General features: G+C 34.9%; 10 protein-coding genes and 1 pseudogene across 12 annotated transcripts in view; 6 read left to right on the top strand and 5 right to left on the bottom strand.

Annotated features, from left to right (window-relative positions):
* The window catches only part of LOC145616197 (DNA-directed RNA polymerase I subunit 1-like), a 12368-nt gene extending 10035 nt beyond the window's left edge, over positions 1–2333 (bottom strand). The window contains exons 1-5 of the mRNA XM_081670892.1: positions 2319–2333; positions 2041–2210; positions 1453–1612; positions 1011–1277; positions 153–326 (exon numbers count right to left, since the gene is read on the bottom strand). Of these exons, the coding sequence (XP_081527018.1) occupies positions 153–326; positions 1011–1277; positions 1453–1612; positions 2041–2210; positions 2319–2333 (786 nt within the window). The remainder of the gene's footprint in view (positions 1–152; positions 327–1010; positions 1278–1452; positions 1613–2040; positions 2211–2318) is intronic.
* Positions 2334–4372: 2039 nt separating this feature from the next.
* LOC145617340 (large ribosomal subunit protein eL30) lies at positions 4373–6105 on the bottom strand. The gene is made up of 4 exons (XM_081672028.1): positions 5979–6105; positions 5755–5860; positions 4920–5021; positions 4373–4637 (listed from the first exon to the last, which is right to left on the bottom strand). Exons 1-4 carry the CDS (start codon positions 5997–5999, stop codon positions 4531–4533), a joined length of 336 nt encoding a protein of 111 aa, XP_081528154.1. The 5' UTR covers positions 6000–6105; the 3' UTR covers positions 4373–4530.
* Positions 6106–8737: 2632 nt separating this feature from the next.
* LOC145617385 (serrate RNA effector molecule-like) lies at positions 8738–18099 on the top strand. The gene is made up of 12 exons (XM_081672081.1): positions 8738–9311; positions 10266–10381; positions 11960–12017; positions 13493–13567; positions 13668–13742; positions 13823–13870; positions 13980–14048; positions 14154–14954; positions 15036–15084; positions 16065–16333; positions 16848–17009; positions 17589–18099. Exons 1-12 carry the CDS (start codon positions 8857–8859, stop codon positions 17647–17649), a joined length of 2238 nt encoding a protein of 745 aa, XP_081528207.1. The 5' UTR covers positions 8738–8856; the 3' UTR covers positions 17650–18099.
* Positions 18100–18756: 657 nt separating this feature from the next.
* On the bottom strand, positions 18757–25518 carry LOC145618334 (protein FAR1-RELATED SEQUENCE 3-like). The gene is made up of 6 exons (XM_081673111.1): positions 25391–25518; positions 22326–24671; positions 22146–22235; positions 20746–20895; positions 19532–19648; positions 18757–19200 (listed from the first exon to the last, which is right to left on the bottom strand). Exons 2-6 carry the CDS (start codon positions 24558–24560, stop codon positions 19153–19155), a joined length of 2640 nt encoding a protein of 879 aa, XP_081529237.1. The 5' UTR covers positions 24561–24671; positions 25391–25518; the 3' UTR covers positions 18757–19152.
* Positions 25519–27110: 1592 nt separating this feature from the next.
* On the top strand, positions 27111–30648 carry LOC145616452 (TATA-box-binding protein-like). 3 transcript variants are annotated; one of them, XM_081671169.1, is made up of 10 exons: positions 27112–27267; positions 27685–27783; positions 28568–28655; positions 28771–28842; positions 29137–29187; positions 29295–29339; positions 29451–29543; positions 29738–29839; positions 29930–30003; positions 30284–30648. In XM_081671169.1, coding segments are annotated over exons 2-10 (603 nt in total). In that variant the 5' UTR covers positions 27112–27267; positions 27685–27706; the 3' UTR covers positions 30285–30648. The 3 variants fall into 3 exon arrangements, with proteins under 3 accessions (XP_081527297.1, XP_081527295.1, XP_081527296.1); XM_081671170.1 differs by having other exon boundaries at positions 27119–27271; XM_081671171.1 differs by lacking the exon at positions 29930–30003 and having other exon boundaries at positions 27111–27267.
* Positions 30649–31284: 636 nt separating this feature from the next.
* LOC145617934 (uncharacterized) lies at positions 31285–37815 on the top strand. Its single transcript, XM_081672706.1, has 12 exons — positions 31285–31545; positions 31649–31799; positions 31982–32059; positions 32959–33074; positions 33576–33629; positions 34515–34602; positions 34728–34820; positions 35626–35666; positions 36157–36210; positions 36298–36461; positions 36809–36878; positions 37316–37815. Exons 1-12 carry the CDS (start codon positions 31447–31449, stop codon positions 37439–37441), a joined length of 1134 nt encoding a protein of 377 aa, XP_081528832.1. The 5' UTR covers positions 31285–31446; the 3' UTR covers positions 37442–37815.
* Positions 37816–38422: 607 nt separating this feature from the next.
* Positions 38423–40392, bottom strand: LOC145618503 (short-chain dehydrogenase/reductase 1-like). The gene is made up of 5 exons (XM_081673280.1): positions 40333–40392; positions 40011–40254; positions 39351–39428; positions 39076–39261; positions 38423–38872 (listed from the first exon to the last, which is right to left on the bottom strand). Exons 1-5 carry the CDS (start codon positions 40356–40358, stop codon positions 38492–38494), a joined length of 915 nt encoding a protein of 304 aa, XP_081529406.1. The 5' UTR covers positions 40359–40392; the 3' UTR covers positions 38423–38491.
* Positions 40393–42236: 1844 nt separating this feature from the next.
* Positions 42237–44455, bottom strand: LOC145618455 (short-chain dehydrogenase/reductase 1-like). Its single transcript, XM_081673226.1, has 5 exons — positions 44320–44455; positions 43995–44238; positions 43305–43382; positions 43034–43219; positions 42237–42830 (listed from the first exon to the last, which is right to left on the bottom strand). Exons 1-5 carry the CDS (start codon positions 44343–44345, stop codon positions 42453–42455), a joined length of 912 nt encoding a protein of 303 aa, XP_081529352.1. The 5' UTR covers positions 44346–44455; the 3' UTR covers positions 42237–42452.
* A 2152-nt stretch (positions 44456–46607) lies between these two features.
* LOC145617771 (non-specific lipid transfer protein GPI-anchored 2-like) lies at positions 46608–49294 on the top strand. The gene is made up of 3 exons (XM_081672521.1): positions 46608–47125; positions 48591–48647; positions 48937–49294. Exons 1-3 carry the CDS (start codon positions 46747–46749, stop codon positions 49080–49082), a joined length of 582 nt encoding a protein of 193 aa, XP_081528647.1. The 5' UTR covers positions 46608–46746; the 3' UTR covers positions 49083–49294.
* Positions 49295–50335: 1041 nt separating this feature from the next.
* LOC145617591 (F-box/WD-40 repeat-containing protein At5g21040 pseudogene) lies at positions 50336–52806 on the top strand (annotated as a pseudogene).
* Positions 52807–53692: 886 nt separating this feature from the next.
* Positions 53693–57291, top strand: LOC145616198 (GDSL esterase/lipase At1g71250-like). The gene is made up of 5 exons (XM_081670893.1): positions 53693–54098; positions 55152–55466; positions 56032–56673; positions 56902–57124; positions 57222–57291. Exons 1-5 carry the CDS (start codon positions 53693–53695, stop codon positions 57289–57291), a joined length of 1656 nt encoding a protein of 551 aa, XP_081527019.1.
* Positions 57292–60948: the final 3657 nt, after the last annotated feature.

The raw sequence follows: 60948 nt of genomic DNA on the forward strand, positions 1-60948 counted from the left end.
ATCAAGTTAATTGCATCATGTCCAATTGTCCATCTTAGTATTTATGCAATACCTCTTGCTAAAGCATCAAGACATACATAAAACTAGAAAAGCTTGAGCCACAGCTTGAACTATCCTTATGATATATGATCTGAATAGGAGAAATAACATACTTCTGTTGGCAATAGATAACGTGGTTTTTTCCACTTCATATATTTTAACTGCACATCATCATTTATTTTCCTCCGCTTGTTTGATGGACCTTCAACATCTCCTTCATCCATAAGTTCATCCAACTTATGCCCTCTGATAAAATTTGCCTTTGTGTCGTCATCACTCCAGCCACCCTAAAAAAGAGTAATTATATACATATCAACTTAGAAAGAAAGAAATCATACTAATAGTTTTTATAATCAGATTTTTTTGTGAACTGGTAAAGCCATGGAAAAGATAGGTACGCGGCTAGGCAATGATTAAGCAATGAGAGCAAATTTTCCTCACTTAAGTATCAACAAAAATGTTCTATAAACATTTCTTTGGTTTCTAGCAGCAATATTTATAATCCCAGTTCACCACTGAAACTCAATACAGTGAACAGAATGAAAAACAAAATCATGTTGGCAGAAGAAACACATAACTAATAAATCCATCTTCAAAATTTTGATAGAATACATTTACAATTTTCAATTATCATTAACTGCTAAATGCATCCTTATAACTCCAGGATAGATTCCGAGTATTCCCTGTAACTCATAAGTAAGACTCCATGAACTCCTCCGATCCATACACTAGTATAATACCCAAACAAAAGGAGTAGGGACTAGGGAGGGCAAAGCAATCCTTAAATTACAACTGTGTTCTACTAAGTTTTCAGGATCAATCTCTTCATCTCAATATATTGATAGCAGAATGACCAAATTACGTATTATCAAATAAACACTAAGTAGTCATTACATACATACGACTAACTCAACCAACAACCAAAAGGGAGAAGTAATCAAAATTTGCAGCTTGTTAGTATATATATTTACCATGTAAATCGAACCAAAGATTGGTTTAGAAATGGGAGGACTCTTGACACCACAATGACTACACTTGGTCCTTTTCTTCATCATGAAATTATCCAAGACGGAAAATGTTTCAGAAAGCTGCAAAGAGGTCCAAACATCATGAACCCCGCTATCCTTGTCCTCGTGATCCTTACTTAAAACAAGATCGTCACCATCCTCATCTAACCCCCTGGCGCCACAAACATCGCCCTTCTTTATGAGGTTCAACTTAGAAATGCACAATTCAACCTGTGAACAGTTAGAAAAACGTACCAAAATTCATTTAGCCAGGATATGTACCTCTACAAAATCATATATACAAGCAAGAAATATCGAAACTCTAATCAAGGTGTTCAACACGTACTAACTAGATTCGTTACATATTTGTTAAGGCATGGTTTCCTTAGTTAAAAAATAGTATTACCTCCTCTCGAGCTGACTTGAAATGGTAACAGATCAAGCAGGTGTTCTGTACAACACGCACTAGCCTATCGAACATTAAAGGGTGGTAAACTGGCAACACAAGATCAATGTGACCAAAATGTCCTGGGCAAAAATGGTTACGAAGACCACACTTTTTGCAACTGTACAAAAAAAAAAAACACCAATGTCTTAAAACAAACAATATGCACATTCTTAAACAATCAACAGATTAATTAATCAAATTTGCACAATTATCAATACAGCATTGTAACTACGGTAAAAGATAACCCTTAAAGGTTATGTATAAGAAGCTATAAAAGGAAATAATGAAGATAGATTAACATTAATTACACCAATCTACGTGTAATTTTGTCATGAATTCTCAACTTAATACCTTTTTAGGAAGCATATTTAATGCTTATACATATCATTACCCATTAATTATTAGAATAAATCGAATTTACCCGTGCTACAACATTAAAATACTCCTTATTTTTTGTCGCTTTTTGCACAATTTCAATGCAATATTATAATTAAAATACTCGTATTATTAAAACAACGTCAAATTAAATAAAATAAAATAACATACAGAGTATAATCATCCATCGGACCCAATAGAGGATCATAGAGGCCACCAGGGAGAGGCCGGCCAACACTATCAAGCATATTCGGGTTCGTAATTTTAAGAACGCTAAGCTTTTTAGCTTCTTCATCCGTCATTAACCCGAATTCGACTTCCTTCACACATTCTGTTGCTACCTACAAGTATAAATTAACAAATTAATTTTTCAACAAACATAATTTTGTAAAAAAAAAAAGTTAAGAATTATAGACTAAAACAATTGCTAAAGAGAAATAATGGAATACCTCAGTTCCATTCATCTTCGAAAATTGTTCTTAGGAATAGATCAATGTACAACGGCGAAGGGTTTTAGACTTTAATGTGAAAAATTAAAAATAATAAGATAGAAATTTTATAGGTATATAATTCTATTTCCTTTTTCCGGAGTACAAGTTTAGTGTTAACACCTAAAATCACTTTATTTGGATTTTACAAAGAAACGACGGAAGAGGAGTTGTATATTTAATGGTTTTTTTTTTTAAAAAAAAAAAAAAAAGAATTTGTAACTTGGCTTGCCAATCAAGGAGTTTTATATAATAACAAATTTGAGTTGATTCCAGTCTCGCCTTTAGCTCTTGGTCGTATTTTGCATAATGATGTGGTTGGTGTGCCGGTGTCACACTTGGTTCCACCTTAGTTTTATATTTATTAGTTTCTTTTTCGGGGCCTAGCCCGTCGTGTGCACCAAAAAAAATGGTTTTATAAAATTTTAGGAAATATTTGTTTCAAAAAAAAATTATTAACTGGGAGCATCATCTTGGCCTGAACTGAACATAACAGAACTGATTGGAGCTGAACTGAACTGAACTGAGTTGAAATGATTATTTTATGAGGGATGGAAATTAAAAGTTGAACTGATTGAAACTGAACTGAACTTAAATTAAGTAAATGTGAACAAGCCCTAAAAAACTGTAGACCATTAAAACATGGGTATGATATTTGAAAAGCTAATTTTATAGTTTCAAGGAATGAATCCCTTTGTTATAACTAACAAGAAACGGATGTAGAATTAATGTTACTTAACTGGAAAAAAAAATCCCATTTTTTTTTAAAAAAAAAAACAACAAACGATTCATGCTTCTAGTTTTTTTGTTTCAACAAATCAGTTCAATAATAAAAAAAAATCATACGACATCTACAAATGAAATCTAAATTAACTAATAAATACATAAAGTTGAATCAAATAGGTTTCCTTCATCAAAGCAACGATTGTTGAATAGATCTGGCATTGTGGTACATGTCTCACATACACATCACAACCTTTTCGAAAAAATGGCCTAATAATTTGTTGTAGTTGTAGAGATAATTTTCATATAATTCATTTTTTTAAAAAAACATCATATGATTCATCTATACAATAAAAAAAAATTCACATATGGCTAAAATAAAATGTAAACTTTATTAAATGGGCCAAATAAAATTCTACTTCGTATTTGGGCTGAATTTACCTTCTCAAGGCCCATAAATAAATTATTGACAAAATTAAAATCCCTTAAACTTGTCCTCCCCTCTCTTCCGTTCTCTGTCTCAATTTCCCATTGAAGCGTACTTTACGTAATTACGTCATCTGGTTCTTCTATCCTCCTTAGTAACAGACTAACAGCTTTGAGGTAAGAAAATAATTAAATACCAAGTTCACAATCTAGGGTTTTACGATGATTTAATTTAATTTAATTGGTGTTTGGATTATTACACTATGTAAGGTTATGGAAGTAACAATTCTAGAGAAGAAAATTATGAGCCTAATTTGATAATTGAATCAAATTTTCCTTAAATCAAGTATAATTGAGTAATTTTTGGATTTAGTCAAGTATTCATTTGATAAACAAATTTTGTTTATCAAATTGATTATCTGGGGCTTCCTCATTTATTTATACTGGTGTATTTGATTAGAATTTTTGATTGGAATTTTGAACCTTATAGTTTATATTCTGTTGTGAGTTCATTGATACGAATGATCGAACAGTGAACACTACTATAATGTAGCATAAACATGAAGAATAAGCTTTGCACACAATGGGGACTTGTATAATACTATTGTGCGCTGGCCGTGTTGATCTGTCTAGACATTACGATTTATCGAGTTAAAATCTCAAGTGTTTGGAGCTTAGTTCTTAGGATGAATCAATAAAATATCAAAATCTGATCTTGCAGTAGAAACAAACAAATCATGCAGGGAACCAATTTGTAAACCTATTTTAATAGTCATAGCAACACTCAAGAGTACTAAACAGCCATTATCAAAGGAGCACAACATAACTGGCATTCAATCACATTCTAATATTAAGCAAGATACGAGTACACGAATCCATAGATATAAAGCTTCATTTAAGTGATTGAAACACAAAATATGTCTACAAAGAAACAGGTCCAAAAGACTGAAATAGAAAAAAGTTCCTATGAATTGTGACACTCAAAATTGCACTCTCAAATTAAATCACCCTAAAGGCAGCAAATTTAGTGTTCAGGCATGTTCTTGATGATATCTGAGTCACCAGCTTCAATAATGCTGAGGCAACAGACCCTGTAGTACTTCCCGCAAGCAGTTCCAAGATCAACATTGTCTGAAAATCACGCAACAAGGTTTGCAAATTAATATACATCAAATTATTCATCAACAACAATCACTTTTCTTCAAGAATGTGAGAACTGTAGAATTCATCCAAAGACATGTATGCACTATAAACGAGATTGCATTATGGATGGAAGAGCTACCAAATTGGTAATAGATTGTCTAAAATTTAGTGTGTACTAACTAAGCAGAAAGCCAAGTTGTAACTACTGTCATGTAAACCAAGTATAAAGAGGTATAATGAGTAATTTGTAAATAACGGAGAAACACTTACTTCCGTTGTAGTGGTGAACTCCGACCTTGGCCAACATAGCATAGTACTCAATCTCAGACTTCCTCAAGGGTGGGCAATTGTTTGAGATAATGATCAACTTAGCTGAAATTAATAATCACACGTCTTAGTACAACATTTGTAACACCGACAAAACAGCGAGTTCCACAACAAAAACCCTTGACACCCAAATCAAAGCATAATTCAATGACTACATGAGCAAATCGGGCAACTGAAATCACTTAATTGACTAAATACCGAAAATATTCAAGACAACTTTCTAAATGAATGCAAACACTCAGTCCACCATAACTAAATGCACTGCCACAGCTTTCAAACAAGGCATTTCGGAAACCTACCAATCAAATAATAGTATACTACCAATCGGCAATACATATCACTAACCCATGAATCACCAAAACACTCCTTTCATCACTACCTTGTACTCGGGTGTTCGATATTAACACTATAAATTTACAAGTAAAGAGCAATTAAACAAAGTACCACCAAATGTAACACTACATAGCTTCAAAGAGTCTCATATCAATATTTCTCAATCATTCTAACAATTTATTAGGATGAATACAATAACATTAATTACTGGATCATCTACCTATCATTTTAGCATAACATTATATTCAACTAACATAATATCAGCATACAAATTTAGTGCACATAATTTTGCAAACAATCAAAAAGACCACAAAATTCTATAAATTGTAACAAAATATTAAAAATCAAAGCATTCCTCAAAAATTACGACAAACCCATATCAAATTAATGCAAATGAAAAACAAAATACAGAAAATTAAAATTAGGGTTTATAAAAAAAACAAACCTTTAGAAGATCTGAGGGTTTTGAGAACAGTCTTGTAACCAAGAGTGTACTTTCCACTCTTCATAACAAGAGCCAATCTGTTGTTGATGCTCTCATGAGTCTTCTTCTGCAATTCAACCCAACATTCAAGATTCAATTTTTATCCATGATAAAATCAAAAATAGATCAATAAACTGGAAACAATAACGTGAATTTCGAAGTAAGAGTATGAAATTAGGGTTTACCGTCTTCTTGGAAGGAGCCATGGCAGCTTGATGAGAGAGAGAGAAAGCGAGGTTGAAGAAGAGAAATGAACGAGCGGCTTGCTCCTCTGTTTAGGGTGGGAATTAGGGTTTAGTAGAAATCAGGTTATTTATAGATTGACGATTTCTGTAAGCCCATCAATAACATATGGACTTTTATCTTTGTTGGGCTACCAATTGGCCCATTTTCCTATGGGTGGAAGTCTGTAATGTTTTTTCTTTTTTTTTCATTTTTTATTTTTTAGGGGAGGTCTATGTTTTTTTGGGGGAAATCTATGTAACTTATGTACTTGTATGAGTGATTTGGTCCTTCTTTTTACTTGACTCGGTTTGATTTTTGTACTATCTTGCCTTGTTAAAAACGTATTGGTACATACTATAAAAAAAATATACCAAGGGTCTATTATCATTTACTTAATTTCAGTTCAGTTCAGCTCCAATCAGTTCAGTTCAGTTCCAATCAGTTCAGTTCAGTTCAGCTCTTAATTTCCCTCTCACATAAAATATTCATTTCAGCTCAGTTCAGTTCAGTTCAGTCCAGTTCAGCTCTTAATTTCCCTCTCACATAAAATATTCATTTCAGCTCAGTTCAGTTCCAATCAGTTTAGTTCAATTCAGTTCAGCTTTAAGCAGTTCAGTTCAGCTCAGTTCAATAAATATGAACAGGCCCCAAGTTATAAAAAATTGAATATGTTCTTCTTATAAAAATGGACCATTTATTATTTGGCTAAGATAACACTCTACTTAATCTAATGAACTAGGATAAAATGTGAAGAAAAATACTTTATCAAATAAACTCACTATTAGTAAGATTACCTTTTACAACAACTAGGGTAGCTAACGTGCGCAATGCACGCTATAACTAATCATATCCGTAAGTTCTTTCGGTTTGGCCTTAAATCACAAATATAGTTGTTGATGAATGTCCAATACAACTAACATTAATGAGATAAACAATTAAATAAACATTTTGAGGTTATAATTGTCAAAGACTATTCATTAAAAATAAATAAATAAATAACTTGTACATACTAATGAGGGTATATATGTAAATGCATATTTTAAAGGGTATAATTGACATCATACTATTCATAACAGTAATCTTTTTTTAAATATTCAACTAGTGTGTGGCTCGGGCGATGCCCTAAGTTGCTAGTTTGTAATTAAAATTCAATTAGTTTTTGCTTAATATATTGAAAATCATCTTAAAAATTTAATAATTTGAAAAAAGATTTGTTTTAGAAGACCAAATTTAATATTTGTAACAAAATTTAATCAAAGTTGTTAAATTATCCTATGATATAACAAATAGTACAATTAAGGACTAATCATCTTATCCAAGTTAATTATAATTTTGTTGGATTTACTTACACAACATATGGATAGATAAAGCGGTAAGACTTGCATAGTAATACTTGTTGGTCTCAAGTTCAAGTCTTGCTATAGACATTTTTTAGATGTCAAATCTAATTCTTATCGTGGAGGTGACGTGACATATATTGATGACTTGACACATTTAGGGGGCGTTTGGTTCAAACAATGGTATGGGTTTGGAATGAGGAATGAAACCTGGGTGGTATGGGGTTAGAACTTGATTTCATGTGTTTGGTTTTATCTAGGAATGATAGTTTTTCTTTTAATTTTAAACCTAAAGGTATGGGTATGAGCCATACCCACCTCCCCCCTTGGGTTTCAAAAACCCATACCTTGGGGGTTTGAGGTATGAGTTTGAAAAATGAAATTTCAAGAAACAAACACAAGGTATGGGTTTTGGTCATTCCAAACCCATACCTTATACCTAATATGCTTGAACCAAACACCCCCTTATAGAGCTTAAAAGGGTGACATGTGACACAGATTCTGTTTTAGGAACGCTTTTTAATATATAAAATAATAATAAAGTATAGATATAGATATAGATTCCTCAATATGTCACATAACCCACTCATATAAGTTAGATTATGAATAAATCGTAAATGGCATTTGATTATCATTATTAATAATGAATTTTTTTTTCATTCTATAAAATAAAAAGATTTATTTAAGACATGATGTTTATTAGGGGAAAAATATCACATCAGGTTAAAGGTAGATAAGTAAAAAAAAACTAAAAATACAATACTTCCAATTATCTATATCTTAATTTCACTTCAGGTCAATTTAGCTCCAAACAGTTCAGTTCAGTTCAGCTCCAAACAGTTAAGTTCCTAATTTCCTTCTCTCATAAAATATTCATTTCAGCTTAGTTCAGTTCAATCAAACACATATCTAATCAATTCAATTCAGCTTAGTTTAGCACTTTTTTTTCTAAAAAAAAAAAACTTAGTACTCGTAAATTTGAACAAACCCTTGTTAGTTGTTAACCCTTATTTTATGTTATTCAGACCGATTTAGGGCATGTTCCCATCGACTGAACTCTGTTGAACCGAACCGAGCTGAGCTGAACTAAATTTCAACGTATGAGGACAGACCCTTAAAACCACATATAAAACATTATTAACCCTTATTTTATCTGTATTCAAACCGATTTAAAACCATATATAAACCAAACTTATTACCCCTTTATTTTATCTTTTTCCCCAAACTTATTACTCTAACCCTTATTTTATCTCATTCATACCGATTTAAAACAAGTGATAATCCTTAATCAATCAAATAACCCATTGACCCACACCGACCCGAATACTCCTTAAAACTAACCCGCAAAAAACCCAGTTTCCCAAATTCGGATTAACGCGCTCTCTTTCCTCATCCCCTCTTTCTTCCTCCTCTTCACTCCCTCTCACCCCCAAATTCCTCCCACTTTTTCTCTCTCCTAGGGTTTCGTTTCGCTTCGTTTCCCTCCCCAAGCTTTTCAACAATGGCGGAAGTCATGAACATGCCGGTCGATTCCGTCGACAATCGCCGTCGCAGCAAGGAAAAACCCGACGACACTCCCGCCGATTCCTCTCCTCCACCTCCTCCACCTCCACCACCGCACCGTCGCCGAGATCGCGACTCCAGAGAGAGAAGAGATGACCGAGATTTCGACCGTCCTCCACCAAATCGATACTACGATCGCAACAATCGAGGAGGTGGTGGTGGTGGTGGTGGTGGAGGTGATAGGGATAGAGATTACAATAAGCGAAGTAGAGGTCTTAGCCCTAGTCCTCCTCATCCTCCTCCTCCTTATCGAGATAATCGTCGCAATAATTATTCTCCTCCTCCTCGAAGATCTCCTCCTTATCCTCCGTTTAAGCGTTCGAGGCGAGACGATGGGTATGATGGTAGAAGAGGGAGTCCCCGTGGTGGTGGTTATGGTCCCGGTGATCGAAGGTTTGTTTTGTTTTTGGATTTATGGTTGAGTTGATTGTTTTTCTTGGTTATGTGATTTAGTTCAGTGGTAATTGCAGTTGAATTGAGTGTTTAATTTTATGCATTCTGAATTTCTGATGAATTGGGGTGTTGCTGATACTATTTTGAGTAGGATTAGGGTTATTTTTGTTGAATTGAGTGGACTTTTGTGTTTTAACTGGGAAATCTGTGATTGTTTTTTGTTTCTTCATAAATTTTGATTTAACTTGGATGAAAGTGGATTCTTTTGTTATGTTTCAGTGATAAGTAGAATTTTAGACTGATGATATTGCTTGAATTGTGCCTGATTAGAATTTTGTGTGTGATCCCGAGGTTTTGGTTCAAAATTGGTTGGAGGTTTGGAAATTGGAACTTTTTGAAAATTGGGTCGACTGCTATAGCTTTAATCACAATTATTAGATGTGTGCCTTACTCTGTTGAAATTGATTGGTGATTTTTCATTGGCTATTGCCTATTGGAGATCCAATGAGTTGTTTATTAAAGGCAGGGAGAATTGGTTTTGTGCATATTGTTAAGCTTTCCAGGGAGATCCAATGAGTTGTTTATTAAAGGCAGGAAGTCCCTGTAGCCGTTAGCTGTGAGTGTTTCTTTGTGCTTATAGCCTCATGCTTGCTTATTAGGTATTTAGGGTAAGTTACAGGAATTGCTTGATTAATTATTATATCTCTCAAGGCTTTAGAAGGCTATATGTTACGTCACACATGTGTTGGTTGTATATTCCTATCTCCCCCCCCCCCCCCCTCTTGCATTGATTTATCCAATCTTCAGAGGGTTTGGCTGCATTTATTTGTTTTGTTGTATTGCTTCTTGTAGTATTGTTTGTCCGTAAATGGATATGATCCTCAACTTTAGTCATGTATCAGTAAAGTAATTATATTTTTTATTTATAGGCCAATTTTTTTTCCCATAATACAGGTTTGGCTATGATCACCCTGGTGGATATGACCGTGAAATGGGAGGCAGGCCAGGTTACGGTGATGACAGGCCGCATGGTCGGTTTCGTTCGGGTGGCTATCCTAGTGGACCTTCTGGTAATTATCTGCTTCTTGAATCTTCAAATTTCGGGATAAATTATTGTTGTTAACTTATTTGGTGGTGTGGAACTTCACTTTGGGATGTTTTTTTGCGTCCCAATTCTAATAACTAAAGTGTTTGCTCTTCATGAAGCTATTAGGGTCTGATTTGTAGTTATTTTATGTATTTCACAAATTGAATTTGAAGAAAAAATAATTATATGAATCACAAAGTATTCTTCGAAGGAGTTTAATTATCTTTCAAGTTTCTTGGATCAGCAAGATGTAGCAATTTCAAAGCCTTGTTAACTATATTAGTTGATTAAGTTACATGGTTTGTCTTTATTTTATTGACATGTAAGCCAAGTGATGCTTTTGAAAAACTCCTTTTTTTCATGGATTCCTGTATTTTTTGGATTTGCAGCTAGTTGGTCATTTTGACGTGTCACATTAGATTGACTGTTTGTTCTCGTCAATTACAAATGGGGTTACACTGTATGCTTTATACATGAGAAAGTCTTAGTGTATCTACTTTATCCTTGCATCTTTATTTTTTTTGCTCTTTAGAAAGGGAGCTATTTGCTGTTAGAAATAAAGGCTGTGGAACTTTGAAGTGATCCTTCAAGTTTTGTCCTGCTATGCTCTCATTTTTTTGTTGTAGATGCACTTCATTGGTGGAAGGCCGTTAAGCGGTGCAACCAGCTTTTATTTTACTGAAGTTTCTTGCATTATTTGGATTACTTTCCTTTGGGCTATTGAGAGTGCACATGTTATGAACACTGTCACCTTTCAAGAGGCAAAGAAATAGATCACGGAAATAGGGTTGAAACTAATGAATTCTGCTATGAATCAACTTGGGTTTCTGAGCTTGGTTCCAGAAGTTCGGTATATTTTATGTGTTGGTGCTGCCAGCCCTTATGACCCGTCAAATATTGCAAGATCGCCTTTTCTCAGAGACAAGTGTGCATATTGCTTCTCACCCTTAGAATTAGCTCTACACTTGTTGAATTTTGGTTGCTGAGTTGTTAAGACACTTGTGAGGATATCTTATGTTTGTTGGGCTAGGACAGTTCTTGAAGAAATAGTGTTTTAAATGGTTGGATTGAGGATTTCTTCTTCAACCATTTGTGATACTATTTTTCCAAGCAGAGTCCAAGTTGCCCAGATGGGCCAGATCTAGTCATTTTTCTTGGTGATATCAATCAAAATTTTCCTTTTTATTCAAGTGATCTAAATAATTGGCTGCAGGTATGAGTGATGTGAATGAGCTAAAAACATATAATATCCTGCTTTTGCTGATTGCTTAATTGCATTCATGGAGCAACATGCTGTCCTGGTTTATGTCCCTTATTTCCTTTGTTGCTATCCAAATCTATTTCCACTGTCCCTTCTTTTTTGTTTCCACCCTTGTCTGCAGCCAAAATTCTTGTTCAGCCATAGTGCTGATTATTCTCAAGTCCCAATTTCATTCTTGGTAATGGTTATTGGTTTTTGTTGTATTAGATATTGTTTTGATTGTCTCTATGTACTTATGCTAGTTTTTGATTTGATGTTATTCATCCGTTGTTCTAAGTAGTTTGTATTGCAACTTGCCAGATTGGGAGGCCGGACGTGGTGGTTATGGTGACTCGTCAAATGCTGGGAATGCTCAAAGGTAAGTGTTTGATATCTACTTATATCATTAAAATTGCTTCCTATTTTTATCTCGTGTTTCTTTCTTTACTGCTTTCCGATTTGGTAGATCTTATGTAAATCTTTTAATGGATCTTTGTTCTTATTTCTTCGACTTATTTTTTTTTGAATATGAATGAGATTATTTATAGGTTTTTTCTCAGGTTCTACTTTTGTTACTACATAACTATAGTAAATCACATTGTGTCTGTGTCCTTTTTACCTTAAACAGTGCTCGTTGAAAATCATTTGCTCAGTACTGCTATGCTATTATATAGTCTGTGTCCTTTTTACCTTAATGCTATTCAAAAAGTCTGCTAAAACTATTTTTATGTTTCTAGGCAGGGTATCTGATCTAATCAACCCAGATTAGCTGTTTCACAGTAAAATAAGTACTGGACATTAATTAGCTATTTTATTTGTCTTTTCTAAGAATTCTGTCAGTTTTTGAATAGTGAAAATTTGACTCTCTTGGAGTTAGAAGGCCTTTAACTGATTGTTACTGCCAGACTTAATTTTTGGCTGTTAGTTAAAAGTATGGAGTTTCCTCAAAAAACAAAAGTATGGAGCTGTTTTGAATTTGGTCACAGAAGTTATATTTTCCATTGTGTTTTTTTGTTACAAAAGGCCTTATCTCTGTTATTAGTTTTATTAGTGGTGAAGTAGGGTGGGTAGAAATGCCTAAATTTCTATTGGAAATTCGGGTGATGAAATTTCATTGATCATGCACATACGTTTATATTTGTCCTTTGATATGGAGGAAGAATAGAAGGGGCATAGATAAAAGATCTAATAAAAGGAAATTTAGCCAACATTCTACGTTACTATTTTTTTTAAGCACTTCATCCTCAAAACTTCATATCAACTATTTGGGCATGTTTAAGTTGTGTGATTTTGGAATATAATACAACTTACAAGCAATTACAATTTTTAACACAGTGCACTTTTTTCTGTACATTTTTGGCTGAATTTGAGTGAGTTGAATTTTATAGTTAGCTTGTATCTTTTGGTTTCTGCTAAAATATTACATGTTGTTGGTCTATTGCTCCTTCTGTATGGGGATTGTTTCAGTTTGCACAATATAATAATAGTGGTACAGAGCAATAGGAAAATTTAGCTATATTTGATGATAGACTTTAAATGTGCATGACCATTGGTTTGCATCTCAAATGACACCCTACAAATACTTTACAGCATAAGTGAAGCTCTATATGTTTGTATACTGTGAAAACTCCATTGCAGTCATACAATTTTTATTTGTTTATTTTTAAATTTAGATTGTTAAGGTATTATATCACCTACTTATAGCTACAACATTGTAGGGTCTGGTGATCAACTATTTACTTTTTCTTTGTAATCTTTAAATTCTGGCTTCTTAATAAGTTTACTATTATTTTTAAACTAATTCTGTTTGTATGTTTGTGTGTGTGTGTGTGTGTGTGTGTGTGTGTGTTCCAGGGAAGGGTTGATGTCTTACAAGCAATTTATTCAGGAACTTGAAGATGATGTAGTACCAGCTGAAGCCGAGCGTAGGTATATAAAGTTTTAGTTTGTAAAATTGCCATATTGAAGATAAAATATTGACACTAGCTTTACACCTGATGTTTTATTTATTTCATTTGATGATATCTAGGTATCAGGAGTACAAGTCAGAGTACATCTCAACTCAGAAACGTACATACTTTGAGGCTCACAAAGATGAAGAATGGTACTTATCTTTCATCCTTCTAATAGGCAATAATGTTTCAAGTTTGCAATTTTCTAATTGCTTTCGAACTTCGGATTCAGGTTGAAGAATAAATATCACCCCACAAATTTGTTGACTGTCATAGAAAGGTATGGTGCATCTCTATATGAATCGTGGTGATCATTGCCACTGCTTGCTCTTTTGTCAAATTTATGTTCAAGCCCAATGCCTCTAACATTCATGGTGTTTGATATGTAGGAGGAATGAACTTGCACGCAAAGTTGCGAAAGATTTTTTGTTGGACTTGCACAGTGGGAGCCTTGATATGTGAGATTCCTGTTCTTTCATTCTGAGGCAATATTAGATGCGGAGTAGAATTAGGCGCTTTTTTGTTTCATTCAGATACTTATTCTTTGAAATATTCATTTCCAGGGGTCCAGGTGCAAATGCCTTAACCATTAATAAATCAGGTCAGACTAGTGAACCAAACTCTGAGGATGAGACAGATGTTAATAGTAAACGGAGGCGGCATGGTCGAGCTCAGGCGAAGGATGCTGATGTATCAGCTGCACCTAAGGCTCATCCTGTTAGTTCTGAGCCCAGACGAATTCAAATCGACATTGAACTAGCTCAAGCACTTATCACAAAACTTGACTCTGAAAAGGGAATTGAGGACAACATATTATCCAAAGATGATGCTGACAAAATGAGTAGAGATAGATCGCATAGTGGATCAATTGGTCCTGTTATTATCATACGTGGATTAACTTCGGTTAAGGGCCTTGAGGGCGTTGAGCTTTTAGATACTCTTGCAACTTACCTTTGGCGTGTTCATGGGGTGGATTATTATGGCATGATAGAAACAGCAGAACCTAAAGGCCTCCGGCATGTGAGAGCTGAGGGGAAGAATTCTGATTTTTCTAGCAGTGCTACAGATTGGGAAAAGAAGCTTGATTCACATTGGCAAGACAGGTTGCGTAGTCAGGATCCACTTGAGGTCATGACTGCCAAGGAGAAGATAGATGCTGCTGCTGTTGAAGCTTTGGATCCCTTTGTTAGAAAAATTAGGGATGAAAAATATGGGTGGAAATATGGTTGCGGTGCTAAAAGTTGCACTAAGCTCTTCCATGCTGCTGAATATGTCCACAAGCATTTGAAACTTAAACATCCAGAACTCTCGATGGATGTTACAACAAAAGTACGAGAAGATATATACTTCCAGAACTATATGAGGTATGTCTTTCTCTTGGTTCATCTTTACCGTTTTATGTTGATTGTAGGCTCCTGAATTGCTTACATGTTTTCTGTCTGCAGTGACCCAGATGCCCCTGGTGGGCAACCTGTGATGCAGCAATTTGTCCCGGTATGTGCCTTTGAGTTATTCATGATGTTAAAAGATGCATACGAGATCAATACCATTTTTTGTTACCATTATATAATGAATAAAGTAAACCTTTGCACTCTTTTTTTTTGAATGGAAGTAAACCTTTGCACTTTAAAGTCAAACCAGTGAGTCATAAGCAAAGTACAAGTTCTATACTTGTTTCTAAATGTTAGACCTTTTGAGTTGTTTACCTGGAGTTTAATCGTCTTCTTTCATGTCGCTACCTAGGTAAACGTAGTTTGATTTGATGTACAACTGTTTATATCATGTCTTTTAATTTACCAATAAAGGGCAGTTCCTCTAAATCATATGTATTGATTTTTAATTGGAGAACTTTTAATTTATCTATAAGCTAAAAATTCAATAAGGATACAGCTTTCAGACTTGTTTTTTGTGTTATGCTGAAGCCAATTGATCATGGTCGAGCTTCTATTCCTATATAGCACTTCAAGGCTATGCTTGGAATGAAGCATGAAGGGTAAGTGGGAATCAGTTAGAGGTTAAAATAAGGGGTTGGTGGAAAAGGTTGTAAAACAATTAGACCTCTGTGAATTGTCAACTTTCTTTTTGAGTTAATTGCTCCTTATCTTTAAACGAAATGGCCACTGTATAAATTTTGTAAGTTCAACTTTCCATTTTCCCATAATAATTTGGTTACACCTTTGAATGAAATTTCTTTGTGGTTTGGTGATGTCAAAACTAAAAAAACTTGCTTACAGAAGGATAGTTGGGGTGTTTTAACATTATTTTTTCCAAAAATGACACCTAATTAACAGTGTCTATATTATATAGGATTGGAGAGATTATATGGACAATAGGGAAATCTATTTCCTATATTAGAGGTTGTTTATACCGTTGCATACTTGCATGATAGTTTAACTCACCTACTGGCTTCCATAATTGATATTACCCAAACTAGACCTTCTATATTGATTTTAATCTTTTATTGTTTCATGTAGAAAGACAAGCTGCAAAGACGAAGACCTGGTGCTGACAACCGTATGAAAGATGATCGAGGCAACCGTAGAGAAAGAGACCGGAATGGTGGTGAGAGATTTGAAAGATTAGAAAACCCTCAGGCTGAATTTCCTCCAAATAAAGATGCTCCAGAGAAGGGCAACCCTGATGAACCAATGTTTGAGAATTTTGGTGGACAGGGCATGCACGTTGCTCCTTTTGCCACTGATATTGCCCCCCCACCTGTATTGATGCCTGTTCCTGGTGCTGGGTATGTATTGATTATCTGTATCTCCCTAGTGTGTGTGTGTGTGTGTGTGTATTGACTGTTGAAGAAAGTTAGCTGTTCCTAATAGTAATTTAATGGAAGTTGCCTTATTTCAGTGATTAAGTTTCTTTCTACATAGAGCGTCATTACCTGTAAGGCCAAAAAAGGGGATTCATGGGATACTTTACCAAGGAGAATAAGTTATTTACCAACTCTCTCCCTCCCTCCTCAATGATTTGTAGTTTTCCCTCTTTTTTAGTTGTTTCATAAACATTATATCATTCAACTGTAATGATGCTTAGGCTTTTGTCCGTGCAGAAACTTGCGTGATACGTCGGTCAATAATTTTGCATAAGATTTATGTTTTTGACTAGATTTCTAGAGTCCTTAGAGGGTTTGTAGGCTATGACCCTTAGTACCAGCTAGTCTTTTTTTAGCGACACTACGGTGGCTAACTGGCTATTGTTAGAAACTTGAGGCAGATGTCAGTATTAATAGTTTTGAGTTGTGAATGCAGTCCATTGGGACCCTTTGTGCCAGCTCCTCCTGATGTTGCAATGCGGATGCTACGTGAGCAGGGTGGACCCTCTCCTTTTGATGCACCAGGGAGAAATGGGATGGGCGCACCTCCAATTATTCTACCGCCTTCTTTTCGGCAGGATCCTAGACGTCTGCGAAGGTACTTATTTTTGAAGATTTCACTATCCTTTTTCTTCACTTAATATGGGTTTCTTTCTCATATATACTCTGCATCTTTAAACTTTCATCTTTAATGGTTTGCTGTTAGCATAGGCTTTGCTGAAATGAGTCACTTGTGTAAATGCCCTAGACGTTCTTAGCACATCCTCTTTTGAAGGATGACATAAGGAAAATGCTGTCCTGTCCTGTGTTAGATATTGCAGTGCTGGTTGCCAAAAAAATTTGTTGTACTTTTATTTTGTTCCTGTTTCAAAATCTCCCTGAGATAGCATAAACGATACAGATTATAGCTGAATCATAACCAAAAATATACTTGAAATTATTAATTACTGCATGGCTATGTAGAAATGAGATCCTTTTGCAACTCTATGACCTACTCAGTACTACCGTGAGGCCTTGCTAATTCTTAATTGTGGTCTGCTGGTCCTCTTATTTTCACATGGTATATCATGTAAACCTTTTCACTGTACGTCTGTACCATAAAGTTTGTATTTTTTTTACTTGATGAAGAATAAATTTTGCCGTTACTCAACTTACACAATAATTGCTCTTCATACAGTTACCAAGATTTGGATGCACCAGAAGATGAAGTCACTGTTATCGACTACCGAAGTTTGTAGGGTTGATGGAATCAAATTATTTTGCCTTCTGAAGGGGTTTGTGGTGCACTTGCTGTCTTACCGACCCTACTTCTGCTTGGATTTTGAGATTGAGACAGTGATCAATGTTTACTGCCGTGTCTTCATAATTTTGGGTGGGGGGTTTTCTGTATGTGATTTAGGTCAAATCCTTGATTTCAACCTTGAATTGATAATTCGTGTAAATTGAGACCGCCTGTAGTCATTTTTGGAGGCACTTTTTACTTTTACATCTTAATTTTCGAAGCCTGTTGTGGAAAAGAGAAGCTGAGATTGAGTAGATAGAGTACAAAGAATTCATTAGTTTGGCTTCCAAGTTCCAATATCTCCATTGTGAGTTATTTCTACGGTAGACATTCAGATATTACCAGGATTTGCGTTTGTCGTGACTTTGAAAAAAATATTTCAATGAGGATGATTTATTTATGGACAGTTAATAAGATTCATTAACTAAGTTTCATTAACTTCACATTAGTTGTATTTCATGCTGAATACATTCTTACACTATGTTTCTCCTTCCAAGTCTATCTCAAGGGGAAATTAACCGCTGAATTTATAGTTTCAATCTATATGATATATTGATATTAGGCAATGCTGCCAGCCTGCCATCAAAATCTGTATTTTTATTGAAAGATGTTTTCGCAATGGCATTGCAGTCAAGTATATGGTCAAAATCAATCACTAATTACTGGCTGAAGTATCCAGGGATGAGTTTTAGTTGGAAAGTTATGAGTTTTGAGCACATTTTTTAATCATTATTCATCGCTTATACTAGTATAAAATAAAAAACAAATGCTAGTAAAGATTTTGGATATACTTTTATGTCATTATGAAAATAATACTCTGTAACTTCTTAGTTATTATAGATTAGTTTTCAAAGATATTGAAGTGTGAAATAAATTAAGACCAAGGTCTGCAGAAATCGGAAAGTGACTCATTGACAACTCACTTGGTTAGTCCTAAAGCCCATAATATAGGAGTTTTTGTGGGGTGGGGGGTGGGGGGGGTGTTTATTGGGTAGTTTGCCACTATTAGCCCATTTTGATTATTATTGGCAACTTGATCATTCAAACCCATAAACTCCAAAAGTCCAATGCAACAAAGTCAACCCTGCCCAATATAAAGAGTGACAAACATATTTCACAATGAATAACATTCTGAAATATTCGCATGTGCTTTTTGGAGCACACAAACACCAAAGATCAACAATATGATTACAGGGTAATGAAAAAACAGAGCATGTACAACTTTGTGACACCCCGTCTAGGGAAAGTGACGAGACGACCCTAACTGCTATGAAACAAAACTATTACCTCCCCATCCCCATAATTGTTCAACAAATGGCAAACTGTTGTATGTACCGGCCTTGGATTGAAAGGTTGGATGAGAGGAAGAAAGAAGGAAAACCTAACTAGTATAAAGAAAATCACTCCGAAATGGGAGCCACAAACCTAATTCTACACATGCATTACAAAATCCAAGCACTTATTTCCGCTGCTTTTTTGGTGGCTGTTCTGTCTGTGGTGGCTCAACCTGCCAAAGGTATACATGTATAGTAATTTAGTATATATAGTAGTTTGAAAACAGATATCTAAGGAACAATAAAAATAATCAAATGCACAATCCACAGCAATATAAACATCAAATTTCTTCAGAGTGGAAGATTAGGAAATTGATATGATAAATTTATAATGTTCATATTTACACCCATCCCCTCTTCCCAGAAAAAACAATGCTAGGTATTGGGTGAAAAAGAAAGGAGGAGCATCCGTGCATGCTAGCCATAATGCCTTATTGCAAGTTTGTAGTATCAAAATGAGTCATAATTGCTCTCCAGATCACATAATGAGGTCAGAAAACTTACCAAAACTGATAATTGCTCACGGATATAGGCCATTGATCTCAACATGGCACCTAAAGTATCCCTGGAAACCTGAAACTTCACCTCAGAATCTCCAGAGATCGTCTCAGTGTCTTGGAGCTAAAATATGAGAGAATCACGTATAAGGATTACTTAACATAGTCAGGGTAGATAATACAGTGCATTGAGATTGATAAAACAAGCATTAAATACATATAAAGATTCATTAAAAGCGCCTGACAATCTTAAGATATTTGATGGCAGTATATATCCAAAGATGAACAAGAGCTTAAACCTGAATATACTCTCCAAATCACTATATATATAGGTCACAGAAAACGTGTACATCACCGAAACTTGAAAAGATATCTTGCTCATAGTGTGACATTTCTGACAAGTATTTCCAAGTATTATGTTCTTTTTACAATGATAACCCAAACAAGGCAACAGGTAGATAATGAACAAATGAAATGAAAGCAACATTAGCTTATATCTTGTCACACATTTGATTTCTTACCACAATAAAATGACTCTATTGCATACATTGGATTAGTTGAAGCAAAGCAATGCATAACAAGATGGGTTTGAGTCTAGGTTACCATGCAACTCTTACAGTTCTTCAAGCAATATCTTTAATTAAATGAAAATAATCTTTAGTTTATTCAAGAAGAGAAGAAAGAAGTCCAGTAGTCATACAGTTCCTTCCATCACTTGGGTGTTTAAGAAAGGCATTTGTAGTAGCTTCTCCAGAATTCCATCAAAGAGCTACTAACAAAGATGTGATTAGTTTTAAAGGCCAGCATTCTTATGCACCTTTAGTATTAAGCATATAGGTCTATTTTACGTTGAATCATACTTTAAGGTATCACATTGTGCGCATTAGTAAATTCTATATGGCTAAGGGAAAAAAAAGAGGATAGCAGTCTTTGAGAAGTTGCTATATGTATAAATCCATCACACACTTAAAAACTTACAAGACATAAACTAGTTAGGTACGTAGCAGTTAGATAGTAACACATACATGACCCTAACTTTTACCTTTCAACTGGAAAGGAAAGACAAGGTTTGGGCAGTCTAAAAGGAACTACAGCAGCCATAGTCTATGAATTTATAAATCTTTTGCTATGCTGTAGACCAATAAAACCATAGTGGTGATTGTGACCAGCCATAAGAATAACTGTGACCAAATAAAAGACTGCCAAATTAGAGAAACATGCCTTTAAATTGATAACAGCAACCCTGTTAGCCGGGGTGGACAGCTGTTCACTGATTTGGGCCATAGATTTAAGCATAGGTTCCAATGTGACCTTGGAGAGCTGAAACTTGACTTCTGACTCCACTGCTGGGCTCTTACTGTAATCTTGCAACTGCAAAAACAAAATGTAGTTAGGAGAAAGGAAGGTCGATGTCAGGTTCTTAAAATGTGAATAATTCTCTTTCAACAAATGGAATGGGATGATTATGCGTAAAAAGGCAATATAAACTCAATTAATCAGGACTAAAGCACTTAACCAACTCAGAGGGCTTGAAAAAACGTTTTGTATCGTACTAATTCATTAAATGCACCAATAGCTCTTTTTACTTGGAAATTAACTGAACCCAAAGTTAGAGAGGATAGATCAAAATGTTGATTAAGGGTTGACTGAATGCTCCAGCATCAGATCCCAAGCAGTCTAAAATCACATAGCATGTGAAAGAGAGGATCAATTTAAATGATTCATCACAAGAAAAAAAAAAAAAGTCATAATTCAACCCTAGAGGGAGAAGGGATGTATAATTCAATGACTCAATAAGTCAATTCCAATACTTGAGATACTTTCATCAATGTAACTATCAAGACAACAAAAACATATCTTACACTAATAGGGTTATTTGTTTATTTGTTCTGAGAAGGATAGAAGCAGAATCCAAAATAGAATGTACTTCAATCATTACGTGGATCGAATTCCAAAAAAGTATAGGAGATAAAAATTCAAGAAACAATAGTCCCTTGAGTCTTTTGGCCCACCCCACTTCCATCAAGTTCTTGAGTTCTGTCCCCTGATCAGAATGCCTTATTTACAACATCTAGAGAGTCAAGCACTAAGAAATGATGTAATTCTCATAAACAACTGATATAAAGTAAGCTCACACCCAGACTATTCTGCTTTTCCCAGGTAAATACACAAGTGTGGTACACAGCTTTACACCAGTAAACAAACAATTACCATCTTGCATGTACATTCATAATTCACCAATTCATTGCCATTATTCACCCTTTGTGATGAAGATCTCATCAGCCAATGATATGGGAGGGAACCCTAGTCTAACCTTAAAAAAGTAAGACAAAGAAAAATCTCTTTCAATGGGGTACGCGTGCAGCCCTTTGTTTTCTTCAAAGTTGAAAGCAAATAATTCCAGATATTTCCCCATATGTTTAGTTGTGTGGATAGGAAGAATAAATATCATCCACAAAGTTGCTTCATTGTTTCGGCCAATAGTCAAGGGTGCCAATACGGAAAACCTCTTCCAACCTTTCAACTTATCTTTTCACCAAAAGACAATGCAAGCATCTTAATTTCTTATAATATGAGACGGCTCAAGAGTTCGAAGGGAATCACAACCAGAATGTACAAACCTTTAGGTTGATTACAGCTACTCTATTTGCTGGCATCGAATTCTTATTCTCCATGACCCATGTCATTGACTTAAGGCAAGGGAGTACAACCTAGTCATGAAGATAGAAGGGCCATAATCAGCAAGTTATTGATGCATAGAAGAGCAATAAAAAAGAATATCATAATATATTCTAGCATACCGTGTTGTCTGTGGGGCCATCATCCCGTTGAACAGATGCAGGGGCCATGCGCAGAAGATTCATGCCACTGACATAATGAGGAAGGGTGGCAGAGTCATTAAGGTTGAACTGCCTGGTAACTTCGTCTTGTCTCGGCCATAACAAAGGTGAATCAGCTGCAGATATTTTCTTATCATCATAGCCAGAAGTGGACTTTATAGGGGTTTGAGGAGCAGCCTTCGCAACCATTTTCTTCACAGCAGCAATCTTCTTTGCCCCTTCTCTCAGACCAGTTAAAGCTGCAGTATAGGTGTCTGAAGCTGTAGCCCCTTCCTCTGCATATTTAACAGCTTCTCGGCAAAGACTGTTATACCTTGATGGGGTTGATTCCTGTGCATAATTTACACCAGGCTCATCCAATGCGACCACACTCTTGGCATTTCTGGTCCAACGCCTCAAAATATAATGTGGAGGTAAGGTCAGAACATTAGTTACTGTAAATACTGTCAAAATGTGTCTGCAAAGAATGCCTGAATACTCAAACATTAGGCAGCTACAGCTTGCCCTCATATCAGAGATGTTCAGAGTTACTGTGTATGCTTTATGGTCATCTTCAAATTTCGCAACTCTGTATGTGCTTGTATCACCATCGCCATCAATCCTATTTGCAGTATATACAAAAGTCTCTACCAACTCATCCTGAAACTTTGTAAAGATCTTCCTGGTATAAAGGTCGGCAGCCTGCTTCTCCATAGGAGACGGTGTACTTAGAACTGGTGTATTGGATATTGTATCAAAATCTGCTTCTATTTCCTTTTCAAACCAGTACTCCATAGCTCTTTCATACTGTCTGAAAAACATAGGCAGGGTAGTATGTTGATTTACATAACCATCGAAAAATGAACACTCGACTCCTTGATTGGGAGAAACTGCAGCGAAAAATGTATCTCGAAAATATACTGGTACCCATTGTCTTCTAGCATTATACAGTGACTGCAGCCAATCATTCCTTCTGAGATCATACTTATCAAGAATAAAGTCCCAAGAAGATTCAAATTCCTCTATTGTTTCAGTTAAATTAACACAATTATACAGCTCAGCCTGAAAATTAGGATGCAAGTGACAAACATGAGCCAGCTTCTCCTGGCCTTCTCTTAAAATATGCCATTTGCTAATGCGGTGCCGGGACTTTGGCAACACCTGACTGACTGCAGCCTGTATGGCTCTATCTTGATCAGTGACAATAGACACTGGAGGGTGATCACCCATAGCAGTAACAAATGTCCTCAGCAACCAAACAAAAGAAGCCTCAGAATCATCTAGAAGCAATGCACAACCAAATAAAATTGTTTGACCATGATGGTTCACTCCAGTGAAGGGAGCAAATGGCACTTTATACTGATTAACTTTGTATGAAGTATCCAGCGTAACCACATCACCAAAATGACTGTACGCTGTCCTTGATCTTGCATCTGCCCAAAAAGCATTAGCCATTCGATTATCTTCATCAAGTTGTATGGCATAAAAGAACCCAGGGTTTTCTGCCTGCATTTTTTTGAAGTAATCCAGCATATTTTGAGCATCTTTGCCCCATGTCCTCTTTGGGGTAACAGGTTTGATGGCATGATTTATGCAGTTAGAGCTTTTCACCAGTCGGCTTGATTCTACAGGAGATATGCTTCTTGCTAAGCGATTTGCTTCAACAGATGTTTGGCTTACATGATTTCCGTCCATAGTTACATACATAACACCGCTTGGCACCATAACACCCGTTTGATATACTTCAGCAACATTCTTCACAGCACCAGCAAAATGCCTGTGTGGCCGAATACTATGCAACTTACTAGGGCTCTCTAGGGCATGATTGTGCTCTTTGACAAATTTTGTCACAGCCCACTTGTTACCCTTTAACTCTATCTTCAGCATGGCTTCACATTCAGAAGGCCTCCTTTTCAACCCCTCTTTTGTACATACAAACTGTCGAGATGTGACAGCACCATCGGGTCTGAAACGGCCAGTCTGACAAATTTTTGTGCTGAAGCCCGCACGCCTAGCATAATCATCATAGAATGTCTTGGCAGCAGATTTAGACTCAAACTCCATCCCTACATGAGGCTCGAGGACATGGACTTCATCCTGAGCTACATAAACACCAGTAGGAGACACCTCAACTCCAATTGCCTCAGCATCTCCATTATCCGTCGAGGCACGGATCCTCATGTTCCTGCCCTCTACATCAATAATATCAACACCCATGCCGATTCATCTTGTAAGGCTAAAATGTATGCACCACTAAGCTACCTAGAAATCTACCTCATAGCCTTCCAATGCAGCGACACAACATGTATAAATACACTCAACTCCCAACTGCAAAACAATACCCAATATAATTGAAGAATGAGGATAAATAGCAATGTAGCATATTATATATTTCTAATTAAAGGCAATGATCAAAATCGCATTATTCAATTCGCAAAAATAAAAATTTCATTAACAACAGCAACAACAACAACAACAACAACAACAAATTAAAATTTTAACCTCCACTCGAAGTAATCCAGAAAATACTAGCTAGAAAATAAAACCCTTATATTAAAGCTCAGCTTAACTCTCTCCCAATAAACCAAAATAATTATAATTTGAAAGAACAATAAGCATCATAGCCAGTTAAATTAAAGGACAATATCATCAGAAATAATAGAATTTCTAAATTTTAAAAAAACGATTTAAGAAGCTCAGATAACTAATCAAATTAAAAAGACGATTACTTTTCATCAAATGTCTAGATTGAGTTAAATAAATGCAACACATTATCAAACAAATTTGACTCAAATCAATAAATTAGGCTAAAAAAAATCACATAAATTCTTCTCACTTCAGAACATCAACGTAAATTACACATACCAAATTCCTAGCAATAAAATCGCTCGCTATAATCTTTCATACTTCAGTAATTATAACCAATAATTCAATAACCCACCTTAGATGAACCCTAAATTGACTATATAAATTAACAAAAGTGTGAAGTATAAAAACTAATGTTGAAATTTACTCATATTTTATGATTAAAATATAATAAATCTTACCCCAGAAGCTACTTTATTGGAGGAGAGAAAGCTCGGAAGGTGCTTCAATGGAGAATTCAGACGACGTTTCAATGGAGGAGAGAGAAAGAGGTGCAGCGAAAAAGCGAATTATAGCAATGAAATTAAAAACACAGGAAGATGATTAATGACTCGCATATAATGTCAGCCGTCGGATGGAAATATTAATGATCACCATTATACGTTCATTCTTATTTAAGTTTTGTTCTCGCGATATGAATTATGATCATTAGTTAAACAAATACTCGTATTCGTATGTGTATACAACTAATACAAGTATGAAGTTACTCCGTAACTGTTAGGTTTGTATAATATCCTATGACGTAATATGTTATATTTTGCATTATTGCCTATTAACATAGCTTAATACTCGCACTTTGTATAAAATACTTTATAAAAAATTAATTTAAAAAGTATTAGGTGTAACTAATTAATATAAAATGTTTTTGTTACGTACTCCGTAGTACATTGCCTAAGATTAAAGAGAAGTATTACAATTTACAAATATCAATTCCTTTGTATATCATATGTTAAATACTCGTATTTCGTATCATGTTTTGTATATATTTTCACAACCTCAACATGAACCATGTTTAGATAATATTTTGTCTTTGGATTGTATTCATTCCATATAAGTAAAGGAAATCTAGTTGGATATTCGATAAATTTCAATTAGAAGTATGAGCGCATAAAAATTTTAGACTTACTTGACGATTAACATACTACTTAATTACATAGCAGGATTTATATTGGTAAATGACATGATAATCTATTCTCAAAGCTAGGTGCAATAGTTAATTTTTAAAGTAAAAATTTTAGGCTTGAGTCTCTTGATCTAACATGTCTTAGGTTATACGAAGAACGTTGTTTTTAAAACTATATATTACCAATTAAACAACACCACTCTTATTATATATGTGTGATTGGTAATTAGTTAAGATTTTGAGAGCAGTAGAGGATATTTTGACAGAGTTATTCTTTGCTATGACTCTAAGAGAGCAGTACAAGATATTTTGACAAATTCCTTTTTATCTAATGTTCCTACTTATAATGTATATTGCAGGGGCCTGCTAAGGGAGCTCCCCCCCGTCTAGAGTTGCTCTTTGGAGATCGCACTACCAATGCTGTAGCAAGGATGCTAGGTTGATGTTGGAGGCAGTCAATCAAATATATATTTTGAATATTCCACCTCCTTGTTGTACGAATGCTTTTGTGAGGGAACTAACTACCGATTATGTAAACTCCAATACTTTTAATGCTGGTGATGTCCCAGTCAACTTTTCCTGTATTATAACTATCTATTAATCTATGCATCCTAGCTGTAAAAAAGAAAAAAGAAAATTAAGATTCAGAGGTTAAAATCAATATCAATTGCTTACTTGCATTCAACATTTGTTTTCATCAAAAGTTTAATTACACACAAGACATACATGTCATTTTCATCATCAAGATTGAGATAGTATAGATATATTATTTTGTTATACTCTTTTTATGTTAATTAAATAGTACTTGTACTCTATATAATAATAAAATAAAAATAAAAATAAAAAACCGATAATAAACGGGCCCTAATTAAGGAATGAAGGGAGGTTTGTAACTTTGTACAATCCAAGTCCAATTAAGAAGAGAATGTTACCTTAATAATAGAGGCGGTTTATGCATCATAATCTATTATAAATACCTTGATATTTAGAAAACTTATATAAAATCCCCAATCTTTCAAATTTCTTTGACCCTTCTTTTTCCTCTTTTTTCCTTTTTCTCTCTCCTCTTCTTCTCTTTCACCGGCGATTTCCAGATCTGCAAAATTCACCTGCAATTCACGATCAGATCACCGGTTTAATCCCCGCGATTTTAGCGTCAGTGAGCTCTCTTTAATACCCATTTCCTCAATTTCATTTATTTCTTTTTCTGAAATCGCAATTAATTTTAGATTTAACGATCTTTTTATCACAAATTTGCGTACAATTTTCATCAATTTTTAGTGTAATCAGATTTTACTTAAACCCTATTCATATGCAGGAAAAAGAAGAATTTCTTGAAAAACCCAGTTCTTTATTTTACAATTTTCGTTGATTCAAGCATGATGATAAACTGGGTATTTCTTTTTTTAGTCAATTTTTTTTTTTTTTTTTTTCTTGTCAGAAATTAAAAGTGAATGGAATTGAATTAGAACATAAAAAAAAAAAGAGATTCTTAGTAGTTAGGAAATTGGGGTTTAATTTTAATTTAGTGGTGAATAAGTTAGTAATTTCCCCTAATTTGATTTTGAACAGAAGGAAAGAAAGAGGAATTGACATGGAAGAGCAGGGCTTGGAAGGTGGTCAACCTGTAGATCAGTCGAGACATCCATCTGGGATCATCCCTACTCTGCAGTATGAATGATTGAATTTGGGATTTTGAACCTTGATTTTGCTAGTTAGGGTTTATTTTGAGTGGAATCATAAAAATTATGCTTCAAATTATATTGCATTTAATTTTGTTGAAATTTGTTACTTATATTGTATTTGTAGTGCAAAACGATCTATGTAATCATGCATTGATATTACTAACTGATACTTCAATGTTGTATCTGGATTGTAGAATTTATGAGTCAAAACCAGCAATGATTGGTTTAATTGCCTTATGAAATTAAAGAGTTTTCAGTTTTCCCTTTCTGTCGATGATTTGTCTTTGGATTTTCTTCACGCCATCTTCTTATGGTCTCTGATATTAATCTGTTACTTTTATTTTTTGCCCACAAATATAGTTGAAACAAACCTAGAAAGAATTTACATGGTAATGTAAAACCGAGTTATTCACTGCTTCTTCGTATTATAAGTACAGAGTTATACGAAGTATGTTGTTTGAAGTCAAAGTGAAAAATTTCAGGTAGGGAGGGAGTATATGTGATTATTGTTTCTGAGTGGCTTAGTTAGGCGGGGATAGTGCTATGGTAGCTATCTGATGAGGGATATTATTTCTTAGATGTTAGTATTATTGCATGAGTTGATGCTTATGATGTAATGTTCCGGGTTAAATTTTATGTTTCCTTGTATGAGTTTGTTTCTGATTTGGTCTTCCTGCCTCATTATTGGCGGGAAGCAAAGCTTTGACGTCAACTTGCTGACTGTTACTAAATCTGAACGTTGTTATCATGTTGACGTGTTTATTTTGTAGGAACATTGTATCAACCGTCAACTTGGACTGCAAGTTGGAACTGAAATCTATTGCACTGCAAGCTCGTAATGCAGAGTATAATCCAAAGGTAGATTCTTAGGGTTTGTGATTTGCAATGTCACGTGTCTGACATTCAATGAATTGTATAAATTTTTTATAATTACCTAAAATACTTATTTGTTTCCTTTTCTGCTGTTCTGTAGCGTTTTGCGGCTGTCATTATGAGGATAAGGGAGCCAAAGACAACAGCCCTAGTATTTGCTTCTGGAAAGATGGTGAGCTTGTATCTTAGCTCTTTTTATATGGGGAAGTATATATATGTATACATTAAAAAAAAGAAAGAATTTCTCATTATGTTTCATCAGACTACCGTGTTGTGTTCACTTATAGCGCCTGAATATCAGTTGTTATGCATGTTAAACCATAGCTTCACTTACAATTCCATTTTATATTGGTTATCTTCTTCCTCGTTCTTACTATAGTTAACTTAAGAAATTTTCATTAAAAGTGTCTTTGAATGGGTTTTATTCAATATGTGTTCATTCACTGATGATTATATGGCAATCTAGGTTTGCACCGGAGCTAAGAGTGAGGCAGACTCAAAACTAGCTGCTCGTAAGGTAAGTCAATTTGCATTATTATGTTGGTACAGATTTGTGTACTTGACTATTTTGTTTTTTGATGTATGGTTATTACTTATTATATCTCATGTTATTCTCTTTTTCAGTATGCTCGAATTATTCAGAAGCTGGGATTCCCTGCCACATTCAAGGTATCCCTTATTTGCTTTGTTTGTGCATCCTTTTTTCTTATATATTGCCTTTTAATTTGCAGGGTTATTTTTTTAGGCAAGTAAATGTCACACATTAATTGCCTTTTACAGAATTTCAGAATCCAGAACATAGTGGCATCGTGTGATGTAAAATTTCCTATCAGACTGGAGGGGCTTGCATACTCTCATGGTGCCTTTTCTAGTGTGAGTAATATCATCTCTGTTTGAGCCTGGCATTGTCTCTTTCTGATTGGAAGTATCGGGTCTTTGTTGTTATTATATGTCATGTTCCTCCATAAAATGGCCAACAAAATGTTTGTAAATAACAAAGTCAGAGATTCCAATGGAATGCTGTATTAACAATGTCAGGAATTCCATGAAATGTTTTTGGTTTACAGTATGAACCAGAACTATTTCCTGGCTTGATCTATCGAATGAAACAACCAAAGATTGTGCTGCTTATATTCGTCTCAGGAAAGATAGTTCTGACAGGAGCTAAGGTGAATTCATCTTGTGTTTTGTGAATTTTGTGTCAAACTCTGACCTAGGGTTTCTACCTCAGATTTATTTTAACTTTGGATACCATGCAGGTGAGAGAAGAGACTTACACTGCCTTTGAGAACATATATCCAGTGCTTACCGAGTTTAAGAAAAACCAGCAGTGGTACTGAATCTCTTTATCTTTTGTTTATACTTCATATTTTTTTAATTGTCCATTAGTGAATGTTGTTACTAGTCACATACGAAGTATTAATTATTCTGATTGGTTGTTGAGAATATGATTGGGGTAGGGAGGATAAGTACTTAAATTTTACCTTAATTTCACCCGCACCTGTAATGAGTGGATAATTATTATGATTGTTTATTTTTTCTTATCTGTGTTCTTTCTTTTATGAGTGGTGTTCTGTACTTATTTAACTGAGATTGCTCTTCCATTATGGCAGATAAGTTACAGAAGTTGCTGAGCATGCCATGCAAATTTCTGGCAAACTGTATATAGATGAAAGGGGATGCGGCATGCTGCACTGTTTTCTTTAGAAGATAAACGCTGTGGATTTATTAGATCTATCTCCCCTCCCCTGGATAAGCCGTGTGTTAGAAAATGCTGTCTAGTATTAGAACTTCTAAACTTTGACTTGAAGGCTGTCTAGAAATAGAACTTAAACTTTGATTTGAAGGTTGTCTAGATTTAGAACTTTTAAGCTTGGTATTGAAGTTTCTTATACTGTTTATAATGGAACTGTCTGGATTAGTGATCATCATGATCAGTCCCGGTTATATTACTTTCTTTGGATGCAATTGCACCTCATTTGATTTGTTAGTCTTCCATTTTCTAATCTTTTTGTATATTATGTTTTGTTACTCACTTACTCAGGCCTTCTTCTTAGCTCTTTCTTGAGGCTGTTGAACTATATAATGCGTAACATAATATATGTACATTTAATATGTGAGAGTGAGAGATAACTTAAGTGGTTAGAACTTCCTTTAGAAACACGTAGCTAAAAAAAGCGCCAAAATAGTTAGATACATTGCTATAGCATGTTATATAGTTGTGAACTTATATTAACACCTCCGTAACATAATAACAATAATGTCTTAAAAAAAAAGGTAAACATATGATTGGACAACACAACCTTGTTATAAATAAGGAGTATTTGGGTAGGCGCAAATAGCAATTAACCTACTATACGCCGAATTGCTATAGATATATAACAGCCAAACATAAATCAAATACAGTAAACAATACAGTAATTTTTAGTGTTAATGAGAGCGCAACAAAGCAATGATATTGAATGGATTCAATATTATTACTCCGTATTGTTTTTTTTTAAAATCGCAAATAACGTAATAATCAACTTTATTATCAAAAAATAAACACGATACGAGCAATCCACTTGTATTGTCGAATTTTAATGCCAACACGGGCAACACAATTACACAAGTACACAACGCTTCATCCACCATCATTCTTGCAAAACTAGTCATTCAATGCAAAAACAAACCCAAAACACAAAAACCCAGAATAACATCATCCATCAATCTATCATTCTACCAGTCTCAATCAAAATCAGCTAAAACCCAAAACCTCAGTCAGAATTGATCAAAGATGAAGAGCATTCCTTTGATATTGATGGGTTGTGGAGGTGTTGGGCGTCAGCTTCTCCAACACATTGTTTCTTGCAGAAACATTCATGCCCAGCATTATGTAATTCCCCCTTAAATTTATTAGTCCATGAATTTATTCACAGAATTGAATTAATTCTCTTTGAATTTTTCTGGGTTTCATTTTGATTGTTTGATTTTTGCAGGGAGTAAGATTAAGGGTGGTGGGAGTTGCAGATAGCAAATCTTTGCTTTCTGTGCCGGATATATTCACCACTGAGCTTGATGATCATTCTATTGATGAAATTTGTCGCCTCAAATCCAATGGTTCTTCTCTTTCTTCTCTCACATCCTATGGTGAGTATTCGGAGTAACAGACAATGATATAGACGGGATTTGGTCTCGGGTATTGGGGTCTTAGTGTCGTACCTACCCCATTGTTTATTTGTTTATTTATCTTTGTCCATTGATAGTTGTGATTTTTGAGAAATGAATCTGAAACTTTGTTGTTTGTTTTTGATGGGTTTGGTTAAATGTAGGTGATTACCAAGTATTCTCCGATTCTGAGACAATCACTAATATTACTGAGATTGCTAGTCATTTGGTTCGATCCACAGGTTTGTTTCTATTCTGTGATTGAATGCGAACCTAGGGATTTGATAGTGATGCAATGGCATTTTAATGTAATTAGTAATTACTGTGTTTGTAATTTTAGTTCAAGAGTAATATTAACTTGATATTCTACTAATTCTAGTATAACCACTAGAGGAAGATACTAAATGTAGCCCTAAAGACGATAGACAAGAAGTTAAATGTAAACATGTTATGACGGCGAATAAAACTTGGTATAGTAATAAGATATTTGAAATTTTGAATTGAGATAGTATAATTACTAGTGGTTTACCTATTCTAATAAATTTGGGAAAGAAAGTTACTTTCCTTCAATACATGAGCTTTGAGGTAAACTGGTAAACTTCAACAAAGTGACATTTATCTACCCTCTTGAGTAACAGCCACTTATGTAGGAAGTTGGAGGTAGGTAAAGGAAATTAGGAATTGATCTCTGTTGGATATTTTCTGCCTACTAAATGCACCTATTCTAGTTACCCTGAAACTTGTAGTTCAGAATTTCAGATGCTTACTTGTCACTTCCTAAAACAAGGCTGGTTTGCCAACTTTGATTTTTGCATCACTTTATTGCATTGCTTCCCTATTCTTAATAGTCACTAGCTTGCAATAAGATGAAGAGAAGAATAGTAATATACCCTCTAATCCATGATAGGAGGTCTACCCATGATGCTAATTCGTGTAGGTTTTTAGGAACCTGGATACATAACTTGTCTGTCATGTATAAACCATGATTAGGAGTGATTTAGTAAACAAACTCCTAACGGTTAAGCCAAACAAGTTTATGTTTCCAATTTCTTTTGTAATAAAACCTTGTTTAAAGCTTGGAACACATTTTGTGCCCATTGTTAACACTAAGCTTTGTGGCATTTCAAACTTGGCTTGACAGGATTGGCTGTTGTAGACTGCTCTGCTAGTTCAGACACTATAGGGATATTGCAGAAGGTTGCTGGAATGAATGGCTGCATTGTACTTGCAAATAAGAAGCCCCTAACATCCTCAATGGTAATAACTTGTTTTCATTTTTATGTGCACCTTCTCTGATTTTGGGGTTTAAGAATATTAAAGAAGTGGTTCCTCTAGGTACTCCCATTCTTCTTTTATCCCTTAGCATCTTACTTTTACCTACATATTACAAGACCAATGGATCTATTAATTGTTATCTGATATATACATTTCATCTCTCCTCCTTGGACATATGGACTTTTCAGGCTATTTCTTTAACTAGACAGAATAAAGTCAAGCCTTTATTATTTCCCCCTATGCACCTGGACTGTTTACTGTATGATCCTCCATTGATATTGTCTTCTTCAAGATAAAACTGTGCCATGTCAAAATTCTGCCATTGGTCCAGCTTCTCTTTTGTTTTGTGTTATCATCTGTAATTTTGCATTTCAAGCACCCTGATTCCCTAGTGCAAAGTAGATTTTTTCCTTTTGGTTCATTGTTCATATATTAGCATGGCTGATCAAGTCCAATCTAAATAGATGCTCTTTTGGATTGCAGGAAGATTATGATAAGTTAGTACTGCACCCACGTCGCCTTCGACATGAATCAACTGTAAGTTTTATTCCTATTACCATTGTAAGTATGGTAAATGAAATTTGTAGAATGAGTTCGGCTATCCTATTCCCTCTATTTAGGTTTTTGTAGCATGCACTTATATTCCCCCCCCCCCCCCCCCCCCAAAAAAAAAAAGTCCATCTTTCCATTTGGGAGGTAATGTCCACTTACTAAAACTAGTGCTAGTCTGAATGTTACTATCACAATCAATTTTCTATAATACCCTTACTCATTCCTCAAAATGTAATTGATACAACTCTTGGTTCACTTACAAGTTGCAGCTATACACTTTTGGCATAAAATATCAAAAATGACAAGTAAAAATAACAGCATTTTCAGAGTTTGTGAAAGTTAAAGTAGACAGTTTTACTGAGATGGAGTTATTAATGCTTATTTCCCATGCTCTCTTCTCATCAATCAATCAAAGCCTTAATCCTATGAGCTTTCTTTTCCCCATTTCTTGAAGAAAAATTTTTTTCAGCTAACTTGGCTTCATCCAAGGTACAACAGTTCATAAATGGTCATAATTATGTTTACACTATTCAACCCTCAAATCCATCAGTAGCAGTCTGTAGACATCAGATCTATTCCACTTATCCACTATCTTGCATGCTATTTGTATTGCTACACATCATTTTTATGTTGCCTTGTCTTCTTGGCTGCATTGCATTGGTTGTATTGAAAGTCACATTCCATAACACCAATTAATCTTTATATTTTATGACACAAAATATGCTCTTTGAATAAACCTAGATCTTCTAAGTTCATTTAGTAATGCTTGTGTGTTTTTATTGCGCTCCAGCCTTTTAAATTTATATTAAATGCAATTGTGTCTTTCCTTTTGTTTTGTTTTGTTTAATGGGGGTCTTGTATTTGTGGTAGGTTGGTGCTGGTCTCCCAGTAATAATGTCCATTAATCGCTTGCTTTCATCTGGGGACACTATCCATCGTATTGTAGGCAGCTTGAGTGGTATCATTACTTTGTTGTATCACTGCTAATCTGCACTTTCCTCTCCGCTTAATTAAATATGTTATAGCCTGCAAGCCAGAATTAGTGTTGGAAGTATTCAAGTGCATCATTTCTCTTTTTGATAGGTACATTGGGGTATGTCATGAGTGAAGTAGAAGATGGAAAGCCTCTTAGTCAAGTTGTCAAAACTGCTAAAGCTCTTGGTTACACTGAACCAGGTGTGTAGTTGTTAACTCTCTATTAAAAAAACATCATGTATTCATGGCTTGTCTGTGTTATACTAAATTTTGTGTATATTATTTGTTGATTTGCATTTTATTAGCATTGGAGAGTTATCAATCATTGATCAGATGATCATTTATTGTGTTACATGTGGATTGTTTAATAGTGTGAAGACTGTGAACCTCTCTTCTCTCCTTAAGGTGGAAAGCTACGCAATGAAATATGATTCAGGGCATGATACTTCTCTGTGTTATCAGTGATCAGACCATGTGCTTCTCATCTTCAAGGAATAATACCTGCAAATACTGATAAATGTGAAATTTATAGTGATTACAGATAATATAGTACATATAGAGGTGATACAACTATTAAATGTGAAAACATTTGGTCTAATCTGTGTCTGGTGCTTTTCTTCACATTATTGGGATACTTAGTTTCTTAAAGCTTATGCTTATCATAAGATTATAATGCTACCATTTTATGATCTTTGGCCTTTTCTACATTCTCCAGCCTCCATCCTAATCCCATCCCAAATGTTATGGGATATGGGAAGAGTAAATGAGTAACGATGAAAGGGATCTCTCTTATTGTGATAATAGTTTAAAATAAAATTGGACGATCTTAAGGTACCAGAGTGTATGCTTTAATACATAATGAACAGTCAATCACCCCTAGATATATAATTTAACATCTCATCATAGAAGTCACCAGAGATGAATATTTCACATTTCAGAATTGAGACACAATATCTGTACAGCATCTTTATATTGTGATTAGCTGATTCAATTCTTGTGACTACAGATCCTCGAGATGACTTGGGTGGTATGGATGTTGCAAGAAAGGTTTGTGCTAGGACCAAGCATAATTAGCTATGGGATTTTTTAATTTCTTTTTTTGTGCAACTTTGTATTATTCTGTAGTCTTCAGTCATCATGAAATATAACATAAACTTTAAATGCTAAAAATGCCCAAGAAATCACTAAGCAATCCTGTACTGCTAACTTTGTTCCATACTGAGCATTTATTATCTGGAAAATTTCTTATAGGCCAGAGGCCCCTTAGTACCACACTTGCTTGAAAATCATAATTTGCTTATAAAATTTAAAACTCGTTATCAATTGTTTCAGCCCAGAAGCCAATCTGTAACTACTGTCATGCTTTGACTTAATAATACTCAAACTCAAGTCAATCTGTGATTCTATATTGGTTGCTCTTTTTTTTTTTTTTTTTTTTTTTTTTTTTTTTTGGGCACTATCAACCAGCTGTTGAAACATATAACTATAGGCCTTTTGATGTCTGCATTCTGAAATAGTTTTGATGTGTTTGAATTAGGCTTTGATTGTTGCTCGCCTTCTCGGACAACGACTTGAATTGGACAGCATTCAGGTTTGCATCAATTAGTTTTTTTTTTAATTTTTTTTTTATGCCTTTAGCAAAGCATTACCGAGCTCCTAATTCTTTTGTGATATATAGGTGGAAAGTTTATATCCTGCTGAACTGGGACCCAATGCAATGAGCATTGAAGATTTTCTTGCTGATGGTGTTTTACAACTTGATAACAATCTTGCAGATAGAGTTAAGAAAGCGGCTGCCAATGGAAATGTGCTCCGCTATGTTTGTGTGATTGAGGGATCTAGGTATTTATGAACTTTCTTTTTGTCCTGATCATGCATTCTCTTTGTGCAAAAAGATCGAAGAATCCTATACTATTAAAAAGAAAAGATTGTTCTAGCAAAGGCAGTCACCAGTAATCACTAATCAGACAACAGATGCTAAATTAGAGTTGCACCCTCCAACCATAATTAATAGGCCCATTATATGCAGTCATCATAAGGAATTTGGCTGAAACTCCATAACTATCCTTCATTATTTAAGAGAAGTTGGTGCTGAACATGTGTTACTGGCTTACTGCTATTTTAGCCAGGGAATTAATCTTGTATAGTCCTGATAAATGTTTTGGTGCTGTGGCTCTCATCTTTTGTAGGTGTGAGGTTGGAATTCAAGAACTTCCCAAAAATTCTGCCTTGGGAAGACTGAGAGGAAGTGACAATGTGGTAAGTATTTGCAAATTGGGGGATTCAGGGGTCAATGCCCAACTGTATATGATATCATCTTATGATAGTAATTCAATAGTGCTTATCTATAGGTGTGAAGCTCTTATGATCATTGATTTTGCTGGGTTACTTCTCATTTCTATTAGAGGATGACTTTTGTGCTATGCTACTTTAAATTGGGTACTTGTGTCAGGCACGTTCACAATTTTTTTCAATGAAAATTATGTATGACATTATAAACCAATGAATTTTTAAAAGGCCCACGGGTTGTGCCTCATGATACTGTGTTTTGTCTCAGCCTATCCTGGCACCGTGGCATTTCTAAGTTTTTTTGATGTTTAAGATTGATTTGTATAAGTTTTATGATTTTATAGAGCATTAAGTTGGTCAAGTGTTTGTAACCTGTAACCCTGACTGTTGAAGTGTGATAACTGCAGCTGGAAGTATACAGCAGATGTTATAGCGAGCAACCATTGATCATCCAAGGTGCTGGAGCTGGAAATGACACGACAGCAGCTGGTGTCCTTGCCGATATCCTCGATATACAGGATCTCTTTACTTGATCAAGAAATTGTTTGTACCAACTTCAAAATCTACTGTTTTGCAAGCTTCCGAGATGCAGAGAAGGGGATATATCCAGAATTTTCGGGGTTTGATCTAGGTAACAATTGATTTGCAGTGCTTCTCTTTCATCTTCTGACTATGCCCGCGGCAAGCAAGTTATTCCTTTTGTTTAATAGTCACTTGTACAATTTTTAGGACGGCCTGAAAAAATTGTCATAGTTGCTGACGTAGTAATGCTTTGTGAATGATTTTACCATTCTTTACTAGATCAAGTTATTGAGGTAGGTTTTGAGAATGTTTCAACAATTAGATAAATTTTGTGAGTAAATTTGTTATATGCTTAATTGATTGTGTATTAGGAATTTCGTGACTATATTATTTACTACTAAGTTGTTTTTCAAGATCTGTTTTGCAAATTTTGTCAATGTATCGCTCTGTTTTTGTAGAGTGCATCACTTTCCATATTGACCTTTATTTAATTGTATTACTTTGTTTTTGCTCATTTGATGGGCTCTTACTTGGCACGTCTTGGCTTGCATACGTCAAACAGAGGAAACGGCTTCTTCATCAAGATCTTCCAAAAATTTTCAGGCTCTGAGAAGTGAGAACCTTGGAGTTCATATACTCAATAAACTACTTAATGATCCAGCTGTGCAGAACATGTTCAATCCAATATTTCCAAAAATAACCCTAGGAACTCTTGCTTCTCCATCAACTTCTTCACATCCATAGCAGATAATTTGAAGAAGTGCCTAAACAACATTCATGCTGTAAATTTAATGATAATGCTAAACAGAAACAAAATCAGTCTGAAGACAAATCTGATTCGGTCTGTGCTTCCACAATTCCACTGTATGTATGGCTTTTGAAAAATTTATAGCAAACACAGATACTGCAAGGTATTACGATAATACATAGAACTGTTTGATCTTTATGTTTGTTGCTTTAATTTACAATATGACCTGTGGCCAGAAGTTTTGATCACTTTTATTGCAAATTTGTCTCTTAAGTAATACATTTGAATTTCAGTTCCCTCTTGCTAGATGAGATCAGAAGTTAGCTACTTTCGTCGTCTTGTCAAAGTAGCACCCTGTAGGTCCACCTTCAGGTAACAGGGCCAAGCTGACAGGTCCTTTGGCTCCGTCTTCTGGACTCATATATCCTGTGTGCCAGTTTGAATCTGTATCAACATTGCCTGGATGAACACAGTTTATGTACATGTCAGGGTATTTCCGAGCAAGAAGTCTGGTGTATGCATTAAGTGCTGTCTTGGAAATGCCATATGCAGGCAGCATCAAGGGCCATCCATTCTCTTTCAATGTTTCTTGCTTCACATCTTGCAAGAATTTTTGCAGTATCTCTTGAATCCTGGCTTCAGTAAGGCTCTCTATATTAGTAAACTCGCTTCTGATTTGATCATTTGAAAGTCTCTGCATAAGAAGAATCGATATTATGATATATGCATCTGTTGTTTTCTAGAGCTGATGGTCCAAGCCAGAATGAACCAGATATTAGGCACTAGGCAGCTCGCTTGGACCTGACTCATCATTAGGTAAGGTCACATTTCGAGCCAGGACTAGCTAAAACATGTGCAAAATGTTTATGACAAAATAAAAGTTACTGATGCACATACCCACAGTTCTCCTCTACGAGAGGAAATGTTTACAATCCTTGCAGCAGTAGTCGAAAGCTTTAATAATGGAAGCAAAGCTTCAGTTACTCCTTTTACGCCGTAGTAATTAGTGTTAAAACACTCTTCTGCTTTCTCATATGTTGTTTTCATTACCTCTTGAACCAAACTAGTTGCTTCGCCAGATAACTAGTTTAAGGACAGGAACAAACACCATCATTACACATATAGGAGTATAGGACAGATGATTTGAATCTTAATGTATGTATTAGCCTTACCCAGGTGGCTGCATCTATATTTAAGGCTCTTAATCCTTCATCATCAACCTCCATTCCAGAAACAGCAGCATTGTTCACCTGTGGGCATGCAATATCTTATTGTTAGTCAGTCAGTGACAGCAGAAGTAACCTGCAGAGTGCAGACCACGGGGGGTCAGCTCAAATGGCGTGGCTCGTATTTGCAAGCCGCCTGATTGAAAACACATGCTAGGCCTAGCCCAATGGTTATATATATTTGGTATGAAACCCTCTCATTTGTTATGTTTGTTACAAAATACCAACATTATGTTCTTTTTGCTCTTTGATCAAGTTTAATTGCCAATAGTCAAACTTATCTTTTGATTCAGTAGCAAATGTTCAATTGTTCTTTTCACATACGTGCGTGTAAGTGTGTAGGAGATTTAGAAATTGTTAACAACTAGCATTTGATCCGATTTTTTCAATTGGGCTAGTTAACATCTAGAGGTGGTTCGGCCTAAGCCTAGGCCACCTATCTTAGGTGTAACAACAAGCATGCATGTTAGTGATTTCCCAAACCCATCGATTTGTTTTTTTTTTTTTTTTTTTTTGGGTGTTCCACCCGATTGACCCTTTGGGCTAACTACCAACTTAACTATCCTTGTGCCCAATTAAAATCTAATCTGACGAAAGGAAACATACCAAGATATCTAGTCTCCCAAACTTAGCCTTAATGAAATCGGCCAGTGAGGTGATGCTATTAATATCTGTGACATCCAACTGATGATAGACCACAATTGAGAGGCCTAAGCTATGAATCTTTGAGGTGGCCTCCACCCCTCTTCTTTCATCTCTCGCCGTCAACACCACCGTCACCCCACCCGCCGCCAACTGCCTTACGATCTCGAATCCAATGCCTTTGTTAGCCCCAGTAACCACCGCAATCCTGTCAAAGTTATATAAACCATCGTTAAATATTTATCATACAAGTCAAGGATTTTATATGCTACTTAAAATATTTTACCTTTCATTTTTCTCATTAGTAGCCATTTTGGTTTCAACTTTAGAGTCTAGGAAGGATACTTTATTTGAATAAAGAATAACAACAAAACATATCTATACTCTATTAGTACGGAGTATTTAAAAACTCAAACCATGATACACACATGTCCTCGTCCTATCCTATCCTATCCTACCCTATCTTATCCTATAATATTTAAAAACTCAAACCATGATACACACATGTCTTCATCATATGCTCTCTTTACAATCCAATTTGCCAAGTGTTCAATATTCCAATCTAATGTGCCACATGTTCGCTATTCTAATTCAATGCGCCAAGTGTTCACTATTCCAATCAGATGTGCCATGTGTGCAATTGTTCTATCTATTAATAATAGTCACCTTATAATAATAATACATAATATAATAACATTATTTAAAACTTATATTACTCCATTTTAAGAGATATTTGTCTATTGTATTTTTGGCCTGTACAATGTACAATTGTATACATCCCAAAACCTGGGTCTAAGCTAAAGTATATATCATTATGTATGCCGGCAATATATTTTAAAGGATTTAAATTAAATTTCACAAATAATAATACAAACACTATTTTAAAAAAATAAGAATAATATTTAGTTAATTAAACAAATATATATATATATATACTTAGTTAATTAAACAAAAACAAAGTAAACAAACATGGCCGCAATTTAGCTTATAAGCTTTGACCTTCTTTCCACGTTTACAATTTAGAGCACATAAGCTTTTTTTTTTTTTTTGGGAAACATAATCATCTTCTCTCTTAATTACCTTAAGATTCGAACCCTTGACATTTGTGTCACGCTGGCTCTTGATACCATGTTAGAGGATCAACTCAACTAAAAGCTTAAGCTGATGGTTGAGGCTCAGGAATATGTTTTATACTCTATTACATAGTACCTTCATCATCAAATTTATATGCAGAACCACTTCACATTTGGTGTGTTTCTATGATTCTATCATCTTGTGCTTTTTTTATTTTTTATTTTATTTTTTATATATATATATATAATAATAATATTCTTATTTTGTTGGTTTGTTGAATTTATATTGAAATCATCCCCATTTAACAAGATTATTTAGTAATTAGGCGGTAATTTTCAATTTATTATTGTACTTATCGTTAGTGTGTATTTGATTTCAAAAGTAAAATTGCGAAAAAGTAATATTAACCACATAAAAAATATAACAATGATATATTTATTTATTTTCATGCAACTTTGTATTATTGTTGGTGTTTCAGTCATCATGAAATATAACATAAACTTTTAATGCTAACAACGCCCAAGAAGTAATCCTGTGCTGCTAAGTTTGGTGCATACACAATTGTTGTCTGGATATATTTTCACAGGTCTTTGACTCTTTGATCAATTATTCAATTTACTAGCTTGAAAATCCATTATTTCCTATGCTTTTTTAATGTTTGAGATGATTTAATTTGTATTAGTTAAATGATTTTATCGAGCATCAAGTTGGTCAGGTGCTTCTAACCTGTAACCCTGACTATTCAGGTGTGATAACTGCAGCTGCAAGTATACAGCAGGTGTTATTGCTGGAGCTGGAAACGACACGACAGCAGCTGGTGTCCTTCCTCGATTTACAGGATCTCTTTACTTGATCAACAAATTGTTTGTACCAACTTTAAAATCTACTGTCTTGCAAGCTTCCGAGATGCAGAGAAGGGGATATATCCAGAGTTTTCGGGGTTTTGATCTAGGTAACAATTGGTTTGCAGATAATTTGAACAAGTACCTAAAGAATATTCATGCTGTAAATTAAATGATCATGCTAAATCGAAACAAAATCAGTCTGAAGACAAATCTGATTCGTTCTGTGCTTCCACAATTCACTGTATGTATGGTTCTTGAAAAATAAATAGCAAACACAGATACTGCAAGGTATTACAATAATACATACAACTGTTTGATCTTTATGTTTGTTGCTTTAACTTACAATATGACCTGTGGTCAGAAGTTTTGATTACTTTTATTGCAAATTTAAGTAATACATTTGAATTTCAGTGACAAACAGATGACATCCTAATGTTCTATGGAGTCGAACAGCCCTTCGTTTGTAAATCCCTCTTGCTAGATGAGATCAGAAGCTAGCTACTTTCGTCTGGTCAAAGTAGCACCCTGTAGGTCCACCTTCAGGTAACAGGGCCAAGCTGACAGGTCCTTTGGCTCCGTCTTCTGGACTCATATATCCTGTATGCCAGTTCAAATCTGTATCAACATAGCCTGGATGAACACAGTTTATGTACATTTCAGGGTATTTCCGAGCAACAAGTCTGGTGTATGCATTAAGTGCTGTCTTGGAAATGCCATATGCAGGCAGCATCAAGGGCCATCCATTCTCTTTCAATGTTCCTTGCTTCACATCTTGCAAGAATTTTTGCAGTATCTCTTGAATCCTGGCTTCAGTAAGGCTCTCTATATTAGTAAACTCGCTTCTGATTTGATCATTTGAAATTCTCTGCATAAGAAGAATCGATATTATGATATATGCATCTGTTGTTTTCTAGAGCTGATGGTCCAAGCCAGAATGAACTAGATATTAGGCACTAGGCAGCTCGCTTGGACCTGACTCATCAGGTAAGGTCACATTTCGGGCCAGGACTAGCTAAAACATGTGCAAAATGTTTATGGAAAAATAAAGGTTACTGATGATGCACATACACACAGTTCTCCTCTAAGAGAGGAAATGTTTACAATCCTTGCAGCAGTCGTCGAAAGCTTTAATAGTGGAAGCAAAGCTTCAGTTACTCCTTTTACGCCGTAGTAATTAGTGTTAAAACACTCTTCTGCTTTCTCATATGTTGTTTTCATTACCTCTTGAACCAAACTAGCTGCTTTCCCAGATAACTAGTTAAAGGACAGGAACACACAGCATCAGTTAACTTGTTTACTTCTAGGGCAGATTATTTGAATATTAATGTATGAACCTTACCCAGGTGGCTGCATCAATATTTAAGGCTCTTAATCCTTCATCATCAACCTCCATACCAGAAGCAGCAGCATTGTTCACCTGTGGGCATGCAGTATCTTACTGTCAGTCACTCAGTGACAGCAGAGCTTACCTGCAGACCATGGGGTCAGCTCGAATGGCGTGGCTAGGACAGGCTCGTATTTACAAGCCGCCCGCTTGCCTGATTGAAAACACATGCTAGGCCTAGCTCACAGGTTATATTTGGTAAGCTCCACATGAAACCCTCTCATATGTTGTGTTTTTGCTTATGTTTTGTTACAAAATATCATCATTATGTTCATTTTTTGCTCTTCAATCAACTTATTTCTAGGTTCAGTAGCAAATGTTCAATCTATTCTATTTACATACGTGAACGTGTGTAGGAGATTTAGAAATTGTTAACAACTAAGTAAACTAGCATTTGATCCGATTTAGAATTTTTTTCAATTAGGCTAGTTAACATCTATAGATGGTTCGGCCTAAGCCAAGCCCACTATCTTAGGTATAACAACTAGCATGTTAGTAATTTTCCAAACCCATCGAATCGTGGGGACTCACCCTCGGGAATCACCCCCAGACCGACGGGTAACTACCAAGTACCAACTTAACTACCCTTGTGCCCAATTAACATGTAACTATGTCAATGAAAAATCTGATTTAAAGAAAACATACCAAGATATCTAGTCTCCCAAACTTAGCCTTAATGAAACCAACCAATGAGGTGATGCTATTAATATCTGTGACATCCAACTGATGGAACACCACATTTGAGAGGCCTAAGCTATGAATCTTTGAGGTGGCTTCCACCCCTCTTCTTTCATCTCTCGCCGTCAACACCACCGTCACCCCACCTGCCGCCAACTGCCTTACGATCTCGAAACCGATGCCTTTGTTAGCCCCTGTGATCACTGCAATCCTGTCAAAAATATATATACCATTGTTTAAGATTTATCATACAAATCAAAGAGCTTTTTTTATATCCTACTAAATATTTTACCTTTCATTTTTCTCATTAGTAGCCATTTTGGTTTGAAATTTAGAGTCTAGGAAGGATACTTTGTTTGAGTGAAGAATAGCAACAAAACATATTACTATCAGATGAACGTAAATTATTGAACTTTTGTTTAGCTTTTTCTTGGACTCATCAACAATTGATATATTAATTTACAAGTACTACAAGTCTACAACTAATACTCGTACAATTTTGTTTTTATTAAAGTAAATCATAGTGAACAACAAAACTTTAGTCATTTTTTATGAGGTAAAAACAAAGTTTAATGTATCCGTTACATATTGTCCCTTTCTTTGGTTGAAAAGGTTGCAATTAAAGAGCAATCACATGATTAGCTTACTAATGATTCTTTCAAAATTAATTTTCTCAAGAATAATCATGACACAACCAATGTCTATTTTTTCCCCCTTAATTAAGATAGAAACAGAAAAAAAAAACAATCTTAATAAACTCCTCTAATTTCCTATTATGCACATCCGACCGTTATTTTAGGTACTGATTTTTCAATCGTAAACAAAATGGAGAGTTCTATACACTAGTGGTCGCGTTGTTGGTCGGTGTTGCAAACTTGGGGCAGCTCCATATCTCAATCCTAACATTTCCAAGTTTAGGAGATTTTTCATTTAATGCATCCATATTGTTGTAATATACACAGCTCATATATGGATCAATTTAATACCAGCTATCTACCACAAGACACAAAAAAACGCTTCCACATTGCCCAATTATATCTAACCAATGATTAAACCAAAGAAAATATAAGTGAGGTCCATAACTTGTGGCAAACAAATCAAGCAATACATATTTGTAGGCCCAAATAACGCATTATACATGCTGTCTTTTAGCTAGATGAAAAATGAGAGATCTCTACCTACTGTATATTTTACTACAATATACTTTGTCTATAATTATTAATCTGTATTTTTTTATTAAGTTCAAATAAGTATTTGGAGTAATAATTAAGTCATTTTCGGTTTAAATTCAAAAGAATTTTAATTCTAAGATTAACTTATTGAACTTTAAACTTGTAGTTTATCAATTATATGTAAATTCAATGTAGAAGAATCCAATTTACTCGATGAATGTATGTGCAAATGTGCAATGGTGTATGGGTCATTTTTGTTTTTTTACCTACTTTGTGTTTTTTCTCTGAAATTCTTAAGTTCTCTTCACTCACTAATCTAATACTAAGTAGGAAAATTCCCAAAATGTAAATGAAATTGGCCATGATCACAAGAAAGTTTCAAAAATTGCTTTCCTAGTTTTAATTTTGGGGTGGAAAAACATTTAACATTGTATATAACTTATGTTATTAACATTTTTTTTTTGGCAATGCTTATGCATTAACATGGAGACGTTTGCCTAAAATGTGTTGTCACAACTTTCTAAGTCCAACCTACAATACATAGGAGTATCTTCAAGAACAATAAAGGAAGCAAATTACGAGTAGCTTGGTATAACTTGTGGACAACAAATATTGCGGTCCACTTGCATGTGGGCTTTTACATTGGAGTTTCGTTGGTAGTTGGATGGTGTATCATTCTCTTAAAATTCAGTGTAAGGTACTTTTTTTTTTTTTTTGAGGGACAGTGTAAGGTACTTCATATAATCGCATGTATAATGTTACACCATCTCTAAATAAAAATCACATTTTTCTTACATATTTTTTTAAAAAGTGAAATTGTATTAGATAATATTGAACTCTACATTATTCTTAAGAGACGGTTAAGATAGATAGAGTTTAAAGAGGTTTAGATGTACACAATCTTATCCTACATTAGAAAAATTTATAATGATAAGTAAATGATATACATAAAATATATCATAAATCTGCGACAATTATTATCTTTGTGTAATATCTATCCGCCTTTTAAATATTTATTTTGCTATGCAAATTGAGTTGTACAAACACTTAGTAAATTTGTATTTTTGAAGAAACAAACACTAGTATTTAACGATGACTTGTTTGACCTAAAACTCCATATTACTAGTAGTACTAATTAATTAGTTTCAAAATGATTCCACTTTAGAAAAATAGAAAATAAAAAAAGAAAAATAAAAAAGGTGGAAAAAGTGAAAAATAAAAAAGAAAAGTTTGTAATTGTCACGGCATCTTTCATGGAAGAGGCAAGAGTGAGGTGAGCACATTGAAGTCCAAAAACAATAAGATATAGTTAGAAGTTAGGTTTTCACATTTATTAATTTTCCATCTAATAAATTCTTATTTATATATTTATACCTTACTCTAAAAATAAATACATAAATTCCAAGTATATCATATAGTACCATCATATTCTTCCATATATCAACACCAAACCATTTTAACTCTCTTCACTCTCATAACCCAAAAACAGAGCAACCCAAAAAACAGAGCAACCCCAAAAAACAGGGGAACAAGAAAAGAAGCAAAAAATGGCTAATTTCTCGAAAACTATGATGTGGGTAGTGGTGATTTTTGGGCTAATTTCAATCGGAAGGTTGAATGTGGAGGGTCAGATGACGGCGCCGGCGTCGGCTCCGGCGGAGGGTCCGGGAACGGCGGGGTCAGACTGTATGAGTCTGATATACAATATGTCAGATTGTTTGACTTATGTTGAGAAAGGGAGTAAATCAGCAAAACCTGATAAAAATTGTTGCCCTGAATTAGCTGGAATGTTGGATACTAACCCAATTTGTTTGTGTCAAATGTTGGGTAAAAATAAGGATTTTCCAGTTGATTTGGATCTTAAGAAAGCTCTTAAATTGCCTTCTGTTTGTGGACTTCAGACTCCTGATGTTAGCTTGTGTTCAGGTATGTATTTGTTTGTTCGATTTCGAAGTTATTTTAAGGGCTTGTTTGTCATCGTTTCGAGTTTTTGTTCAACGTTATAGGGGGTAATGTGTTCTGTTTTTGGGTTGGTTAAGTATGTATGCTAATTTGTTGGGTCTTAAATATAGTAGTAATTATAGTAGAAAGATTTGGAAGTATGATTAATCAAGTTAGCTACTCCCTCCGTCCCTAAATTACATTCCTCTTTCGAGCATTTATTCCTCTCATAATAGAGAGAAAGAGGAATGTAATTTAGGGACGGAGGGAGTAGCAATTATGATTCGAAGTATATGGTTTTATATTATTTGCAATTGGTAAAGTTGATTTGTGGTGTTGTTAATAGGAATAGCATATAATTTATTGTAAACTAGCATATCATTGCAATTTAATTCTAGAGCACTTTTAAAGACCATTTGGGAATGTACAATAAAAAAAAAGAAAAAAAATAAAAATCTAATCATCTAAATTCTTTAGTCATTTTGTAGTCATAAGTGCATTGTTGATATTTCGCCGTTTGATAGTTGCCTAATTATTAAGACAATTTAGTCGGATTTATAGTAGAGTGTTTAGGACAATACACGGAAAATTCAATAGATTACAAGACGTAACATGTAGGTTTTCCTTAACACTGAGCTCATTTTTTTTTCTTTAGATGAACACATTATTATTGTATAACTTCAGTTTTAATGGCTAAAATTTATTCAACACCAAACCCAAAATTACTTGATCTAACCTCCCAAACAAGGCAATCCTAATCTCTTGAAGCATTGAATTGTGTGCTTTAGCCTCCAACTCATATGCTGTAACATAAATGCATAAGACAGAGATATGGTTATCTGGTAAACTGTGCATTTATTTCATAGCAATTCTGAATCTTTAAGTTGGTGGGGTTAGGGAAGTTAGCCATTAAATTTTGTATCAGTACTAAGATAACTAACACTCCTGCAATTACAGTATCATGACACTACTTCATTGATTATTATTTACAACAACACCTGTCAAATGAGTCGGTCAATCGGTTTTGGGTCAAATAAATCCGGTCCAATATAGGTCGGTTTTAGGCTGCTTTTGGGTCAAAGTATTTTTTTCGGTTTGAGTTTTGTTCAAGATTCTACCTGTTTTTAAGCGGGTTTTTAGGTTGGGTAAACTTTTGCGAGCTCTAAACATGACCCTTTTGCAAATCAGAATAGCCAAGGGCAATCGGTCTATATGACAGTATGACTATAATACATTAATACTATATCACATTATCAAATGTTAATGTTCAATTTCCTATAATTTGACTGTGTAATGTGACATGTTAGTTTTTTGTTAGTAAATATGGGTTTAATACTACGTATGATCATATAAATGAATTCATGATAAATTGTTCTTCTTTTATCTAAAGATGTTATGTATTCTGTTAAATTTAGAAGAAAAACTAAAGTTCGTTAAATTTGTCTTACAGCGGCTGGATACCCAGTAGGTGCACCATCAGCAGGAGGACCTTCATCAGCACCACTAGGTAACTCTTCATGGTCACCACATAATATTAATTAAAAAAAAAAAAAAAAATTACAACAAATTTGTTACAAAAGTTAAATGCCATCATTCTTTTGTATACTTGATTGTTGGGTCTTGGCTCTTGGGTATAAACTTAAGGAGATGTAGGCGATTTCGTTAGCAAGCACACAATATAATTGTGTAGGGTACTAGGGTGTAGACATATAAGTAATAAGTTGTACAACTCCCTTGATCTGAGTTGTTTTAGTTGATATATCTTTCTTTTAATCCAAATATACATTCTTGTGCAGCCGGGATGTCACCAGATGCAGGTGGAATGTCGCCGGAGGCAGCAGGAGACGCTGCAGGGAAGAATGGAGCCTCATCAAGTGCACATTTCAATGTAGCTTATCTTATTGCTGGCTTTGCAATGGCATTCACGTTATTTAAGCTTTGAGGAGGAGATCAAATTATGTCCTTTGAAGGATGATCATTTAGTTCGTGTTTGCTTAAATGCTTTAATTATACTTCCCTATTTATATTTATTTGACCATTCACATACATTTGTATTTGTACTGTTGCAAAATTTGTTGCTGTACTTAATTTTAGCTCCTAGTTCAACTATTCAAATTGATAATAATAATTAAGGCAGGAGATTTTATTCAATTATTTTTATGGAGTATGGAGTAATTCATTTTAAGTGTTGACCAATTATGTTTTTGAAGAATTTATGTTGTGAACTTGTGATATATGAATGCATCATCCCCTGATCCCCTATCAAATGTGACATATGCTATGAAATTTTTTCTGAAATTGGTCCAAATTAGATTTAGGCCTTGGGGGCTGGTGCTGTCCATGCCCAGCTTAAGGCCCAAAGGCGTTGCTGTTGCCCACCCAAGGACCAAGGCACAAGGTCAAGGCATGGACACTGGTGTAGCGGCGTTGTAGCTTAGTCAACGACTCAACAGCCAAGACGTTAGCATAAATTATTGATAAAAACACTTCATCCTTTTTTTTTTTTTAAAAAAAAAAAACATACATAGTCATCAAGTGTAGCATTTTGACTCGTCTTAGGGTATTTTCGGAAAGACAAGACATGAATATGATCCTAATAAAACATGGTATGACCAATGTAGACTTACTTAAGGCATGATTACTACACTTTGAGTCTTTGACCACCAAATAGCATGCTTCCTTGGGAGCATAGAAACACCTTGATGCCTAACCTTGTTGAAATGTTTTCGTAGAGGATAAATTAAAGCCTATTCAAATAATCAAACTATCTACAGATATTAAAGAATCAAGGGTTGAAAACTCAAATGATAGATATGTTTTGGTGAAGTAAACTTATTGTTTAGTACGTTTACACTTCACAATATCAGTTTATAACAATATCACAATCACCACCAATTTCATTAACTTTTTAACCGCAACAAATATAAATGAATGAATATTATCAAAGTGTTTATTCTATTAATCTATTTGACATTTACAATTGCCACTATCAAATTTCATCTCACTTCCAAAAAAACTAGTTTTTTCCCGTATTATTTGAATAGTTTTAAAAAGAGTAAAATTCCTTAGTATATATAAGGATGTACCTATTTTCTTCATATGAATGTATATACACACCCGAGTAAACCTATAATTGATAGATTTCCACATTTTTTCTTAAAGTTTACCTCATTAAATTAAATTTAATTGACATCATATAGTATAGATAATAAATTTGAGAAATTGTGTGGAGATTGTGAATGTGAAATAATTACCAAATCAAACGGTTCAAATTGCATCATCAAATCATCATAAACCGTCCATCAGTATTGTTTCCGGGATCCTTATTTTTTCTCTCTCCTCTCAAATTTCCTTCCTACGCTCGATCTTCGCTGCTGCTTTCTCGTTGTTGTTGTAAAGGTAATCTTCGCAATCTCCCTTAATTTTTGGGACATTTGGATTTTTACCCTTTTAATTTCTTTGCCTTTTCTATTGTTTTCTGCCAAATTTTATCCCAATTTCTGTTAGCTGCCCCAATTTTTCCAATTATATTTAGGGTTTGATTTCTGGGTTTTTTGCGCTCGATTTTGATTGATATTTAGGGTATAGTTTCTGGGTTTCCTTGATTTTTTTTTGTCAGAAACAAAATCTGAAAAGGGTTTGATTTGTTTGAGCGTGTTTGATTAGTTTGACAAATTTTGGTGCTTAGGTATTCAATTGTACAGTAATTTTAGAGGGTTAGGAACATTCTTTTATGGCATTTGAATGCCAAAATACTTCTGAAGTTTGTTTGTCGAAGAACTTATTGAATTCTACTGCTCATAATCCATTGAAAGAACAATTTGGGGGTGTGAAATTTGGAAAAACACCTGTTCGTTGTTATAGTAACAGCAAGAAAGGTATTTGGAGAAAGAAATCTGAGGGGTCTGAAAAATTAGTGCCTAAATCAGGGTTTGGTAGTGATAAGATTGTTGGAACCTTAGTTGGTACTGGGAATTTGGTGACAACTGATGAGGGGGATGCCTCGGAATGTCGTCGGTCTATTACCGACCTTCCTCCGGCTTTGGTTGTGGAGATTCTGAACTGTTTAGACCCGAAAGAGCTTGGCATTGTGTCGTGTGTTTCAACTACCCTGTATAAGATTGCTTCTGATCATCATCTATGGAAGGATTTTTATTGTGAGAGATGGGGTCTTCCGATAACTAAGACTCTGAATCCTGGTTTGCCTGAGGAGAAGTCGTGGAAGGAACTCTTTGTGGAGAGAGATTTTAGGAGCAAGACCTATCTAGGGCGTTGCAGGCGTGATTATTTGACTGGCCACACGGAACCAGTTCGTGCTGTATTCCTCCTGGTGTCTGCAAAGCTTGTTTTCACTGCAGGGTATGATTTTGTAGTCAGGATTTGGGACTTGGAAGAAGGGTTGTCTATTGCTTCATCGAGGCCTCTTGGTTGCACTATTCGTGCTGTGGCTGCTGATACAAATCTGCTGGTAGCTGGGGTGACTGATGGTTTTATCCAATGTTGGAAGGCTGTTGAGGGAGTCCCTCACTTGTTCGACCTTAAGGGTTCTTACTGTGAAAACTCTGAGTTTAGACTCTGGGAGCATGAGGGACCAGTGGCTTCTCTCGCTTTGGATCTTTCAAGAATCTATAGTGGATCGTGGGACATGACTGTGAGGACATGGGACCGTGCCTCGCTGCAGTGTGTTATGGTCTTAAGGCATAGTGACTGGGTATGGAGTATTGCACCTCATGGCACTACTTTAGCTAGCACATCAGGTTCCGATGTTTATATTTGGGACACTACTGATGGAACTCTGGCTGCCATCATTCCTCATGCTCATGCAGGAAACACTTATGCCTTAGCAAGGAGTTATTCAGGAGACTTTCTCTTTACTGGAGGAGAAGATGGATCAATACACATGTTTGAAATCTCTGAGTGTGCTGATGATGGCGTCTTGAAGGTGGCTTCTTGGATCCCTCATTCAGGACCTGTAAATTCGCTTGCATTTGAGTTTCCATGGGTTGTATCTGCTTCTAGTGATGGGAACCTTTCTCTGATTGATGTTAGGAAACTATTGAAATCCAACCGGCGTTGTCTGATAAAATATCGGAACAGGAAGGAGGCAACAATTGAGCCTCCTCAGAGGATGCTTCATGGTTCTGGGGCAAGTTTGTTTTCTGTGAATATTGGTGCTGATCGTATTGTTTGTGGAGGAGAAGATTGTGTCGTGAAGCTGTGGGACTTCTCTCATGCTTTAGAGAGAGAAATGAGATCTCGTGCTCAGAAGGCTATTAGGCTGGAGAACAGGTTGAGGCAGCGTAGACTCCAAGCTGAGATGAACGCAAAGACTGGCAAGGCTGAAAAATGTTCAGTGGCAGCAAAGAAGAACCCCATAAACGGAGATCGAAATGGCATTTGGCATAGTAAGCGCAGTGTTAATGGGAAGGTGAAGGCGTAGCAGAATAATTTGTAGCCAAGGATTTGCTTCTAGGTCTGTCAAGATTCTATACTCTTTTTAGCTAAATTGAAGTACAAAATAGGTACAAATTCGTAAGTCAGATCTTGACTCTCATGTGATCTACTTGACAGATGCTTATATCTGTGTTTTATTGCATGCTTTATTTATTGCATGCTTTAGTACTAATTTGATGTGATTGCTCATTCAAGGAAATATTGATTTTTCGTTTCATTGAGTATTCTCTCTTTCGGTAGAAATCAGCCACAAACATACAATATGGTTATGATGTTTGTAACTATAGACGAAATATATGTTTTTTTGCGTATAGTGTGATGGACTTTAAGCATCCCAGTACCAAAAATCGCTGTTTCGTCTGCAATCATCCTCTTTTGAGACCTTGGTGTATGCTGCCTTTGCTATTTTGTCTTTGCTTTCGATTGAATATAACTGATTCAGGGATCCATACAATCTTAAACATGTATGCCTGCCTCTTTAGGGCAAATTTGTTGGATGAATTCGGGCATAGCCTTTATCTTTAGGTGCATTTGAGTTCCTCAGCTAGTGCAGCATTCCAAAGGAGTTTCCCATTATGTCGATTAGTTTGGACCATTACTATTTCATATTTATCGAGTAAGTTGCTGGTGGGTTTAGGAATTAGGATATGACTCAATCGACTCGTACTCTTATCACCGAACTCAAATTAAAGATAACCGTAATGTGTATATATTAAGCTTAACTAATAAGCTAAACCATAATGGACTTGAACGTAACCCGATCAAATTCGACTCGAACAGCAATCAAATTACATGAACTTTAAAAATGTATTAAGTCGGTTGATGATTTCATTTCCAATATTCTTGAATGCACAATATAACAAATAAACTCATAATCAGCCACTTACCCCCTTATTAAAAAGAAAAAAAAAAAAGTATAAACCCAAAAGTTAGTTACGCATAAACCCAAATATTAGTCTGAAATTCATCATAATATACTCTCCCACTTAACTTCCTCCTCCTTCATCATCTTCTTCTTCCTCAAAACTGTTTACCACCAACTTCATTGTTACCAGAAAATTAAACCAACCTTGAAATTTCTTCTTCTTTTAAACCAAAATGGTAGACTTAGAACGTCTTTTTGACTACGTATTTTATCCAGGAATGGCTATACTTGCTCTTGTCTTAGTCATCATTGCTGCCACTCAAAAGTCTCACCCCCCTCCTCCTCCTCCTCCTCCTTCCCCTGCTCCTGCACCTTCGTTTTCGCCTTCGCCGTCGGTCTCGTTTCCTAGATTTCTGGTTGAGTCTAATGTTCGGAAGAACACCATCATCAACAACAATGGCAACAACAACAACAGCAACAACTCTTCAGAATCAATGAAATCGCCGGCTATTTTTGTGATGGGGGATTCTACTGTTGATTGTGGGGTTAATGCTCTGTTTTACCCTCTTCTTCGCCGTAATCTGTCTCTGTTTCCTTGCTCTAAGAGTCATCAATCCACTCTTATTCCTCATTTTCTGGGTATTTTTTCTCTCCTCTGTTTTATTATTTAATTTTTCTTGCTAATTTTCAACTGGGTTAATTCTATTTTTGTTATGCTTCTTGATGATTTGCGATTAAACTCGTAAAATCTACTTGAATTTAGCATTATATATCACTTTCAGCGCATTTCCTGGATTCTCTGTTTTAGTTCAATGCTCAACTGTTTGAAGAAATCTTGGGTTATTTGATGATCTGCTATTCTGCTGGTTTTTTTTTTTTTTTTTTTTTTTCTCTTTATATTATGTTATTGGCATTTTAATTAGTTCTTATTTGATCTTCATGAGCCATTATGTAGCTTATAATTTTGTTGCATATTTAAATCCAAGTATTCGATTATCATGACACCTGTAATGTATAAATTAGATTGTTAATTATATGCATTATGCGGAGTAATTATAAGTATGTATTAATCAGATTAAAAGTATGCCTGATTAAAAATATGAAATAAGTTTATGTTTTAAAATTGTAGTAAAATTTGCATGTCCACATATACATCCATTGTAGAGCTAGTCCTTAGTCATATATGGATTATATGACCGAGTTAAGTTCCGAATATAATCGAGCTAATCGAACTTATCGTGAATTGGGTCTTGTGATTATTAGTCGAGTTAAGTATCACCACGGTATATGTACACTATAGTAATTTTATAGACATAACAACGTTTAGGAAATAGTATGGAGTAACATTATTTTTAAACTTATTACTCAAGTATACTCACTTAACCATTTAAAAAAGTACAAGTGGCAATTCTAGCTAACCCAAAAAGAAAAAAATAAAATAAAAATAAAAACAGTTAGTTATAACAGAATCCAAGTATCAGATTCCTCAAAAAAAAAAAAAAAAAGAAAAAGAATCCAAATATCAGTTTCTTCTTCATCCTCACTTCACAACCTTCTTCACACCCTCAACTTTTTGCCGCCAACTTTCTTCTTCTCTCTCTTTCTTCCACTCCCAAAAAAAGAAAAAGAAAAAGAAAAAAAAGATGAACAAGGAAGTAATAGCTGGAACATTGTTATTCATGTTAACAACAGCTCTAATTGCCATGATTATTCATGTTTCTCACTACGGTAGCACTGCTGTTCATCATTCAACACCGACGTCGTCGTCGCCGCCGCCATTTTCCTTTCTCGACAGTCTCATTCAATCTTCTGATGATGATAACACCGACAACAACACTTCGAATTTGTTCAGTTCATCATCATTGAAACCTCGAGGTTTCTTTGTAATGGGGGATTCTTCAGTTGATTGTGGGGCGAATACTCTGTTTTACCCTCTTCTTCGCCATTATCATTCCTTATTTCCTTGTTCTAATGGCTCTTACTCTACTCTCATCCCTTATATTCTCGGTATTTTCTCTCTTTCTTGATTTGTTTTCATTTTAATTCTTGCTAATTTCATCTGGGTTTCTTGATTTTTTCGGTTTCTCTGAATTTTGGGGGTTCATTTTATGTTAATTGCTTAAAAATTCTACCTGGGTTTATTAAATTGCTCGAAATTAATGCTGTTTTCTAAATCCTCTGTTTTTTCCCCTGCTTTTTCTGGGTTACTGTATGATGATGAATTTTTTGTAATCTGAAAAATCTGGGTGAAATTTTAATTTGTGCGCAAATTTCATTGATGCATCAGAACTTTTGATGTTACTTGATTCAGTGATTGTGCCATTATCTTATCTTATGCACAATTATATGATCACCCTATTATAATTTCATATTATTGAGTAGTTTGAATTGAATATTTTATGCCACTGATGCTTGAATAATAAGTATTAAACTTGTAAAACTTTCTAAGATTAGTTACTTGTATATGTCTCAAAGTTATGTAGTCTTGTACCATTAAATCTTCTTATGCTATGAATTCATGTAATAAATGTTACTGATGTATGAATAACATTCCTGTGACATATATATGCAGCCAAGAAGATGGGTTTGCCTAACACACCAACATTCTATGAGCAAAATGGCACAATTCAAGGCATACTAAGCGGGATCAACTACGGATCAGCTCAAGCCACGATCCTCCCCTTCGCGAACATCCCAACTTTCCAGTCCCTTAACCAGCAGCAAAGGCAAGCATTTGAGACTATCCAACTGCTGCAGTTACAGCTAGGTGAACAGGAAGCTCACAAATTCATCAGCTCCTCAATCTTCTACCTTTCCTTGGGCAAGGATGACTACATCAACTTCCTCTTTGGGAACTCATCGTTTTCCTCGGGTTACAATGGTGACACACAGATGGTTCCTAGGCTTCTGGTTGACGAGCTGAGCAATTCCCTGCGAAACCTGTATGATGCAGGTGTGAAGAAGATTGTTACCATGGGAGTCTACCCTCTTGGATGTGCCCCTAGGACAGTGGTTAACTGGTACTTTCTGACTGGAAGAAACAGGAGAAGGGTGAGGGTTTGTGTTAATGAGATTAATCATCTTATGGTGCAGCATAATCGTCTCTTGAATGATCACATCGTCGGCCTCAATTTGCAGTACCCTGATGCACAGTTTGTGTTCTGTGATGTTTACCAGGGTTTCATGCAAATCTTGTCCAACCCACAGATTTTTGGTAAGCACATTTGTTCTGTTACACTGGCACTACTCATTCTAACCTATGATCTTACAAGCTATGTATGTCATAAATCATAATGTTGGCTATATAATTTAGTACAGAAGTAGTAGTGTATTATTACAGCTTAATTTTACATCTGCAATAATTATGTAAATAGGCTATGATTTTGAGTAAGATATATAATTATGTTAGCATTGATGGTGTATAAATATTGGTGTGTGGTAGGATTTGATGATGCTAGAGGAGCCTGCTGTGGAAGAGGGTGGCATGGAGCAGCATCCGGGTGCGACAACATGGAGATGGCTTGTAATCAAACTTCAGCTCATGTGTGGTGGGACTTCTACAATCCTTCTGAGGTTGTCAACTCTCTGCTGGCCGACTCCGCTTGGTCAGGTCAGCCATTGGGTGATATCTGTCATCCCTTAAGCATCCAAGCACTGGCTAACATGTAGAGCTTTCATGAAGATCAAACAAGATTCTGGCATACTAGCATTTTAGCTTCTATTGTGAGGATTTTAAACTTTCTCTAAATGTTGATTTTACAGGCTAATCTTTGCTACTGATGTACTGCCAGAACATAAGCACATAAATGTTCTCTGCTTTTTTAGGTTGTGAATTAGGCCATGTAATTGTTACAGGCCCATAACTTTTGAGGTACAATAGTTATATGAATGTGATGATATTTCTTCTAGGAAAATATTTTTTCTGCCACTGAAAATATCTAGTATAACAGTAGTATAGTTATATGAATGGAGGGAGCCCTAGTTAATCTCAAAGATCAACATTTGTGGACTCTTAAGGTCAGTGATCAGTTTGACACTCTGAAGGTCTCCAGTTCGAGTCCTGACGATGCCATATAGGTTTAATTATTTTTTATTCTTACACTAGTTCACAATTGTACACAAACTGTAGTTTTTTTTAGTTTTTTTCCCCTAACATAACAACTTGAAAGAAATTAAGAGAAAGTGAATGTAGAAAATAATACTTTAAAGTTTCAATATTACTAACAAAAGCAGGTATGCAATAGGTGTAGTTGGTAATTCACTAATTTGTATAACACGAGAATCCAAAATAAGCTAAGAAAAGCAGAAAATTTGATTATGATATGGTTAGAAAAGTAACACAATTTATATATGCATACAACTTGAAGGATATGTAGTAGGTTATGAAGGATTGGTATTTTCATCATTTCTCCAAGAGAAACTACTAGTAGTTCCGAAAATTATTTACCCCTAAAGGCCTAAATAAGTAACTCCTGAATAAGTAACCACGGCCATACGATGTAACCAATCACACAAAAAAAAGTACCGAAGACTATGAAGTTTAACTTAAGGAGTACGTACTCGTTATATGGTCATATGAGAAGTTAATTTTATTTATTTTGGCATATATTTTTTGTCCTTTTGGCATATAAATCGTACTATTTTTAGCTCATAACTAGTGTGTGGCCCGAAATATGCCTCGGGTTGCTATTCATCCGTTAGCTAGGTAAACAATTTAACTCTTAACATTCATATTGTACGAGGTAACAGAAATAACACTGTCTTGAATGTCTACCACTCACAAACCAGGCCAGCAAGCTAAGGTCCATCTAGGGTGGACTTTGCATAAGTAGATCTATTAATAGAAAAAAGAGCAATAACCACCAACTCATTACCTAGTGTAAGCATATACAAGAGAAGAGAACATTGATACTTAATACAAGAGCACATACATGAAAGAATAAAATATAAAAGAGCACTGGAAATATAGTTTTTTTTTCTCTTGATCCAAAATTTACCGAAAGAATGAACATCTGCTTTGTTGGGTTAGAGTGGCCCAAATTCCATAGCTTAACTCATTAAATCTCAAAGTTCGTCAAGTTTTATAGAAAATTTTACTATATTGAAAAATGACGGAAAATTGTGATAGAATCTAGAATTAGTGAATGGTCATGAAGATTATACATTTATGTGGCAATTTAAAGAGCATTTGCGTAGAATTTTCCATACACTTCTTCCAATTCTATAGAACACTTATAAATAGGGTATTGGATATCATTTGGGAGTATGCATCCACCTACATATCCTCTAATATTTCGATACTATACACTTTATGAATGTCCCTCCGTATGTATCATGATCGGAGTTTCTGCATACACCCAATCTCCCTAATTCACTATAGCAAGTCATACTATAACAGAGTATATAAACCATCATCATCTTATCCATTATTTCCATGGAAACCTGTGTTACGACACACAAAAGTTAAACCTGCGACATATAAAGCTAAACACGAAACATGAAAATTTCTATAATATGTACTCCTCTAATTCTTTATGTATGTAATGTTCACTAAGCAAACATACTTTCTCAACAATGTATCACTCATTAAATTAGGCAAACAAAATTAGTAAAATTTTTTTATTAAATTGTAAAAATTTCTTGAAATTTTGACATAGTAGCAATACCACCATGACACAAATATATGATCATCAAATTACTAAACAAGATGCAAGTCTTAAGCTTTACCACAACAGTTTAAGGAGTAGAGACAGTAGTTTGCATCAGAGTATGATCCAAAGCCAATAAAGGGTATTAAAAAATATGATACGTAGTCAAGTCAGTAATAGGCAAATAGAACAGCTTGCATCACAGTAATAGACTAAACGAATTTAAGGATCATATCTGACAGCAGAGTTTGTGACAGATTCAAATGCTTCTCTTTGAGCAATTTGTTCGATCTAACAAATTGAAGGATCATTTCTGACAGTAGAGTTTGTGACAGATTCAGATGCTTCTATTTGAGCAATTTGTTCAATCTAACAAATTGAATGATTATAGTAGAGCTTGTGATAGATTCAGATGGTTCTCTTTGACCACTTTATTCAATCTGGCTTATAGTAACCACACCCTTAGGATTAAATCGCTTTTGATTATGAATTTCATCTATGATTTGTCTTGCTTGCTAGATCTGAATGTCCTTTCCAACTATATATCAATTATGGCAGCAGTAGGTAAAGAGTTCACGTATATTTGTGCTCCTGTGAGTGCTGATATTGCTGCCCTGGCTTCCATATAACGCACCCAAAAACTTCTTCTGAAAAAACTATGTAGCAGCACAGATGGATACACGATCCAATGCCCTTGATGGATTTAGTCCCCTGCTCCAAATGGATTAAAGGGAATGGAATTTGGGGTGTGTCATACACCATCAACGTAGTCATACATAATCTGTTCAGCACAATTGACAGAGGAAAGACTTCCTTTAATTTCGAAGGGGAGAGTAGAGCACATATAGTCATACATATATATGCAGGTATTGTCAAATGCTTATATTAAAATACATATATGTGGCTAACGGATCTTTCATCATAAATTCATTATAGGATTTTATACAAATTTATGTTTTTTTTAATTAAAGGTTATTATCATTTAAGAATAGTAATTTAACAATACCATGCATGTCACGGGACCTAACCTAATTTCCTTTAATTTTCTGTCAAATTTGCAACTACCCCTAAAGTGTCAAATCAAAACCCTGACTTTTGTTTTTTCTGCAAATTGGATGTTGTACTGTACTTGCCCAATTCAATTGCCTCAAGAACCCTAATTGTAAGAAAACGCCCAATTCAATTGCCCCAAGAACCCTAATTCCTAAATATAACCATTTACCCCAATTATTGTTGGCGAAAAACCCTAAATTAAGAACAAGTGGATTCATACTTTTGTTGCGAATTGAGTATCTGCACTTGTGAGGATAAATTGTTCAAACACTAACAGGCGAAATTTGAGAAAATTTGGTTGAAATTGGGGAATAAATTGTGAATTAAAGTTTGAAACTTTATAAACAAAAAAAAAATCGAGGAGGGAGACAACAAATAGAGTAAAAGTAGTCGTTACTAGCCGTTGGGTGGGGTACTTAAACGGAAATTCCACCTGATTTTCTAAAAAGGTGGTAACCTGAATATTTTTTTAATTTAAAGGATAGTAAAAAAAAAATTTAATGGGTGGTAATTTTTGGGTGGTAATTTACAAATTTTCCTATAAGTGAAGTAATAATAAGTATGTATTAATCATGTCAAAAGCCGTTCAAAAAAAAAAAAATCATATCAAAAGGATGTGAAGTAAGTTTCTTATAGAAAAATTATCGTAAAAGTAGTATGTCTAGTTACACATTCCGGGAGTCCAATTGGGTAGGTGGAACCATCCAATTTTTTTTTTTTTTTTTAAAATAGTCCATTTACCCATTCTCAACTTGCACTGATTTCTCGAAGTAGCTCAAGCCTACCAT

Source organism: Chenopodium album, chromosome 26 (genome assembly GCF_948465745.1).
Source record: "Chenopodium album chromosome 26, dcCheAlbu1.1, whole genome shotgun sequence".
Classification (NCBI taxonomy): Eukaryota; Viridiplantae; Streptophyta; class Magnoliopsida; order Caryophyllales; family Amaranthaceae; genus Chenopodium; species Chenopodium album.

Excerpts from the sequence above, each read along its gene's own strand:
- LOC145617934 (XM_081672706.1), top strand. The coding sequence starts at position 31,447 with ATGAAGAGCATTCCTTTGATATTGATGGGTTGTGGAGGTGTTGGGCGT. Across the intron at positions 31,546-31,648 it reads ACATTCATGCCCAGCATTAT|GGAGTAAGATTAAGGGTGGT; the intron begins GTAATTCCCCCT and ends TGATTTTTGCAG. Across the intron at positions 34,821-35,625 it reads TCTTGGTTACACTGAACCAG|ATCCTCGAGATGACTTGGGT; the intron begins GTGTGTAGTTGT and ends TTGTGACTACAG.
- LOC145618455 (XM_081673226.1), bottom strand. The coding sequence starts at position 44,345 with ATGGCTACTAATGAGAAAAATGAAAG. Across the intron at positions 44,239-44,319 it reads ACTAATGAGAAAAATGAAAG|GATTGCAGTGATCACAGGGG; the intron begins GTAAAATATTTA and ends TATTTTTGACAG. Across the intron at positions 43,220-43,304 it reads ATATTGATGCAGCCACCTGG|TTATCTGGGAAAGCAGCTAG; the intron begins GTAAGGTTCATA and ends TCCTTTAACTAG.
- LOC145616198 (XM_081670893.1), top strand. The coding sequence starts at position 53,693 with ATGGTAGACTTAGAACGTCTTTTTGACTACGTATTTTATCCAGGAATG. Across the intron at positions 55,467-56,031 it reads TCTCATCCCTTATATTCTCG|CCAAGAAGATGGGTTTGCCT; the intron begins GTATTTTCTCTC and ends ATATATATGCAG. Across the intron at positions 56,674-56,901 it reads GTCCAACCCACAGATTTTTG|GATTTGATGATGCTAGAGGA; the intron begins GTAAGCACATTT and ends GGTGTGTGGTAG.
- LOC145618334 (XM_081673111.1), bottom strand. The coding sequence starts at position 24,560 with ATGGGTGTTGATATTATTGATGTAGAGGGCAGGAACATGAGGATCCGT. Across the intron at positions 22,236-22,325 it reads ATGGCCCCACAGACAACACG|GTTGTACTCCCTTGCCTTAA; the intron begins GTATGCTAGAAT and ends CTTCATGACTAG. Across the intron at positions 20,896-22,145 it reads TAGCTGTAATCAACCTAAAG|TTGCAAGATTACAGTAAGAG; the intron begins GTTTGTACATTC and ends TTGTTTTTGCAG.
- LOC145616452 (XM_081671169.1), top strand. The coding sequence starts at position 27,707 with ATGGAAGAGCAGGGCTTGGAAGGTGGTCAACCTGTAGATCAGTCGAGA. Across the intron at positions 28,843-29,136 it reads TATTTGCTTCTGGAAAGATG|GTTTGCACCGGAGCTAAGAG; the intron begins GTGAGCTTGTAT and ends ATGGCAATCTAG. Across the intron at positions 29,340-29,450 it reads GATTCCCTGCCACATTCAAG|AATTTCAGAATCCAGAACAT; the intron begins GTATCCCTTATT and ends TGCCTTTTACAG.
- LOC145617340 (XM_081672028.1), bottom strand. The coding sequence starts at position 5,999 with ATGGCTCCTTCCAAGAAGACG. Across the intron at positions 5,861-5,978 it reads TGGCTCCTTCCAAGAAGACG|AAGAAGACTCATGAGAGCAT; the intron begins GTAAACCCTAAT and ends GTTGAATTGCAG. Across the intron at positions 4,638-4,919 it reads AGTTCACCACTACAACGGAA|ACAATGTTGATCTTGGAACT; the intron begins GTAAGTGTTTCT and ends CGTGATTTTCAG.
- LOC145617771 (XM_081672521.1), top strand. The coding sequence starts at position 46,747 with ATGGCTAATTTCTCGAAAACTATGATGTGGGTAGTGGTGATTTTTGGG. Across the intron at positions 47,126-48,590 it reads TGATGTTAGCTTGTGTTCAG|CGGCTGGATACCCAGTAGGT; the intron begins GTATGTATTTGT and ends TTTGTCTTACAG. Across the intron at positions 48,648-48,936 it reads ACCTTCATCAGCACCACTAG|CCGGGATGTCACCAGATGCA; the intron begins GTAACTCTTCAT and ends ATTCTTGTGCAG.
- LOC145618503 (XM_081673280.1), bottom strand. The coding sequence starts at position 40,358 with ATGGCTACTAATGAGAAAAATGAAAG. Across the intron at positions 39,429-40,010 it reads TTGGGAGACTAGATATCTTG|GTGAACAATGCTGCTGTTTC; the intron begins GTATGTTTCCTT and ends GCATGCCCACAG. Across the intron at positions 39,262-39,350 it reads ATATAGATGCAGCCACCTGG|TTATCTGGCGAAGCAACTAG; the intron begins GTAAGGCTAATA and ends TCCTTAAACTAG.
- LOC145617385 (XM_081672081.1), top strand. The coding sequence starts at position 8,857 with ATGGCGGAAGTCATGAACATGCCGGTCGATTCCGTCGACAATCGCCGT. Across the intron at positions 10,382-11,959 it reads CTATCCTAGTGGACCTTCTG|ATTGGGAGGCCGGACGTGGT; the intron begins GTAATTATCTGC and ends GCAACTTGCCAG. Across the intron at positions 12,018-13,492 it reads AATGCTGGGAATGCTCAAAG|GGAAGGGTTGATGTCTTACA; the intron begins GTAAGTGTTTGA and ends TGTGTGTTCCAG.